Genomic DNA, 72,089 nt, shown 5'->3' with positions numbered 1-72,089 from the left:
TTGCCTCTGATCTGGCAGACTCACTAAACACAAATGCTTCGTTTGTAAATTGTGTCTGAGTGGCCCCTGGCTATTCGTAAAAAACGTAATAAAATGGTGCCGTCTGGTTTGCTTAACATTAGGAATTGAAATGATTTATACTTTTGACACTTAAGTATATTTAAAAACAAATACAATTAGACTTTTACTCAAGTAGTATTTTACTGCGTGACTCACTTTTACTTGAGTCATTTTCTATTAAGGTAAATTTACTTTTACTCAAGTATGACAATTTAATACATTTTCCACCACTGCCTGTTACATATTTATAATTTCAGACCAGTGTGGCTGCATTCTCAATGACTAGACTGCATGCATGTCTTCTGCAAAGCTCAAACACGGTCTTGTTCTCCAATGACGTTCTACTTGACTGAACCATGTTTGCAAAGCCCCATCGATTAGAACCACATGGTCAGCAGCCGCAGATGGCTGTGGCAAGGTCATAATGAACAGGCTCACCATCGTGGATATGCAGAGTTAACGATGAATTGGACTTTATTACCAACCTAAACTGGTATGAGTCGGTGGATTCCCTCTCGACCTCTCCTCCCTTCCACCCATCCTCTCCTCCCTCCTCCTCAGGATCTAGCCTTTCCTCCACTCTGCTATGTTCCCGAGCCGTCTCAAACTCCAGGAGATTTCTTCCTGTGTGAGGGACCACCTCTTCCTGTAACCCCGTCTCCAGCTTCCTGTCTGTGATACTGGAGGAAAACATTCAGTCAAAATCAACTAAATCATGCAGTTATGTACATTACTTTTTAGAAACAGGATTTTTTGGGGGGGCCAATTTGCCAATTGATAACACGTCATTGAATGGCAGTGACTATGAACAGTGACTTTTACCTGACAGGGCCGAAACTGAAGGTCATGAACAGTAGCACTGCCATGACGCAGACGGCCCTCTTGTTGTTACCAGATTCACTGCCCTGGAACAGAGAGAAGATTTAGAGCAGTGTAAACACTGGGGCCGGGACAATACCAGTATCGCGATACTCAGTATTATGGCAAGGAAACAAAACACAAAGCGGATTTAACTTCAGGAAAAGAGACCTGATGTTGGAAACAATTATGTTGTCATCCAGAGTCAAATGTATTTATTTTCCAAACTATAGAACACAATATTTTACATACAGCAGGTATTTAAAGAACCAAAAGACTTCGGTCTGCTTCGTGCTTTCATTTTTACCTACTGCGATACTGGAATCGTCCCGGCCCTAGTAAACACGCAAGTACCGACATGTCCTCTTTGAATGTATTCCTAGTTGTTGCTTTAACAGTCAAATCTTAACCACATTCTTAAGACTTTCATTTAGAAAGCTTAAATTGAAAGCAGTCCATCCGGTTCATTAGGGAAATACATCTCTGCCTCAGTAATGTAATCACCGAACACATTTGCTTAAGGGAGGTTTCCTGGCTTTCCCGCTCCCCTGCCACCCTCCCTCCTCTCTCTCCTACCCCTCCGCCACTACCTCTCCTTTCTCCCTTCCCCTGTACCGTCTTCCCTCCCACTCCTCTCTCCACCCCTCCTGTACCTCTTTCCCGGCAAGCCTCTCCCTCAGGGCCTGGTTCTCCTTGCGGAGGCGCTCGTTCTCCTGCTGCGCCTCCCTCAGCTGGCCCTCCAGGTTCTGCAGGTACTCCTTCTTCTTCTTGCGTGACTGGCACGCCGACTCCCGGTTCTTGATCATCCGCTGCTGCCTCTTCATCACCTTCATCTGAGACCCGGTCGGAGGGGAGAGCGCATGACAGTTAATCACGGCAGAACTGGGCGTGTGATCTGACAGTGAAGCCCGGGGTAAGGCAGCGGTTGAAGAAGAGCGTGAAAGAGAAATACTCACTGACTGACTGACATGCGACTGACAGACACTCACATCCATGCCGTTGCAGTTGCTCCCTGGCAGAGAGGACGCCGGGACTATGGGTTTGCTGGGGAATGGGGCCGTGGGGCTATGGCAGTGAGGCATGGTGGGGGAGACGGGCTCCATTTTGACGATGGCTGGCGCGGACCCCAGACAGACTGACTGGGAAAGCACCACTAAGAGAGGAAAAGAAGGTGACATCACTCAGCTATTACGTAACGTATTATGTCATGGTCTCTTACACACCCAAATATCCAGAATACCAGTAATAAAATACATTTCTAATCAACAAATCACAGGAATAGACATGAATAGGTATTGTGGTGATTTGAGCATGCACGCACACAGAGATGCATAAAATAACTTGGAATTCAACGCTCCCCTTTAATTAACCTCATGCATTCACCAAACGGTAAGCCTGGAATAAGGTAATGTGTGAAAAATGGTCCGTCTGGACCCAGGACTCACCAGGCCTGCTCTGGTCCCTGCTAGGCAGGCTGTGCAGTATGAGGGCCTTGGCCGGACTGGGAGCCTGGGAGACGGGGAGAGCCGCTACACACACAGGCCTGGGCTGGATGAGAGGCTTACTGCTCAGGATGGTACTGGCTTTGATCGTGGCCGCAGTGGGGTGGACTGGAGGGAGAGAGAGAACATGACACGCACTATAAAATGTCTGCCAAGAACAATGTCAAGAGCATTTGCACCGAAAGTACATAATATTAAACATGAAGCGTGCTCTCGTGGCTGAAGTCTTTCCTGTGCAGCACATCAATAGCTGACGTCACTGTAGAAACGCGTACCTGCGGCCTGTGCCTGTGTGTCCATGCCATTGTGGGTTGCTGTTTGGTGTTGCTGAGGCGGCAGTTTGGACTGTGGTCGGGCCAGTTGTGCAGAGGCCACCGTGACTTCACATGTGCCAAGTGGTGGTGCCAGCACATCTCCAAACATATAAGGAGGCGTGGGCGGGTTCTCTCCTTTCACTGTGATCTGAATGGTAGAGAGATGTGCAAGACATTTTATAAAAACAGGCTTCACACTTTGGTTACTTCGGAAATACTCGGACTAGGCTCTATGTCACTGAAAATGTGCCCTTTGTGTACATTGCATCTCAGAGTCTCTAAACTGTGATGCATCAATATTGCATAGGGTGCCTTTAGTAGTGTGATGTGGAAGCTGATCTGTCTGGACTGACCTGTGAGTCTGGGAGTGACGTCAGGGAGCAGTCGGAGGCCAGCGAGGAGGCAGGGGAGGGAGGCTCCGCCTTCACCCGGAACACTGGAACAGCACACACAAATTATACAAAAAGGACACCGTGATTAATTCACATTCAACCATAAAAACGAACACATACACAATAGCCAAAGAGGGACTTACACATGTCCACTGGCAAAGGCTGCGTTATCGTCATTTCATCTTTCAATACGGGAACGTCCCCTTAAGAGAGTGCGAGGAAGGCAGAGCAGAGAGAGCGGCAGGGAAAAAGGTTTTAAAAGTACACCACAACCGACGCTGCAATGACACTTTACTGATAAACTGAAGTGACGTTGCCATTTTACTTCATTGGCCTTCTATAGTAGGAATAACATGTCTACTACCACAACGAATACTTTTAAAAAGGAAAACCTCTCCTTATGCTTCCTGCCACGCTTTATTAATCTCTGCACCTGTGAGAAGGTTGTCGTCCAGGTGTCTCCATGGCGACGTGGGATTGTCAGGATCAAGGGTCAGCACGAGATCGTTGTCAAACTGCGAGGAGAGAGAGAGAGAGGAAGAGGAGGGCAGAATTAGGCCATCGTCTGGATTAGTCAGTAGGTCGGCAGGGGGTGGGCCGTTGGTTGCCCCAACAGGGAAATCAGCCCCATTATCGGCCGGCCCGTCTCAGGCGCACTTAAGTTACCTTAACTTTGGCATCACACACACCGAACTCTCATTACTGCTAGGTAGTGTGTAACAATGCCTGGTTTATACTGATACTGCCAGCACTAGCCGACTACCACCACCAGGTTACTCAAACCTGCCCCATATACATAGAGATGGAATCACTGTTCACTTTAATGTTTACATAACACTTTACTCATTTCATATGTACAGTTGAAGTCGATAGTTTACATACACCTTAGCCAAACACATTTAAACTCAGTTTCACAATTCCTGACATTTAATCCTAGTAAAAATTCCCTGTCTTAGGTCAGTTAGGAGCACCACTTTATTTTAAGAATGTGAAATATCAGAATAATAGTAGAGAGAATGATTTATTTCAGCTTTTATGTCTTTCACCACATTTCCAATGGGTCAGAAGTTTACATACACTCAATTATAATTTGGTACCATTGCCTTTAAACTGTGTAACTTCGGTCAAACGTTCTGGGTAGCCTTCCACAAGCTTCCAACAATAAATTGGGTGAATTTTGGCCCATTCCTCCTGACAGAGCTGGTGTAACTGAGTCAGGTTTGTAGGCCTCATTGCTCACACACGCTTTTTCAGTTCTGCCCATAAATTTACCATAGGATTGAGGTCACTCCAATACCTTGACTTTGTTGTCCTTAAGCCATTTTGCCACAACTTTGGAAGTATGCTTGGAGTCATTGTCCATTTGGAAGACCCATTTGCAACCAAGCTTTAACTTTGACTGATATCTTGAGATGTTGCTTCTATATCCACATTATTTTCCTTCCACATGAAGCCATCTATTTTGTGAAGTGCACCAGTCCCTCCTGCAGCAAAGCACCCCCACAACATGATGCTGCCACCCCCGTGCTTCACGGTTGGGATGGTGTTCTTTGGCTTGCAAGCGCCCCCCTTTTCCAAGCTGTTTAAAGGCACAGTCAACTTAGTGTATGTAAACTTCTGACCCACTGGAATTGTGATACAGTGAATTATAAGTGAAATAATCTGTCTGTAAACAATTGTTGGAAAAATTACTTGTCAAGCACAAAGTAGATGTCCTAACCGACTTGTCAAAACCATAGTTTGTTAACAAGACATTTGTGGAGTGGTTGAAAAACGAGTTAATGACTCCAACCTAATTGTATGGAAACTTCCGACTGTATATACTGTATTGTATTCTACTGTATTTTAGTCAATGCCACTCCGACATTGCTCGTCCTAATATATATATTCTTAATTCCACTCTTTACTTTTAGATGTGTGTGTATTGTTGGATACTACAGCACTGTTGGAGCTCGGAACACAAGCATTTTGCTACACCCACAAAGACATCTGCTAAATATGTGTATGTGACCAATAAAATTGTCTTTTATTTCGATTTGATAAAGGATGAAGGAGCAGATTGCCGCACTATTGCACACTATTTTATTTAAACTTTATTTTACTAGGCAAGTCAGTTAAGAACAAATTCTTATTTTACAATGACGGCCTACCGGGGAACAGATCAGGGAACAGTGAGCTAACTGCCTTGCTCAGGGGCAGAACAACAGATTTTTTACCTTGTCAGCTCGGGGAGTCGATCCAGCAACCTTTCAGTTACTGGCCCAACGCTCTAACCACTAGGCTACCTGTAGGTGATGTAGATTGGAATAGGGATGGACATGAGTAATCGAGTCCTCAAACCTCTCTCTTTAACCCGACTAAAGATCACTTTTTTTTTTGACAGTCAAACTATTTTGTGGAATGTGCTTTGTGGCTGCCCGAATGGGCAAGAAAACATTTGTCCCGATTTTACATATTTTTTGTTGTTGTTGTCTTGAAGACAACGTTAATTTCCTTTGACTCTACTGTTCCATTTCTACATGTGCATTTGCGGGACACAACAACAAAAAAGAAACCAAGCCAAGCATCAGTTCTTCTCTTTGAATTCATTTTCCCTTCTGTGTCTCACTCACTAAACTGTTCCGTCCACTCCCTCTACACACGCGTGCTAAGTGCGCACACAAGCTCCTGTTAGGCCTACAGAAATAAATGCCAAAAAAAAAAAAAATTGTAACTAACTGATGGGATACACAAGCTACATTCCTTGCCAAATGACAACAAATTGTGTTCCGTCCCTGAGTTGATTGATGTAGGGAAATAGGTGTTCCAACGACGAGCTGCAGTTTTGGAATAATTTAGTCCCGTCGATTTTCCGCTTAGGCTACTTTGCGAACTGCTAATGCAATTTAGAATTGGTTAGCCTAGGCTATAACCCCCACTAAACATAGACCAGTTCCACGCTGAAAATATGCCAAAACATTTGTTTGATAAAGACAAAGAGCGTATTTTCAGAATCATTAAGAACAGGCCTACTAACTAAACAGATGTTGTGGTCGTAATTCATCTACATGCAGTTTTCAATGTAGAATTCTTAATTCATTTAGAAAAATTCCAAAGAAAAGGCTAAATAAACTAAATCGAACAACTGTATATTGATGACAGATTTTTGTTTGTAACCGCCAGAAAATTGTCTCTCAACTCGCCAAATTGAGCCCCGTTTCAAATGATTACTCTGAGAATAACTATTCCAGACGTGATATGCGCATCGGCAACTTATTTCATTTAGAAAAATAGTCAGTTCTATTTTATTCAGTTATATGACATAATTATTTTCTAGAAATTATGCGTCTTGAATGTGATAGGACTTGGGAAATAAAGTGTCTTGTCTGATAAATTAACAAAAACAAGGCTATACCATTACACGGTCATAGGCTTCAACAAGCAAGTGCCACTGCTAAGGTTACTACCTTTTTGAAGATTGTGTTCCATAATATAACAGTTACAATAAATGAATCTTAAATGACACTTGTTTTTATATATAGATAAATGCACACATATATATTTCCAGTGTGAGCCTTGTGTTCTAAAATAGACCCCCCTCCCCCTGTTGGAGTAATCAACAAAAAAAGCGAGAGCGCTAACTGTCAAAACATTTCAAATGCCCATTCCTAGAACAGGCCTCATGTTGAATAGACAGGAAATTAGGTCTAAATCATTGATAGCTTTGAATTAACGTTGTTGTGGTGATACAACATGTGTAGTACAGTGGTCAGATAATACAGTCAGGGTCTGTGAGCAGAAAATCTCTTTGTCCGTACCGATGTTTCATATTTCGGTCCTCTCGTGTACTCTCCGTCCTCTCCCTCCTCCATGCTCTCACACTGGTACAGACAGGCATCTGAGACAGACAGACCAATTAGTTAGCACTGTAGGAACATAATTATGCACATGGACAGACACGCAAGTTCCTTGAGTATCAGTTGCTATAGCGGTTGTAAGTAAAGCCTTATCACTATACCACAGTGACCCCTTGTCGCCATGGTTTCCCGTGCCTTATTTGGTTTGACAAGGGCTTGAAACACGGCTCTGACCTTTGAGCTAAAACAAGAAGAGGGATCTACTAGTAAATGATGGTTGTGATCATAAACACACCTAAAATGAGCTCAAGATTTGATGCTTTTCTACACCCATTTTAAATTCAAAGCAGCTTCAATTCACAGGAGTCCAGTTTGGTTTTTCCGGCTTTACAAATTGAGGGAAATCTAAGCAATGGGGGGGAAGCTGGCTTAAAATACATGAGATGGGAGGTTCTGCCCTGAGGTGACCCATCTTCAATAGCAGAGGGATCAGTAACCAACCTGCTCTGTGCTGAGAATTGTTCCCCATTACTGTTGAATTTTAATTAGCCAAGGGTTAACTACTCATGATAATAGTAGACCCCATTAACTAGAGGGACAACTTAGGGCTGAAATGAATTCTAGCCTACATTATCGTGGGATGTTTTTTTCTTGAAAGAATGCTTTTCGTTTTCCACAACTAGTTTTGATTCATACTGCAGGCCTAACTAGTTAAATGCTGTCTATCATAAATAGTAAATGTAAAATTTAATCAAGTTCAGTGATCACAGGAAGTTAAAGTGCTCACAGTTTACAGATTGCGTGAGACAGACTTAAGTCTGCAAACTTCAGCATACAAAAGCAATGATCAGGGAGTCAGTAAAAGGGAAAGGTCTGTGTATCTAAAATACAGTGCCCTACAATGAAAGCAAGCCAATCTATCAGATGCAAATGCTATTGATTTAAAAAAAGGGCCCGAGATACCCAGATGTCGCAAAAAGCCAGCTTGGTTTTCAGTCTTCAGATAGGCAAAGGCCTATGGTTTTATTCCACATACTGTATACGTTTGTAATTCAGGTATTTGGGATCGATGGTCTTTTCAGATAGCCTTTATATTATGGAAAACGAAAGCTTCCAGAGCACAAGCTTTTCTCACACTAATACCAAAGGCTTTTTATAACTAAAGTTAACACTCCTATATGTGCTAATACAGTGACATATCCGGTTTGCTGCCCAGCGCACATATAGCTAGTCATAGGCGCACACACCCACGCAAGAAACCAAACTACCACCAACTTTAACATTATGATTTTTCGTAATTTGTTGTCAGGGTCAACCTGGGTTAGGAAGGTTAGGAAATGAAAGATGCATAGTCAATTTCACGCATTCGTTATCAGCTAAAGTCGCGTTAGCTAGCTGATCATTTTAGCTAGCTAACGTATCCATGCTTCCCAGGTGGTAAACATGCATTACAGTACCATTTATTATAGCTCCCACTTACCCCAATCCTCGCTTGTCAGAAGGTTATCAGCGAAGAAACGACTATCCAAATCAGATAGTAAATCCGTAGTCATAGCCACAAGGCGTTTGTTAATTAGAGGGAGTGAGACAATCACCGATCAATTATATTAAAAAAATATAAATCCGCGAATTCGATTTACAGCGAATGATGTTCAGTTGGCGATTGGGTCCATCGACGTGCAAAAGATAATTATAATTTCTTACGCGAAACATTAGATTTTGTATTTATTTTGTTTCATAATATCCACTCGGTCCACAGAACCATCTCGCATATGACGACATCCAGACTAGAAACGAAATTTCCGGTAAAAGCCCGCCCATTTTCAATGCAAGATCCAATCAAAGCAAGGATTTGTTAGATTGATTCTTCAGTCGCCCTATCCAATAATATTATTACTATTCAGGCAGAGTAGACCGTCGTAGATGGACAAAAGTAAGAGGTTTATAAGGTGAATCGGCCAAAACAGAATTTTGAGTGACGTTGAAAATCTTCAATGGTAGACATGTAATTAGGTATTCCTTTCAAAGGACAGGCTCTAAAAATCAATCACGTGTTCAACAATAAGAAACCTTTCATTTGAACACATGGTTGATAGCTAGCTAAAGTTGTCTCTTTTCTAAATTAGCCATGGATGGAGATAGGGTTTTGGATGTGTGGTTTTACTTGATTCTCCGTACTGGCGAATGATAATAACGGGGAATCTGATCCAACCATACATTCCTACATTGTGCCCCTTGCCTGAGAGGATGGAAGTTCAATATGTATCTAGATGTAGTAAGCTAGTGTTAACTAGCTAACGTTACCCATGAATTGAAGTTTTTAGCCAGGTAGCAAGACAACCAACTTAAAGCGTGTACTGTATGACAGTGATAGACCGTTTAGTCAACATGATATAGAGGATCATGGCATTGGCTTGAGTGAGTCATGTTTCTTCGACTTGTATGCACAAACAAATCAGAACCATGGACAACCACATCATATTTAGCTTACATTGATTGGACTAGGTTTTGGTATATTTTAGTTGTCACTGTATTAGACTAAGCAGAGGTGATTTGATGTTGAAATGGTGCTGGAATAGTGGAGGCAGCAACTGTTATTGTAACTCCATGGTTCTAAATCAATAGTTGTTTTGTGGTCCGAAAATGTCGGAAACATTAACTTGATTGACCATGCTGTAGGTCATGTAACTAACTGTCTGTTACATGCAATATGCTTTGTGGACTTCACCTGTGTGGTTGAATTTATTATGCAGCACTGTCTTCTTATTGTCTCTGCCTTAGGCCTACAGTGCATTTGGAAAGTATGCAGACGTCTTGACTTTTTCCACATTTTGTTCCTTGACCCTTATTCTAAAATTGGACTGGACGGCAGGGACTGGGAGACTAGTCCACCTTTTCAACATGTAGCATTTCACTATCCCTCGGTTGATAAAAAAACGTCACTAGTCGTGGTGGCTCTACCACCATTGCTTCTTCCCGCCACTCGTTCCTTCCAATTTCTCACCGTCTCCAGATAGGAGACACGCTGAACACTCCTTACCCTTGTCACCTCCATTAACCTTCATAATAACAGAGAGACTCTTCATCAAAGAACAGTAGCATGGATGAAGTGAACTTCTCCGTCCATCGTACAGGTCAATCGATGTGCACCAACCACTCCATCAATGTCTTCAGTTATAGCCTCTGCCTTTATTTCTTGCGCAACCCCAGAAATAACCCCCTTGATAGGCGCCCTCCTACGAAAATCCACGCAGGAAACATTCTACTCCGAAATCTTTTTGAGTCTTAACACACGCTTCTTCTGCTCCGCAGACACACAAATCGAAAACCACTTCTTGTGACTCTCACCGACTCACACATCCCAGATATTCCTGGATACGTTAAACAGATTTTCCAAGTAGCATTGATCCTAAACCTTGACTGGTGGTTTCTTATTTTCCAACATAGCTTTACTTCTCAGAGTTTTACTTCTCCCTTTGCCACTATAACCCACCAATTCTCACTTTCTGTACTATTAGCTTCACTCGACTCACTAGCAGTTTCAATCAAAACCTCAGTTTCCGCCATCTTCCATCTACAACCAATGTCTAAGTGTCCCGCTCCAACAAAGAGCTACTCTCCTTTCTCTGACATACACTGTCAACTGTGGGACCTTATATAGACAGGTGTGTGCCTTTCCAAATTATGTCCAATCAATTGAATTTACCACAGGTGGACTCCAATTAAGTTGTAGAAACATCTTACGGACAATGAATGGGAACAGGATGCACCTGAGCTCAATTTCGAGTCTCATAGCAATTGGTCTGAATACTTATGTAAATAAGGTATTTCAGTTTTTTATTTTTAATAAGTTAGCAAAAATGTCAACCTGTTTTTGCTTTGTCAATAATGAGGGAAAAAAATATTTTATCAATTTTAGGATAAGGCTGTACCGTAACAAAATGTGGGAAAAGTCAAGGGGTCTGAATACTGTATGCACTGTATATATCAAGTTCGCAAGGCATATGACCTAAAAGGTTATAGAGCAAACAACGCAATTTTCACAACACAGGTTATAATATGGCTTTTTTTTCTGGTTTGGCTTCCCCAGTGATTTTACCCACGCACCACAACTGTCCTTAATTAAAGAAATTACATTAAAATGATGAATGACTTTTAATAAGTATAAAATCTACTTTTATTCATCACATGCTTCGTTAGCAACAGGTGTAGACTAACAGTGAAATGCTTATTTACGGGCCCTTCCCAACAATGTAAATAGAAAAGGTAATAACACATAATAATACAAGTTATAATAAATACACAATGAGTGATAACTTGACTATATACAGGGGTACCATTACCGAGTCGATATGTAGGGGTACGAGGTAATTCAGGTAGATACAGTTGAAGTCGGAAGTTTATATACACTTAGGTTGGAGTCATTAAAACTCGTTTTTCAACCACTCCACACATTTCTTGTTAACAAACTATAGGAAAAAGTCAGATTTAACTTCCTGACTCATGTCTTGAGATGTTGCTTCAATATATCCACATAATTTTCCTGCCTCATGATGCCATCTATTTTGTGAAGTGTACCAGTCCCTCCTGCAGCAAAGCACCCACACAACATGATGCTGCTGCCCCCGTGCTTCACGGTTGGGATGGTGTTCTTTGGCTTGCAAGCCCCCCCCCCTTTTTCCTCCAAACATAACGATGGTTATTATGGCCAAACAGTTCTATTTTTGTTTCATCAGACCAGAGGACAATTCTCCAAAAAGTACGATCTTTGTCCCCATGTGCAGGTGCAAACCGTAGTCTGGCTTTTTTATGGGGGTTTTGGAGCATTGGCTTCTTCCTTGCTGAGCGACCTTTCAGGTTATGTCGATATAGGACTCGTTTTACTGTGGATATAGATGTTTTTGTACCTGTTTCCTCCAGCATCTTCACAAGGTCCTTTGCTGTTGTTCTGGGATTGATTTGCACTTTTCGCACCAAAATACATTCATCTCTAGGAGACAGAACGCTTCTCCTTCCTGAGCGGTATGATGGCTGTGTGTTTCCATGGTGTTTATACTTGTGTACTATTGTTTGTACAGATGAACATGGTACCTTCAGGCGTGTGGAAATTGCTCCCAAGGATGAACCAGACTTGTGGAGGTCTACAAAAAATAATTCTGAGGTCTTGGCTGATTTCTTTTGATTTTCCCATGATGTCAAGCAAAGAGGCACTGAGTTTGAAGGTAGGCCTTGAAATACATCCACAGGTACACCTCCAATTGACTAAAATTATGTCAATTAGGCTATCAGAAGCTTCTAAAGCCATGACATCATTTTCTGGAATTTTCCAAGCTGTTAACTTTTAGGGATAGGGGGCAGCATTTTCACTTTGGATGAATAGCGTGCCCATAGTGAACTGCCTCCTACTCTGTCCCAGATGCTAATATATGCATATTGGTATTACTATTGGATAGAAAACACTCTGAAGTTTCTTAAACTGTTTGAATTATGTCTGTGAGTATAACAGAACTCATATGGCAGGCAAACTTCCAAACAGGAAGTGGAAATTCTGAGGCTGGTTCATTTTCAACTCATCGCCTATTCACATCCCAGTAAGATATGGATCTCTTCGGACTTCCTACGCCTTCCACTAGATGTCAACAGTCTGTAGAACGTTAAATGAAGCCTCTAGTGTGATGTGGGGCCGGATGGCAGCTATTTGAGTCAGTGGTCTAGCAGAATGACAGTTCTTATGATATCGCCATGCGTTCCATTACTTCTGTAGACAAAAAGGAATGCTCCGGTTGGAACGTTATTGGATATATATGATAACAACATCCTGAAGATTGATTCTCTACTTAGTTTGACCAGTTTATTCGACCTGGAATATAACTTCTTGAAGTTTTCGTCCTAGTTCGCCTGGACCATTGACAGCGTTTGGACATGTGAACTAAACGTGCTAGCAAAAGTAGCTACTTGGAGATAAATATTTGACATTATCGAACAAAACAACAATTTATTGTGGAACTAGGATTCCTGGGAGTGCATTCTGATGAAGCTCATCAAAGGTAAGGGAATATTTATGATGTAATTTCGTATTTCTGTTGACTCCAACATGGCGGAGAAATGTTGTGTATTTCTGAGCGCCGTCTCAGATTATTGCATGGTGTGCTTTTTCCGTAATTTTTTTTTAAAAAACGGACACAGCGGTTGCATTAACAACAAGTGTATCTTTAATTCTAAGTAAAACATGTATCTTTCATCAAAGTTTATGATGAGTATTTCCCGTTATTTGATGTGGCTCTCTGCAATTTCTCCGGATATTTTGGAGGCATTTCTGAACATTGCGCCAATGTAAACTGAGAGTTTTGGATATAAATATGCAAATTATCAACAAAACATACATGTATTGTGTAACATGATGTCCTATGAGTGTCATCTGATGAAGATCATCAAAGGTTAGTGATTAATTCTATCTCTATTTCTGCTTTTTGTGACTCTATCTTTGACTGGGAAAAATGGCTGTGTGTTTTTTGGACTTGGCGGTGATCTAAAATAAATATATGTTGTGTTTTCACTGTAAAACATTGTTTAAATCGGACACGATGGGTAGATTAACAAGATGTTTATCTTTCATTTGCTGTATTGGACTTGTTAATGTGTGAAAGTTAAATATTTCCCAAAAATATTTTTGAATTTCCCGCGCTGCCTTTTCAGCGGAATGTTGTGAGGGGTCCTAGAAAGGTTAAAGGCACAGTCAACTTAGTGTATGTAAACTTCTGACCCACTGGAATTGTGATACAGTGAATTATAAGTGAAATAATAATTGTTGGAAAAATGACTTGCACAAAGTAGATGTCCTAACCGACTTGCCAAAACTATAGTTTGTTAACAAGAAATTTGTGGAGTTGTTGAAAAACAAGTTTTAATGACTCCAACCTAAGTGTATGTAAACTTCCGACTTCAACTGTATAACTAGGCAACAGGATAGATAATAAACAGCAGCAGCAGTGTATGTGTTGACTCAAAAAAGGTTTGTGCAAAAAGATAGATAGTAGCTAGTAGCTATTTGCAGATAGTAGCTATTTGTTTAACTATTTAACAGTCATAGTAGTATCATACATCAATTACTCTATTAACTACAACTTGCAGTAAGGTATCAAGGGGCTATCCTCTGTCACCAGTGCCATATGTTATGTAATGGTCCAGCCAGGGTATATGAGGTCATCGCCATGTAAAAACTTCTGAATGGAATGTAGGTACCTCATATCTGAAAAGTCTTCATCTGAAAACAGGATCCCTACTAAATGTGTTCCTTACATGGATGTAATGTTTGTTGTTATCTGGCACCCTCCACTGTATGAAGTAGGTTAAGTAGGTTACTGTATGTCCAAATTCACAGACAAATCACTCTCAGAACCATCTCTGGTATGTCTCGAGAGCATATCAAATGCACAAAACTAGTAGAAAGTATTTACTACTGTCATCATTCTAATAGCATTGTTTGGAAAGTCTCTCTGCAGGGGTCCCACCTGGTTCAGATCTGTACTCACAAAGAGATCATTAAACGTGGCCTAGCCCTAGTGTGAATGGCCTCTTATTTGCCAATCAATCCAAAAAAGGCATTTCTAAATTAGTATGAAAAAATATGTATTGTGCATACAATAAGATATATAAAAATGTGAAAAAACATGTCAATGTCCTCTCATTGACAACTTGCCAAAATAATTTCTATATGTCCCACTATCAGTTAGTCCAGTTTATTCTAGTTAGACTAACCTCAATTCACGCCTGCTATGTCTGCCCTCAGTGAGAAGAGTCTCGGTAACTGAGGATCATCGTCTGTACCTGGCCTGCAGTGGCGCCGTTGACTTACAGTGGAGACACGAGGTCAACGGGATCATAGTCATCAAACGAAGCCAGTCGGTTGCTTACCGGAACCACCAGAAATATGACCCCCAGCCTGATGACTCTCTGGTTATAGAAGAGCTGGAGCCCTCCGACTCTGGGGCCTACCACTGCAACGACCAGCTAGTGGCAGACGTGGAGGTACTGAAAGGTATGAGGACAGGAGGCTACAGTGTGTTAAATTAAACGCTTATCTGACCACCCCTCTAGAATAATGAATATGCTTTTTATTAATATATTGGTTGCTGTCCTTGATGATGAGAGCTGAAAATGGACTACTGACTGGACGATCAATAATGGTTGAACCAATTATCAATTTCAAGCAGAACAAGTGGACAACCACCAGTGAAATTGCACCGTCATTGGAGTGATAGAAGAATATAAGTGAACCATTTTTAAGGAAATTGGCTGAAACATCATTTCTTTTGTCTATGAGCATATTCCTGTCATTGTCGGTAACATTTCTGCATCTTGTTACAACCATTTCATAAATATCTTCCCACAGTCCAAAAGTATTGCTGCCCTATACAGTATCTAGAAAAGCCCAGCAGAGGTGGTTCTTCAAGAAAGATAGTCATGCGAAACAGGAACCCATTTCGACTCTGTCAAAAAATGGAACCGTGGAAAGGGAGAGGGAGGACCCACAGAACAGGTTTTCCTTTGATGAAGACGGAGCCCTGCAGAACCTCAATCTGCTGCCAGGGGACTCTGGAGTGTACCTGTGTAATAGGGAAATGGCAGCTAAAGTAACAGTGTTGACAGGTAGAGCTTTCCAAATAGCATTTTATATATTTAATTGTCAGTGTTTTAGTTTAACAGTGACATTTTCATTTAATTAAAAGATCAGGCTCAACAATCAACTTCATCACTTCCTAGGAAAATCAGTGAGAGAACGCGTTGGGGGAACCACACTTTAGAGACCCCTTTAATCCCATTCCCCTGTCATTTAAAATGCCATGGTTATGCCTGACTTGATTATTTATTTATTTTTGCAAACTCAGATCACCTCAAAATCCAGAGTTTCACTGCTGTTATGAAAACAGGTAACACACAGCAACACTATGCAATTCTTATTACAAGTATGAAAGTAACAGCAAAATCTAGGGTTTTAACTTTGTGCTGTGAAAGTATATTCCATGACCTATATTCTTCACCTATTTTCAGATGTTGTTGGGAGAGAGAACAAAGAGACAGGCCCTACAAATGGTAGGTTGTCCACGGACACTTCAGACACAAATTAGACTGAATGAAAATGATTTAAAATCTCTGTTGTTGCTCTCTGTGGTGAAACTAAAATTGCAGTGTGTGTTGGTCAGAATTGAGGGTGTTGAAAAACAAGAACACGAGTGCCACCCAGCTTTATGGTTGCCGTTAGCAACCCTCCATGCTGTGCTCACTACAGAGAGCATCAACTTTCGTCCTGCTATCTTTAATACAGGTGACATTTTCACATACTGAACTGTGCTTTTGTCTTTCAGTTGTGGTGATGATAGCTGTCATTGGACTATGCTTCATGGTGCTTTTGGCTGGAATGCTGGGCCTTTTTGCTGATAGACAGACTGAACAGGAAGAAAGAATTGCAGTACAGGTAAAAAATTTTAAAAACTCTGTTACATTATATGCCTCTGATCTTGTTTGTACAAGCCTTTAGGTCCATATTAAGCTATTACATTGGCCTATGCGGTCATGCAACAACCTTTTTACAAACATGTGATATGATCACCTTATTTCCTATAGTGACAGGACACAAGCAGGAAGGAGCTCCAGACGAGGTGCTTGTCAAATCTAGGTAAAGAACACTGTCTAATCGTTTGCTCCCAAAAAGTCCCAATAGTAGGGTTTGTGTGAAACGTGTGCGTTCTCCCAACAAGTATTGCTCTCATTGTTAACAAGTGATTGTTTCATATTTTGTCTTATAGGGTCTGAGATCACACAGGGTGATGGGGAAGAAGTGAGTACAAATGAATACATCTCACTGCTAACTGAAAGCATTGCTGAATGTCTGTGTCTCAGGGCCCTTCTCATGTGGAAGACAGTGAGGTTCAGTTTGCATCTCTGGGTCGGCAGAACTGGAGGGAAAGATCGAGGGTACAGGGAGACCAGCATCACGTCATCTATTCCGCTGTGGTCACTGCTAGACCAGCATTCCAGGGTTTGAAGAGAGGTTGCTCTTTAATAATATAGTACATTTATTTGTGCCTTTCAAGATACCCAAGATTCTATTATTTTATCCAACTAATTCTATATCCTGTTGCCTTAAAATGTTTTTATTGAGATTCTTTATAGAACATTTAACAGTAATTATTATTATTATTATTATTACATTAGCCTTTTCATTATTTACAAACACACATACATGCACTAATCAAAATACAATCTTATTTCCATCAAGAACGGATATTGAAAGAACCATGCCAGACAAACTTTGGTTTTGGAGTATAATGTCTCTAAGTAAACTTGTCAAACTTGAGATACGTTCAAAGTATTAACTCTTTTATTTGCAGTGTTGCAAAGAAAAAGCCATATCTCAGACTGGCCAATAAAAAGAAAAGATTAAGATGGGAAAAAGAACACAGACACTGGACAGAGGAACTCTGCCTAGAAGGCCAGCATCCCGGAGTCGCCTCTTCACTGTTGGCGTTGAGACTGGTGTTTTGCGGGTACTATTTAATGAAGCTGCCAGTTGAGGACTTGTGAGGCGTCTGTTTCTCAAACTAGACACGTAATGTACTTGTCCTCTTGCTCAGTTGTGCACTGGGGCCTCCCTCTCTTTCTATTCTGGTTAGGGCCAGTTTGCGCTGTTCTGTGAAGGGAGTAGTACACAGCGTTGTACCAGATGTTCAGTTTATTGGCAATTTCTCGCATGGAATAGCCTTCATTACTCAGAACAAGATTAGACTGACGAGTTTCAGAAGAAAGTTATTCGTTTCTGGCCATTTTGAGAATGTAATCGAACCCTCAAATGCTGATGTTCCAGATACGCAACTCGTCTAAAGAAGGCCAGTTTTATTGCTTTTTTAATCAGGACAACAGTTTTCACCTGCGCTAACATAATTGCAAAAGGGTTTTCTAATGATCAATTAGCCTTTTAAAATGATAAACTTGGATTAGCTAACACAACGTGCCATTGGAACACAGGAGTGATTGCTAATAATGGGCCTCTGTACGCCTATGTAGATATTTCTTTAAAAATCTGCCGTTTTCAGCTACAATACTCATTTACAACATTAACAATGTCTACACTGTATTTCTGATCAATTTGATGTTATTTTAAAAGGACAAAAAAAATTGCTTTTCTTTCAAAAACAAGGGCATTTCTAAGTGACACCAAACTTTTGAATGGTAGTGTATGTGAACAACAGCTGGTGCACGATATCTAAGTAACTCTTGAGGTTTTGCTCACTTGAGGTAGAGTATCTCATGATAAGCTGTAGATCACACTATCTACCTAGAGAGTTTATCTGTATTTTCAAAGCTGTGTACATACTACCACAGACTGATTCTGGCACTAAGACCGCACTCAATGAGCTGTACACCGCCATAAGCAAACAGGAAAATGCTCATCCAGAGGCGGCGCTCCTAGTGGCCAGGGACTTTAATGCAGGGAAACTTAAATCAGTTTTACCTCATTTCTATCAGCATGTTAAATGTCCAGAGGGGTAAAAAAATCTAGACCACCTTTACTCCACACATAAAGACGCGTACCCCCCTCTCTCCCTCGCCATCCATTTCGCAAATCTGACCATAATTCTATCCTCCTGATTATTGCTTACAAGCAAAAGTTAAAGCAGGAATCACCAGTGACTTGGTCTATAAAAAAGTGGTCAGATGAAGTAGATACTAAACTACAGGACTGTTTTGCTAGCACAAACTGGAATATGTTCCGGGATTCTTCCGATGGCATTGAGGATTACACCACATCAGTCACTGGCTTTATCAATAAGTGCATCGAGAATATCGTCCCCACAGTGACTGTACATACATACTCCAACCAGAAGCCATGGATTACAGGCAACATTCGCACTGAGCTAAAGGACAGAGCTGCCGCTTTCAAGGAGCAGGTCTCTAACCCGGAAGCTTATAAGAAATACCTCTATGCCCTCCGACCGAACCATCAAACAGGCAAAGAGTCAATACAGGACAAAGATCGAATCGTAATACACCGGCTCCGACACTCTTCAGATGTGGCAGGGCTTACAAACTATTACAGACTACAAAGGGAAGCACAGCTGAGAGCTGCTCAGTGACACGAGCCTACCAGACGAGCTAAATACCTTCTATGCTCACGTCGAGGCAAGTAACACTGAAACATGCATGAGAGCATCAGCTGTTCTGGGCGACTGTGGTGATCACGCTCTCCGCAGCCAATGTGAGTAAGACCTTCAAACAGGTCAACATTCAGAAGGCCACAGTGCCAGACGGATTACCAGGACATGTACTCCGAGCATGCGCTGACCAACTGGCAAGTGTCTTTACTGACATTTTCAACCTGTCCCTGTCTGAGTCTGTAAAACCAATATGTTTCAAGCAGACCACCATAGTTCCTTTGCCCAAGAAAGCGAAGGTATCCTGCCTAAATGACTACCGCCCCATGGCTACGTTGGAAGCCATGAAGCGCTTTGAAAGGCTAGTCATGGCTCACATCAACACCATTATCTCAGAAACCCTAGACCCACACCAATTTGCATACCGCACCAACAGATCCACAGATGATGCAATCTCTATTGCACTCTACACTGCCCTTTCACACCTGGACAAAAGGAACACCTACAGTGGGGAGAACAAGTATTTGATACACTGCCGATTTTGCAGGTTTTCCTACTTACAAAGCATGTAGAGGTCTGTAATTTCTATCATGGGTACACTTCAACTATCCAGAAAATCACATTGTATGATTTTTAAGTAATTAATTTGCATTTTATTGCATGACATAAGTATTTGATACATCAGAAAAGCAGATCTTAATATTTGGTACAGAAACCTTTGTTTGCAATTACAGAGATCATACGTTTCCTGTAGTTCTTGACCAGGTTTGCACACACTGCAGCAGGGATTTTGGCCCACTCCTCCATACAGATCTTCTCCAGATCCTTCAGGTTTCGGGGCTGTCGCGGGGCTATACGGACTTTCAGCTCCCTCCAAAGATTTTCTATTGGGTTCAGGTCTGGAGACTGGCTAGGCCACTCCAGGACCTTGAGATGCTTCTTACGGCGCCACTCCTTAGTTGCCCTGGCTGTGTGTTTCGGGTCGTTGTCATGCTGGAAGACCCAGCCACGACCCATCTTCAATGCTCTTACTGAGGGAAGGAGGTTGTTGGCCAAGATCTCGCGATACATGGCCCCATCCATCCTCCCCTCAATACGGTGCAGTCATCCTGTACCCTTTGCAGAAAAGCATCCCCAAAGAATGATGTTTCCACCTCCATGCTTCACGGTTGGGATGGTGTTCTTGGGGCTGTACTCATCCTTCTTCTTCCTCCAAACACGGCGAGTGGAGTTTAGACCAAAAAGCTCTATTTTTGTCTCATCAGACCACATGACCTGCTCCCATTCCTCCTCTGGATCATCCAGATGGTCATTGGCAAACTTCAGACGGGCCTGGACATGCGCTGGCTTGAGCAGGTGGACCTTGCGTGCGCTGCAGGATTTTAATCCATGACGGTGTAGTGTGTTACTAATGGTTTTCTTTGAGACTGTGGTCCCAGCTCTCTTCAGGTCATTGACCAGGTCCTGCCGTGTAGTTCTGGGCTGATAACTCACCTTCCTCATGATCATTGATGCCCCACGAGGTGAGATCTTGCATGGAGCCCCAGACCGAGGGTGATTGACCGTCATCTTGAACTTCTTCCATTTTCTAATAATTGCGCCAACAGTTGTTGCCTTCTCACCAAGCTGCTTGCCTATTGTCCTGTAGCCCATCCCAGCCTGTTGCATGTCTACAATTTTATCCCTGATGTCCTTATACAGCTCTCTGGTCTTGGCCATTGTGGAGAGGTTGGAGTCTGTTTGATTGAGTGTGTGGACAGGTGTTTTTTATACAGGTAACGAGTTCAAACAGGTGCAGTTAATACAGGTAATGAGTGGAGAACAGGAGGGCTTCTTAAAGAAAAACGAACAGGTCTGTGAGAGCCGGAATTCTTACTGGTTGGTAGGTGATCAAATACTTATGTCATGCAATAAAATGCAAATTAATTACTTAAAAATCATACAATGTGATTTTCTGGATTTTTGTTTTAGATTCCGTCTCTCACAGTTGAAGTGTACCTATGATAAAAATGACAGACCTCTACATGCTTTGTAAGTAGGAAAACCTGCAAAATCGGCAGTGTATCAAATACTTGTTCTCCCCACTGTATGTGAGAATGCTTTCATTGACTACAGCTCAGCGTTCAACACCATAGTGCCCACGAAGCTCATCACTAAGCTAAGGACCCTGGGACTAAACACCTCCCTCTGCAACTGGATCCTGGACTTCCTGATGGGCCGCCCCCAGGTGGTACGGGTAGGTAACAACACATCCGCCACGCTGATTCTCAACACGGGGTCCCCTCAGGGGTGCGTGCTCAGTCCCCTCCTGTACTCCCTGTTCACTCATGACTGCACGGCCAGGCACGACTCCAACACCATCATTAAGTTTGCTGATGACACAAAAGTGGTAGGCCTGATCACAGACAACGAGAGGTCAGACACCTGACAGTGTGGTGCCAGGACAACAAGCTCTCCCTCAACATGACCAAGACAAAGGAGATGATCGTGGTCTACAGGAAAAGGCGGGCCGAACACTCCCCCATTCACATCGACGGGCTGTAGTAGAGCGGGTTGAGAGTTTCAAGTTCCTTGGTGTCTACGTCAACAACAAACAAACAAATCATGGTCCAAACACACCAAGAAAGTCATTAAGAGGACACGACAACGCTTTCTCCCCCTCAGGAGACTGAAAAGATTTGGCATGGGTCCCCAGATCCTCAAAAAGTTCTACTTTACAGCTGCACAAGTGAGAGCATCCTGACCGGTTGCATCACCGCCTGGTATGTTAACTGTTCGGAATTCCGACCGTAAGGCGCTTCAGAGGGTAGTGCGTAACCTGTACCCCGGACATTGACTCGGTACCTGTACCCTCTGTAAAAAGCCTCATTATTGTTATTTTATTGTGTTACTTTATTTATTTATTATTATTTTTTACTTTAGTTTATTTAGTGAATATTTTCTAAACTGCATTGTTGGTTATGGGCTTGTAAGTAAGCAATTCACGGTAAGGTGAATTCACCTGTTGCATGTAACAAATAAATGTTGATTTGATATACTGTACATACTGTCCGGTCCATAATTATTGGCACCCTTGAAAAAGACTGTAAAATAAATAATACTGAGCTATATTGTATGCTCCAAAAATTGTGGTACTTTTTTTGGGCACGATAGTACTTTTAAAACATTAAAGACTGAGAAAAATATATATATTTCGAGAAGAAAGTTGAAATACATTTGAGAATAAAGTAACATTTTATTGTGTGTATAAAGTGGCAATATTTTGAGAATAAACTCAAATATAATATTTCCACCAGTCTAATGTCCATTGCTTGTGTTCTTGGCCCAAGCAATTATCTTATTATTATTGGTGTCCTTTAGTAGTAGTTTCTTTGCAGCAATTTAACCATGAAGGCCTGATTCACGTAGTCTCCTCTGAACAGTTGATGTTGAGATGTGTCTGTTACTTGAATTTGAAGCATTTATTTGGGCTGCAATTTCTGAGGCTGGTAACTAATGAACTTATCCTCTGCAGCGGAGGTAACTCTGGGTCTTCCTTTCCTGTGGCGGTCCTCATGAGAGCCAGTTTCATCATAGCGCTGGATGGTTTTTGAGACTGCACTTGTAGAAACGTTCAAAGTTATTGAAATGTTCCTGGATTGACTGACCTTCATGATTTAAAGTAATGATGTACGGTCGTTTCTCTTTGCTTATTTGAGCTGTTCTTACAATAATATGGACTTGGTCTTTTACCAAATAGGGCTATCTTCTGTATACCCCCTACCTTGTCACAACACAACTGATTGGCTCAAACGCATTTAGAAGGAAAGAAATTCCACAGATTAACTTTTAACAAGGGCAAGCCTGTTAATTGAAATGCATTCCAGGTGACTACCTCATGAAGCTGGTTGAGAGAATGCCAAGAGTGTGCAAAGCTGTCATCAAGGCAAAGGGTGGCTACATTGAAGAATCTGAAATATAAAATATATTTAGATTTGTTTAACACTTTTTTTTGGTGACTAAAAGTCATAGTTTTGACATCTTCACTATTATTCTAAAATTTAGAAAATATTGAAAATAAAGAAGAACCCTTGAATGAGTAGGTGTGTCAAAACTTTTGACCTGTACTGTATGTCAGATCAATCAATCATTACATTATGATGAGATAGTCTTTTTCCCTGATGATGCCTGACAAACCGATAAACAGAAAATGTATGTCAATGTAAAATACAAAGTATCATAATTGTTACATAATACAATTATTGAGGGTATGTGAATGTTTATTTGTTGTCCATGATTTAAGTTATCCAATCCTACCTATAGTGAAAAATCACAGTATTTTGATAGCCTTTTTATTTTAAATAAAATGTCAAATTGCAATACAATAACAAATGAACATAGGACATCACTGCAATTACATTTTCTCTAAAGAAACATAAAATAACATTAAAGTAAAGAAAATAAACAAAAGAAAAATCACTACACCTGAATTGTCAGTGACAACAGTTTCAAAGGTACCTCAAATAAAATAAAGAGAATAAGGTCAGAGGTTACAATTGTGTAAACCTATGATAGAGTTGTAAGAATTGTAATAATTTTTTTGTTCTTGACTTATTCTCGAGATTTTATAAAATCATTGATTTCAAGTAAAAAGATGTTATATTTTCATAGCCTTGGCTATATTTTTCTTCATTCGCCACAGGCTACAGGCACGTAAACCTCCAATGCTCTATTTTACCTGACAACAGCTAGATTTATTTCAGCCCTCAAATCATTGGATAGAAGAAAAAATAGAAATACTCTTCAAAGGGGAAGGAACGCAACGCAATATACATTTGTGAAGGAGCGTTCCATCGACATATACGTTTTAAAATAGGGATGTAGTTTAAGAAAACGGCTGTAGTTTAATTAATAATATGATGAATATATCGCATTTGACGGTTTTTGTTTTATATTTTTCACTAGAATGTATTTGCCAGAGCGGTAAGTTGTGCACTCGAATATAACATGTTAAAGTAAAAGAATACTTTTAAAATCGTTTACCATAAAACTTAACGTTATACTGCTGCGGTCTATTAGCGTAATAGTCTAACGTTACTTGTTTTAATTGCATTTGTAGTCGACCTTTATGCGCGTTCCTCCATCCATTGTATCTTTCGCTGGAAATGTATTGCAATAAGAACACACATGTGTAAGGAAACCGATCAAATATATTAATGAGCTTTTTTACTTAGCTTAGAACAACCATGGATAGCATTATCTACTTTTTTTTAAATCACAAAGTAAAATATGTGCAAAGCAGTTTGTTTGTAATGTGTTTGCAATTTCCAATATACCGATAATGATTTTGCAATGTTACACACATGTTAATTAACTAACTCACTTTTGTACATCGCGCTGGTCCATACAATTGACCTTATTTTAGTTCCCAAAAAATGTAATACTTCCAAATATAATATAATATCAATACCACTGTAAAGCACAATTTCTCCCCTTTCCAGGGGCAATGGGTCTTTGGGTCTTTTTGAAAATGGCGGGTGGAGAAGCGAAACCCATTGCATGATAGTGCAACTTATCACCTCTAAAATGTAAATAAAACTTTATAAAGAGTTTACATAATGTGTCATTATACATACCTATTTGAAGGTTTGTGTCGAATTTGAATCGGATTTTTAGGGCGACGCTAAAGTTATCTTCAGAAGTAAACAACAGCTGTCTCTGTTTTTGAGAGTCATGATGGCTTGCAGTGATGACGCAAAAAAAATGACTAGGTATCCCCCAACCAGTGTTGCCAACTAATATTCAGGGTAAGTTGCTAGAGGCAGGTTGATTTGTTGCTAAATGACGTTGTGATGTCATTGCGTGGTAACGTAAAACTGCGTTATTACGTAGAATGCACAATAACGTTACTCAAAATGACTGGCCATCTAAGCAAAAAATATGTTTTGACATATGTTCAGGTACAGACTCCCACTCTTTTCTGTACTTCTGGCTATACAATTTTGATTGAGACATGTTGACTGATGTTGTAAGTTCTATTCGAGATCAAACATTCGTGACCAACTATATTCATTGGGTTTGGCTTGTCGAACCCGTACTACTACTGCTGCAGCCAGCCAGCCAACAATGATTTGCAATTTGCTGAAATTGCTGGTGGCCTGCTGCTGACTTCACTCACAATGCACTTTTGCAGCCAGGCACGTGTGTTGTGACTGAGTGTGACAGAGAAAATCGTTTTTGTGTCATTTAGAGGGAAAATGCATGCATTTTAGCTTTTGAGTCACTTTTCAAAAGTTGCTACAAGTTCCAAATAAATTTAAAAAATGAGCTACATTTGTTGCTAGGTGCTGTTTGAAAAAAGGTTGCCAGGGTAGTCTGAAAAGTTGCTAAATCTAGCAACAAAATTGCTAAGTTGGCATCGCTGCTTACAACGGGCATGATACACTAGCACAGGTTGCTGCGCGGTGCAACACCGCTTCCCATTCATTTCAATGGAAGGAAAGCGGTGAGAAGCGGACCCAAAAGGTGGCGTGGGAGGCGGTGAAAAATATGAACTTTTCTCAACTTTATGCAAATCGCCAGCAGCGACCAATCATATATATATATTTTTTTACTGCACCTTTATTTAACCAGTTAGGCTAGTTGAGAACAAGTTTGCATTTACATGGCGTCATTATGTCACGTACCTACGTTATATAGCTATGCACGTCAGCTTTGACATCTGTTTTGCACATCGGCCGATACCGATGTTGCCATTTTTTGAGCTAATATCGTCCTATTTCGATATGTTCACCGATATATCGTGCATCCCTAATTACTGGTACACTTTTCCTTTCCATTCGTCAAGTTATAACGCGTTAGTTGCTTACCGGACCATGATAATCTGTGTGAAATGTTAACTAGCTATTATCTGTAAACTCATGTTTTCTCTCTACAGTATGTGGTTCATTTTCAGAATGAGAGATTTAGGTGGAAAATGAGGCGTTGCTTGTTAAACCTGTCTAGGACAGGGGTTCCGCTAGGGACCACATTCCACTGAAAAGGCAGAGCGTGAAATTCAAAAAATATTTTTGAGAAATATTTAACTTTCACACATTAACAAGTCCAATACAGCAAATGAAAGATAAACATCTTGTGAATCCAGCCAACATGTTCGATTTTTTACAGCGAAAACGTAAATGTTTTACAGCGAAAACGCCACGTATATTTATGTTAGCTCACCACCAAATACAAAAAAGCACAGACATTTTTCACAGCACAGGTGGCTTGCACAAAACCAACCAAACTAACCAAGAAACAACTTCATCAGATGACAGTCTTATAACATGTTATTCAATAAATCTATGTTTTGTTTGAAAAATGTGCATATTTGAGGTATAAATCAGTTTTTCATTGCAGCTACCATCAAAAATAGCACCGACGCAGCCAGAGTAATTATAGAGACCAACGTGAAATACCTAAATACTCATCATAAAACATTTCTGAAAATGTACAGCAAATTAAAGACAAACATCTTGTGAATCCAGCCAATATTTCCGATAAAAAAAAAAAAAAGTGTTTTACAGCGAAAACACAATATAGCATTATATTAGCTTACTACAATAGCCTACCACACAACCGCATTCATTCATTCAAGGCACGATAGCAATAGGCACGTTAGCGATAGCGAATAAACCAGCAAAAGATATACATTTTTTCACTAACCTTCATAAACTTCATCAGATGACAGTCCTATAACATCATATTACACAATACATATATGGTTTGTTCGAAAATGTGCATATTTAGAGCTGAAATCCGTGGTTATACATTCTGAAAACTTAGCATCTTTTTCCCAGAATGTACGGATATTTTTCTGACACTCACCTATTCTGACCAAATAACTATTCAAAAACTTTACTAAAAAATACATGTTGGACAGCAAATTAAAGATAGCTTAGTTCTTTAATAGCTTAGTTCTTAATTAAAACCCCATTTCATCTCACAGCCTATTGACATCTAGTGGAAGGCGTATGAAGTGCATGTATACTAATAGATATCAAGCACATTTGTAGGCAGGCCCTGGAACAGAGCCTCGAATTCCGATTTTTCACTTTCTGACAGGAAGTTTGCTGCAAAATGAGTTCTGTTTTACTCACAGATATAATTCAAACGGTTTTAGAAACTTGAGAGTGTTTTCTATCCAATAGTAATAATAATATGCATATTGTACAAGCAAGAATAAGAGTACGAGGCCGTTTAAATTGGGCACGATTTTTCCCCAAAGTGAAAATAGCGCCCTCTATCCTCAACAGGTTTTAAACAAGTGGATTCAGGGATCAAGTGTAGCTGGAGCTGGGCCTGGCTTAAGCTGGATAAAGGTGAAATGAACACCACTCACCTTTTCAATACAGTGGATAAAAAGGGGTATGCCAGGTGTACTATCTGCCTGAAAGAGATCAATTATGCCAACAAAGGGCCTCATGCTCTGCTGGCACATTGTAGAACAGGTGTCCAGAGGCAGAAAGTGTGCAATGTAATAATGTGCAGTGTAACCCAAAGATTTTTGTTGTGTTGAACTTGACAGTAACACTTGTGTGTGAGTGAGGGGGAATATTACATGTTTTACTCAGTGAATGTTATTTTTGCACACATTTAGCCTTGTGCACTTGATCGATGTCTACTATAGTGGCCACTATAATAGCACAAAAATAGAATGTCTGTTTCATTCTATTTCTACTTTAAGATGTTTTTCCCCCAAGTTCAATATGTAGATGTGTGTGGTCAAAAGCGTTCTATTATAAAGACTGTCATGGATAACTGCAATATTAGTGTATTGTTTTTTCTCAAGACTTGAGTGTCATTTCCAGTAAAGTCTAGGCAACAAATAACATTGGTTTGCTTTCTTTACATTTTTTAGCTGTGAGTTAGGTTCACATTTACAACTTTTTATTTTACACAGAGACTGATCATGTAGATCATATTCTTTGTTCTTAGGGCTGAAATCCTGTTAACTGGATCGATATGACAACAGCCAGTGAAAGTGCAGGGTGCCAAATTCAAAACAGAAATCTCATAATTACAATTCCTCAAACATACATGTATCTTATGCCATTTTAAAAGTAATCTTGTTGTTAATCCCACCACAGTGTCCGATTTCAAATAGGCTTTACAGCAAAAGCACCACAAACAATTATGTTAGGTCACCACCAAGCCACAGAAAAACACAGCCATTTTTCCAGCCAAAGGTAGGAGTCACAAAAAGCACAAATAGAGATCAAATTAATCACTAACCTTTGATCTTCATCAGATGACACTCATAGGACTTCATGTTACACAATACATGTATGTTTTGTTTGATAAAGTTCATATTTATATAAAAAAAATCTGAGTTTACATTGGCGCGTTACGTTCAGTAGTTCCAAAAACATCCAGTGATTTTGCATAGCCACATCACTTTTACAGAAATACTCATAATAAATGTTGAGGAAAATACAAGTGTTACACATGGAATTATAGATATACTTCTTTTTTTTAATAATATGTTTATTATTTTCCAATAAAAATAAAGTAAAAAAGGCAGCAATACAAACAATTACATTCATTGTACTGTTGAATGGGATGGCCAATTTAGAGGACAAAACAAAAGTTAACTCACACATACACAAAATAAAACAAAATCCTATTACGTGGTACATGTATAAGAAGACAGCATATAGTCATTATAAGCAGTGTAGTTAAGCCAAAAATAAATATTGAGTGGAGTACAGCACAGAGTAGCAGCAGATCGTCAGCCCAGTTATGAAGCGGGACTAGACCATTTATCCAGTATCGGCTGCCATATTTTGTAAAACAATGGACTTCTATTGGAGGTGTTGTATCGAATCTTTTCCATATGTATTACATAACCACATTTCAAAGGTGGGTACAGTCTCCAATTTCCAAAATTGCAATATGAGCCTTTTGGCTAATAGAGTACAAAGAGAGACAGCTTTCCCTTCCTGGTTATTCCCATCAACTGTACCAAACAGAGCGATCAATGGGTCTGGGGCTAGAACTCTATCAAAGGCCTTAGATAAGTAATCAAAAATGAGAGCCCAGTAAGCATGTAATTTAGGGCATGTCCAGAATAAGTGGGTCAACGTCCCCTCCTCCTGCTTGCACCTCTCACACAGTGGTGAGGTGTCCGGGAATATTTTATGCAGTTTTACTTTTGAGTAGTGTAACCTGTGTATCACCTTAAACTGTACAAGGTTGTGTCTGGCATTCACTGAACTGTGGTTTATATTCCTGAGACCTTCTATCCAGTCCTCATTTGAGATTTCTGAACCAAGTTCTTGTTCCCAAGCCCTTTTAATGGTGTCTGTGGATACCTCTATGTGGGCCTGTAGCACATCATACAGTCTAGAGACCGACCCTTTTGAATGGGGTTTGACAAGGATCAAGCTATCTAATGTAGGACTATTTGGCTTCATGCCATACTGTGGGATATGTGTCCTTAAGAAATTCCTGATTTGGAGGTATCTGAAAAAAATGTGTTGTTGAACTTTGCCTGTAATTGTTGAAATGAAGCTAACTGACCATCTATGTATAGATTACCAATTGTTGTGAGCCCCTTCTCCCTCCACTGTGAAAACACCACATCATCCAATGCAGGGTGGAAAGCATGATTCAGGCTAATCGGGCTGTCTATGTAAACAGTGGGTATGTTAAGAAAATACCAAATCTGTTTCCAGATCCTAAGCGTATGACAAATGACTGGATTGGAGTCATAAGTGGCTTTTTTCACATATGATGGGCTATTAACACGTGCAGGGAGTGAGGAACGTTGACAGGAGGCCCGCTCGATCAAAAGCCATGAAGGCATATCCTTCTGTCTCATCGCAGGTAAACTTTCCCTCCAAAAAGACACAATGTTCAGATTAGCAGCCCAATAATACAGTTTGAAGTGAGGAAGGCCAAAGCCCCCCTCTATCTTGTACTTGCATAAATGCTTCTTTGAAATTCTGGCTGCCTTGTTATCCCATAAAAATGGAGTTACTATTGAATCCAGTTTCTTAAAATAGCTTTGTGGTATGAAATTGGGTAGACATTGGAAGAGGTAAAGAAACCTGGGTAGGACAACCATTTTAATAGCGTTTATACGACCAACCAAGGAAATAGGCAGAGTTTTCCAAAAATCTATATTTTGTTTAAGCTGATATATTTTCATGTCCCAATTCGCTTTCAATAGCTGATCAAGGTCTCGTCACTACAATGCCAAGGCTAGTGAACTTGTCCCTCACTGTTCTAAACGGGGTAGATTGCAGAAATTGCATATCCACAGGCCGTGATATTGGCATCAACTCACTTTTTTGCCAGTTTATCTTGTAGCCAGAGAAGGAGCCGAATGTGTTTATCAAGTTAAGTAAGGGTGGAATAGAAGTTTTAGGCTTGGACAAAAACAAAAGAACATCGTCTGCATATAGGGAAATTTTGTGCTGTGTGTCTTTTATTTTAACAGAAGCTATATCGGCACATGCCCGAATGCGAGTAGCAAGGGGTTCCATGGCTATAGCGAAGAGAGCAGGCGAAATAGGGCACCCCTGTCGGCACCCCTTGAACAGGCGGAATGACTGCAACATTTCCTGATTGGTCACCACGGACGCCATTGGGTGTGCATAAATAATTCTTATCCAATTAATAAATTCCTTTCCAAACCCGAAATGCTCCAGAACCGACATCATATACTTCCACTCAATCTGATCAAACGCCTTCTCTGCATCGAGCTATTACCACTGCCTCAACTTTATGATCATGATACATTACATTGAAAAGGCGTCTCAAATTGTAGTATATACAGTATATCACAAAAGTGAGTACACCCCTCACATTTTTGTAAATATTTGAGTATATCTTTTCATGTGACAACACTGAAGAAATGACACTTTGCTACAATGTAAAGTAGTGAGTGTACAGCTTGTATAACAGTGTAAATTTGCTGTCCCCTCAAAATAACTCAACACACAGCCATTAATGTCTAAACCGCTGGCAACAAAAGTGAGTACACCCCTAAGTGAAAATGTCCAAATTGGGCCCAAAGTGTCAATATTTTGTGTGGCCACCATCATTTTCCAGCACTGCCTTAACCCTCTTGGGCATGGAGTTCACCAGAGCGTCACAGGTTGCCACTGGAGTCCTCTTCCACTCCTCCATGACGACATCACGAAGCTGGTGGATGTTAGAGACCTTGCACTCCTCCACCTTCCGTTTGAGGATGCCCCACAGATGCTCAATAGGGTTTAGGTCTGGAGACATGCTTGGCCAGTCCATCACCTTTACCCTCAGCTTCTTTAGCAAGGCAGTGGTCGTCTTGGAGGTGTGTTTGGGGTCATACTGCCCTGCGCCCCAGTCTCCGAAGGGAGGGGATCATGCTCTGCTTCAGTATGTCACAGTACATGTTGGCATTCATGGTTCTCTCAATGAACTGTAGCTCCCCAGTGCCGGCAGCACTCATGCAGCCCCAGACCATGACACTCCCACCACCATGCTTGACTGTAGGCAAGACACACTTGTCTTTGTACTCCTCACCTGGTTGCCGCCACACACGCTTGACACCATCTGAACCAAATAAGTTTATCTTGGTCTCATCAGACCACAGGACATGGTTCCAGTAATCCATGTCCTTAGTCTGCTTGTCTTCAGCAAACTGTTTGCGGGCTTTCTTGTGCATCATCTTTAGAAGAGGCTTCCTTCTGGGACGACTGCCATGCAGACCAATTTGATGCAGTCTGAGGACTGACAGGCTGACCCCCCACCCCTTCAACCTCTGCAGCAATGCTGGCAGCACTCATACGTCTATTTCCCAAAGACAACCTCTGGATATGACGCTGAGCACGTGCACTCAACTTCTTTGGTCGACCATGGCGAGGCCTGTTCTGAGTGGAACCTGTCCAGTGAAACCGTTGTATGGTCTTGGCCACCGTGCTGCAGCTCAGTTTCAGGGTCTTGGCAATCTTCTTATAGCCCAGGCCATCTTTATGTAGAGCAACAATTATTTTCTTCAGATCCTCAGAGAGTTCTTTGCCATGAGGTGCCATGTTGAACTTCCAGTGACCAGTCAGTATGAGGGAGCGATGACACCAAATTTAACACACCTGCTCCCCATTCACACCTGAGACCTTGTAACACTAACGAGTCACATGACACCGGGGAGGGAAAATGGCTAATTGGGCCCAATTTGGACATTTTCACTTAGGGGTGTACTCACTTTTGTTGCCAGCGGTTTAGACATTAATGGCTGTGTGTTGAGTTATTTTGAGGGGACAGCAAATGTACACTGTTATACAAGCTGTACACTCACTACTTTACATTGTAGCAAAGTGTCATTTCTTCAATGTTGTCACATGAAAAGATATACTCAAATATTTACAAAAATGTGAGGGGTGTACTCACTTTTGTGATATACTGTATGTCGGCCCGGGATAAAACCTGTCTGGTCAGGGTGTATGATGTCGGAAATATATTTTTTCAATCGGTTTGCCAATATCTTTGTCAACACCTTCTTTTCTATGGGGAGTAACGACACGGGGCGATACGACGACATCTCCATGGAATCTCTATCTTTTTTCAAGATCAGGGCTATTGTAGCCTCATACAGTGTTTGCGGGAGTTTGGCATTTTCTTTGGATTGTTGAAACATTCGCAACATAAGTGGAGATAGACTAGCGCAGTACTTCTTATAGAATTCTATTACATATCCATCGGGCCCAGGGGCCTTGCTGTTTGGAAATTGTGCTATCGCTGTGTTAATTTCATCTAAGGTTATCCCTGCATCGAGTGCGGCAGCTGCCCCCCTGTCTAGTTTAGGAAGTTCACATTCAGCGAGAAAGCGTTCCATAGTTTGTGGATCAGTAGCATCGCATTTTGATTGGTATAGCTCTGAGTAAAACTGCGCAAAGCATTTATTAATGTCCTGCGGATCTGTTACTATTTTACCCTTCTTGTCTTTTATTTTGTGAATAGCTCTAGATGCCTGTACATGCCTTAGCTGTCTTGCTAATAATTTATGTGGTTTGTCCCCCAGTTCAAAATAACTTTGTTGCGTTCTAGCAAGATAGATATACTTCTCCTTAAAGCAACCACTGTGTCAGATTTCAAAAAAGCTTTACGGAAAAAGCAAACCATGCAATAATCTGAGAACGGCGTTATTTTTTATCCGCCATGTTGGAGTCAACAGAAATTAGAAATAACATTATAAATATTAACTTACCTTTGATGATCTTCATCAGAATGCACTCACAGGAATCCTAGTTCCACAATAAATGATTTGTTCGATAATGTCCATCATTTATGTCCAAATAGCTACTTTGTTAGGGTGTTTAGTACACAAATCCAAACGCTTGTGCAGGTCCAGCCGAACGTTGGATGAAAGGTTTAAAAAGTTATTACAGGTTGTAGAAACATTTCAAACTAAAGTACAGAATCAATCTTTAGGATGTTTTTATTTATTTTATTTTATTTATTTTATTTTACCTTTATTTTACCAGGTAAGTTGACTGAGAACTTATCATAAATATTCAATAACGTTCCAACCGGAGAATTCCATTGTCTGTAGAAAAGCTATGGAACGCAGGTCGCTCTCATGTGAAATGCGCGTGACCAGCCCGTGGCTCTCTGCCAGACCACTGATTCAAAGAGCTCTCATCCGGTCCCACTTAACAGTAGAAGCCTCATTCAAGTTTCTTAAGACGGTTGACATCTAGTGGAAGCCTTAGGAAGTGCAACTTGAACTATATCCAACCAACCTCAGATTTCCCACTTCCTGTTTGGATTTTTTCTCAGGTTTTTGCCTGCCATATGAGTTCTGTTATACTCACAGACATCATTCAAACAGTTTTAGAAACTTCAGAGTGTTTTCCATCCAAATGTACTAATAATATGCATATATTAGCAACTGGGACTGAGGAGCAGGCCGTTTACTCTGGGCACCTTATTCATCCAAGCTACTCAATACTGCCCCCAGCCATAAGAAGTTAATTAGTTAAAATCTGCATTTTTTTGCATGTTTCGGTGCAAAAGAAAGTGTCACCTTTTCGGCCCTCACCGGTCCGAAGCTCTTGATGAGTTCTCTAGGTATTGGGTTAAAGGGATAGTTCAGGATTTTGTCAATAAAGCCCCATTATCTACTTCTCCAGAGTCAGAAGAACTCGTGGATACCATTCTTTAGGTATCTGCATCCAGTATGAAGGCAGTTAGCATTGGCTCTCAAAAGTACCACTAACTAGCTGGACCCATAGACTTTTAGTCATTGCGCTAACACTAGTCAGTGCTAATTTTAACATGTAAATCTTGGTATGTCAAAAATACAAACAAGTGGGATGCATGCCAGTAAGGCCACTACACTACAAAACACTAAACAATTGTCACGATCGTTATAAAATGGATTGGACCGAGGTGCAGCGTGGTAAGCGTACATCTTTCTTTATTTGATGGAACACCAACAAAACAACAAAATATAAACGAACGTAACGTTCTGCAGGCTACACAGTAACTATACAAAATCAAGATCCCACAAACAAAGGTGGGGAAAAAGGCTGCCTAAGTATGATCCCCAATCAGAGACAACGATAGACAGCTGCCTCTGATTGGGAACCATACCCGCCAACAAAGAAATAGAAAAACTAGAATGCCCACCCAAATCACACCCCGACCTAACCAACTAGAGAAATAAAAAGGCTCTCTAAGGTCAGGGCGTGACAGCAATACATTAATTGCACTATACCACTACCATACCTGGCTATCAGCGGAGCCTAGTCTGGCAGCGAAACAGTTCATTCAGCCTCATTTACTGCCTGATATGGCTGACTTGCTTAAACAAATGTGGTTTCTACGGACAATTGAGATGTACAAACTATGGCATAAGGAGACGAGAAGCGGATAAGAGGCCATCCATAATTTCGATTAAGACATTGAGTGAGCTAGGATGGACAGAGTCAATATTACTATTTGTTCAGCACTTTTGAAATGTACAGTGACAGAATTCAGAACATGGGCCATCCTTACAGTATTCACCCTGTACACCAAGTCAGAACTGTAGGATAAATAAAGGGGGCATATAAGCAGACAATGAAGGCTCTTACAATATTCAATAATTACATTTCTCAAAAACAGGTTATAGGCTACATGTGTACCACCATGTCAGAACAGTAGGTGAAATTAAAAGGTGAAAATAGACCAAATTATTAGGGTGAGGCACATGGGCTACTAAAAGCTTGCTACACAACATACAGTTAGTATTACATCCTTTATGCAGCAGCATACAATACATTTTTGGACTCCACTTGTGCTGTGCTCACTTGGAACAGGAAGGTGGCATCAAATTCTGGCATTCTCGGGATTTATGGTGCTTTAAAGACAACTGGGAACTCAGGAAAAAAGGTTGGATCATGGTGACGTCATTGATCATCAGGTCGTAGCTCAAGAAAGAGGCTGGAGTTCCCGATTTACAATTCCGAGTTGGATGAAAGTTCAAAACTTATTTTTTCCCCGAGTTCCCAGTTGTCTTGAACTCACTAAAGTAAGATTTTGCAGTTGTTTTGAGCGAGGCACAAATCATGCTTCATTGACAGCATGGCCAATATTGAATGTTTCTCATTTTAAATTAGGAAAAGAGACCCTTAATATTAGACTTGGGACCCACATCCACTCCATTGTGATTGCTTTGCAATGCTTGCATTTAGGCACTGATTCCTACCAAACCACTCATTGTTGAATTTGCGATTTCCAACTTGTTGTGTAATGTTTATGTCCAATGGCTGATGAGCACCGATACGTTTTATCTAGAATTTCTCTTCATATGACAAGGATTAAAAAGGATTTGCCAGTAGATTGTTGACTTGATTCATGATGATGACTGCTAGCTAAGATTTTGAAAGTATGATGTTGACATGATCAGTCCAATCAAAGTTACTGAAGATATAACGTGATTTGACATTTTATCTGTGGCCAATAACCTTGAGCTTTCTTGGATGGGCACTTCTAATGTAACTATGGTAGCACCCAAGGGGCTTGAATTTTTTAATGTCTACCCTTAGACTTGGCAGTGATGTAGTGTCCCCTTGAGTGACAGAACACTGAGCCAATCACGGCGCAATGCTCCGCATTTTCTGCTGTCTTGCCCCACCACCACAGAAAGCACTGAGCTAAACTGAAACACCTGCATTTGAGCTTTATTAACTCAATTATATATATTTTTTTAAATGTTTCATTATATGCAAACTGATATGTGATACATATTCATGCCAAAATAACATGCAAAACAGGCAAGCCCCCCCAATCTTTTGTATGTATTTATTTGGGGGGGAAATGTGGAGCTCAAAACGGGTCACCACTGACGCTAGTTAGCAACTTCAAAATGCATGCAGAACCATAAAAATTGTATCCAGGGCTTCATTGCCAAAATCCCAGACTATCCCTTTAATGTTGCTAGAATATGTTTACAACTGGCCTAATCAACATGTGCTAAAATAGTTATCTTTTGACTTCAATAGTGTTAGTTAAAGGGATACGTTGGGATTAACGCTAGTTATCATTGTCTTGTGAAACTTCCTCTAACTTCCTTCATACTGGACACAGAGATAAAAATGGTATCCATGAGTTCAACTGACTCAATCTTGAATTATCCCTTTAATATATTAATATGAAATAGGTTGATTTCTAAGTTGCAGAATGTGTCCCACTTCTCACTAATGCACTAGTGTGGGCTTATTTGTTATTTATGTCGCCTACCATTTAGACAACATCATGCAAGGCCTCCCTGACACTATTAATTGAATACATTATTTTGTTGGTCATTACAGACCTATGATATAGATAAATATTTGACCTAAAGTAATTTCCTATTCATGTTTTACAGCATTGTCTGAGCAACATGGAGAGAAGGCAAATTCAGACAAATGATGTCAATGTTTAAATGTTTTTCCCTACAGACATCTACTCCCTGAGCTACATCTACACTGCCCTGTCAAAGCCACTAGAATTGCCTGGTATCCATGAGTTCACTGCCATGGGTCTGATGAACAACAGACAGATTGATTACTATGACAGTGTGTCAAAGAAGAAGATTCCCAAACAGGACTGGATGAGGGCGACGCTGCCAGCAGACTACTGGGAAAAAGGCACTCAGTCACGCAAGAGCAAGGAGCAGTGGTTCAAAGTCAACGTCAACATCTTGATGAAGCGCATGAGGCACAACAACACTGGTGAGGGAACACCTGCAATCTGTCCTACGCTCACCATTAATCTTTTAAAATTGTAGGTCATTAGTTATCCATGTATATTGTCATAGAGGCATCGTTCACCTTTTTCAATATTGGTTTTCCTCTCAGATGTGCATATTCTTCAGTGGAAGGTTGGCTGTGAGATTGACCAACAGAGTGACGGCACACTGAAATTCATAAAGGGCACCGACCAATACAGCTACGATGGAGACGACTTCCTTGCCTTTGATGATGACACTATGCAGTGGGTGGCCCTAGTTGATCAAGCTGAGCCGACTAAGAGGAAGTGGGACGGGGTGCAGATCCTCAACACGTACACCAAGGGCTACCTGGAGAAGGACAAGGAATTCAGTAGGGCTGATTGTGAGTACTTAAATAGTATAGCCTAACAAACAAAAACGACCATTTGTACATGTGAGATCAGAAATAATATTAATGTTCTCTGTTTATTCCCTCTTTAGCCCCTACAAAGGTCTATGCATTTGCAAAAAAGGCCAAAACTGCAGGACATGTCCGACTGACCTGCATGGGCACAGGTTTCTATCCCAGAGATGTGTTTATGCATATTAAGAAGAATGGTGTTCCATTGACCAAACATGATGGAGTGCAGTCTACAGGAGTCCTACCAAATGATGATGACACCTACCAGATCAGGATGAGTGTGCAGATCCCAGAGGCAGATAAGGAAACTTATGAATGCTTTGTCAGCCATAGAGCATTGAAGGAGCCAATTGTTGGAAAATGGGGTACGGTATGGTTAATTCGGTTTAGTGTTGTTATTGATGGTTAATTTGGTTTAGTGTTGTTATTGATGGTTAATTTGGTTTAGTGTTATTGACACAGGAAACAATCTTAATTTGAACTGAACAGCATACGAACAACAGCTTTGCAAGTGAAGCAGGAAGGAAACTGATGTTAGCTTCTGGTTACATATTGTTGCTTTTTATATATACTATGCCTTTTGTTTTTCAGATGGAGAATGTTGTGATTGCAGTAGTTTCGGTGCTGTAGTCATTGGGACAGTCATCGCCATTATTGTAGTTCTGATCTTGGTTTTGGTGGTCCTGTTTGTTCTGCACAGAAGAGGGACAATTGGTAGGTCTTGATTTATATCAATTAACAATTAAATGTTAAGAAAAGTTTTATCTAAGGTACAACTATGAAAGTTGGGCCCTACGGCCAAAATCTATATGAGTTATAACATTTATGTATTTTTCTCTTTACACATTAAAGTGATTCCTGGCTTGAGAACTGGAGGTTAGTATCACAGCCTCTCCCTCTGTATACATGTCAAAGTCTGTTATGCCACAAATGCTTTTCTATGATGGACATACAATATTTACAAAACTAAGCAAATGCTGAGTTTTATAATTTAACATTTCAGTAATTTACCAAGCGCTCTTATCCAGAGCGACTTTGAATAGTAAGGGTATACCATTTCTAGTACTGGTCCCCTGTGTGAATCTAACCCACAACCCTGGTGTTGCAAGTGCTACGCTTTACCAAATGATCCACGCTGGACACTGTAGAATTGTATTGTAGCCATACATTCAAACATCTACTGACATCTTCCTGTGTTTTTCTTCAGCTAATGGCAATGGAGCGGCTGTAATGTGTGAAAAGGAAATAGCAAGGTAAGACAACAGTCTTCAATCCCTCAAATAAACTAAATCTGTTAGGTTAGGTGTTGCTTCAGAATACAAGTATGTGTAAATACTAGCCTAATGATTTTAGATTTTGGTTTTGCCGTTCTCAAAAGACTGAGAAAATGGCTGACCCCAATATGAGAGATTTTGTGTGTGGTCTTCACCATAGTCCAAAGGTGCCCTGATTACTCTATAAGACAAGCAACGTTAGTATGATAATGAACATGCAGGGAAATCTGAGTTACAGTATGCCAGAGAACAGAACAAGGCACTATTATCAATCGCATATACACTAAAAAACAGTTCGTTTTTGCCAAACGTCCTGCACGGTGTTGGGCTGTAAGCACAACCCCCACCTGTGGACGTCGGGCCCTCATACCACCCTCATGGAGTCTGTTTCTGACCGTTTGAGCAGACACATGCACATTTGTGGCCTGCTGGGAGGTCATTTTGCAGGGCTCTGGCAGTGCTCCTCCTGCTCAAAGGCGGAGGTAGCGGTCCTGCTGCTGGGTTGTTGCCCTCCTACGGCCTCCTCCACGTCTCCTGATGTACTGGCCTGTCTCCTGGTAGCGCCTCCATGCTCTGGACACTACGCTGACAGACACAGCAAACCTTCTTGCCACAGCTCGCATTGATGTGCCATCCTGGATGAGCTGCACTACCTGAGCCACTTGTGTGGGTTGTAGAGTGAGAGCATCGCCAGCATTCAAAAGTGACCAAAACATCAGCCAGGAAGCATAGGAACTGAGAAGTGGTCTGTGGTCACCACCTGCAGAATCACTCCTTTATTGGGGGTGTCTTGCTAATTGCCTATAATTTCCACCTTTTGTCTATTCCATTTGCACAACAGCATGTGAAATGTATTGTCAATCAGTGTTGCTTCCTAAGTGGACAGTTTGATTTCACAGAAGTGTGATTGACTTGGAGTTACATTGTGTTGTTTAAGTGTTCCCTTTATTTTCTTGAGCAGTGTAGAATTATTATATAATCCTGAAGGACAATTATTATACAAATGTATTATTTTATGGGTAATTAAAATGAAAAGCTATGTGGTACAAGTAACCCATAACTAATTTAGATGAAATAGATTTTGCAGTACTTTAGATGACTGCTTTGTCTGACATTGTTGGTTGTGAGTTGTTTTTCCATGTCAGTAACAATAAGTAATCAGTGTAACTACATTTTCCACTGTAACTCGTGTTCAATCTAATAATGCACATCTTTTCCATGTTGTCAATTTATGTGCAGGTGGATAGATGACCATTGGTGGCCAAACTTCCTGACCGGACCACGAAGGAACATTAATTCATTTCATAATTTTATAGGATGGCTATTGATAACACTATTCAGTTACACAGATTCATTCTCATAAGCTAGTGATGGAAATTATAATTACTTTGTTGCAATATGCTAAAAACTGCAATAACCAAGCACACATCAGAATCCTCAAAGAAATGATTAATCACAAAATCAAAATTTGTCCATGGCCATCTCAGTCTCCAGACTTTAATCCCATTGAAAACCTGTGTTTGACTTGAAGAGGGCAGTCCATAAGCGCAGACGAAGGATATCAAGGAACTGGAATGATTCTATATGGAGGAATGGTCTAAGATCCCTCCCGATGTGATCTCCAATCTGATAAATATTTTAGAAAAAGCCTCAGCGTTGTTATCCTTGCAAGGGTAGAGTGATGGAGTATTGAAAAATTGTCAACTTATTTATTGGCACCCATCTTTTAAGAATTTGGCTTTTACTAAACAAAATCTCTCTTGAGTAATTGTGTTTCATTTATTTTATTGTGTTTTTTGCCCTTTGCCCTTTTTATCATTATCAAGGGTGCCAATAATTATGGACGTGAATGTATATACTGCACTTTCTTCGGTTTGATGCACTGATGAGAAATAATTGCAAACTTTCCTCTGTAAATATAGGGCGGCAAGCTCACCTGATCGGAAACAGTCCAAAGACACTGTGCCGAACAAGGCTGAGACGGGCAACACAGGCCAGGAGAGTCCAACACGACACCAATTCCCTTTCTGTCGCCTCTGCATCTGGAACACAAACCACACAGCGGTTACCACACGCCAGCCCAGGGCTAGGGTCGCTGTGGGAGGAGAGCTGAACAGAAACCTGAAAACAGAAATTATGCCTATGTATGTACACTGATAGTCAATCACTGTATTCTTTACCTGCTGCCTAATGATAAACAGGAAACCAAACAAACCAACACTTCTGGTGAATAGAGAAAACAGACTATGCTTTGACTGATACAGTGCATTCAGAAAGCATTCAGAACCCTTGACTTTATCCACATTTTGTTACATTACAGCCTTATTCTAAAATTGATTAAATATATATTTTTTTTCAATCTACACACACTACGCCATAATGACAAAGCAAAAGCAGGTTTTAATTTTTTTTAAACATTTATAAAGATTAATAAACAGATCACATTTACAGAAGTATTCAGACCCTTTACTCAGTACTTTATTGAAGCATCTTTTGCAGCAATTACAGCCTAGAGTCTTCTTGGGTATGACACTACAAGCTTGGCACACCTGTATTTGGGGAGTTTTTACCATTCTCTGCAGATCCTCTCAAGCTCAAGTCTTCTTGGGTATGACACTACAAGCTTGGCACACCTGTATTTGGGGAGTTTTTACCATTCTCTGCAGATCCTCTCAAGCTCTGTCAGGTTGGATGGGGAGCGTCGCTGCACAGCTATTTTCAGGTCTCCAGAGAAGTTCGATCGGGTTCAAGTCCGGACTCTGGCTGGGCCACTCAAGGACATTCAGAGACTTGTCCCGGAGCCACTCCTGTATTGTCTTAGCTGTGTGCTTAGAGTCACTCAATGCCTAGGTGTACCCCCACTGTACTCACATCCTACCATACCCTTGTCTGTACATTATGCCCTGAATCTATTCTACCACGCCCAGAAATCTGCCCCGTTTATTCTCTGTTCCCAACGCACTAGATGACCAGTTCTTATAGCCTTTAGCCGTACCCTTATCCTACTCTTCCTCTGGTGATGTAGAGGTTAACCCAGGCCTTGTAGCCCCCAGCATCACATCTATTCCCCAGGTGCTCTCATTTGTTGACTTCTGTAAACGTAAAAGCCTTGGTTTCATGCATGTTAACATCAGAAGCCTCCTCCCTAAATTTGTTTTATTCACTGCTTTAGCACACTCCGCCAACCCTGATGTCCTAGCCGTGTCTGAATCCTGGCTTAGGAAGGCCACCAAAAATTCTGAAATTTCCATCCCTAACTACAACATTTTCCGTCAAGATAGAACTGCCAAAGGTGGCAGAGTTGCAATCTACTGCAGAGATAGCCTGCAGAGTTTTGTCATACTATCCAGGTCTGTGCCGAAACAGTTTGAGCTTCTACTTTTAAAGATCCATCTTTCCAGAAATAAGTCTCTCACTGTTGCCGCTTGTTATAGACCCCCCCAGCCCCCAACTGTGCCCTGGACACCATATGTGAATTGATTGCCCCCCATCGATCTTCAGAGTTCGTACTGATAGGTGACCTAACCTGGGATATGTTTAGCACCCCGGCCGTCCTACAATCTAAGCTAGATGCCCTCAATCTCACACAATTTATCAAGGAACCTACCAGGTACAACCCTAAATCCGTAATCATGGGCACCCTCTCAGATATCATCCTGACCAACTTGCCCTCTAAATATACCTCTGCTGTCTTCAACCAGGATCTCAGTGATCACTGCCTCATTGCCTGCGTCCGTAATGGGCCTGTGCATCACTGTCAAACGCTCCCTAAAACACTTCAGTGAGCAGGCCTTTCTAATCGACCTGGCCCGGGCATCCTGGGATATTGACCTCATCCCGTCAGTAGAGGATGTCTGGTTCTCTAAAAGTGCTTTCCTCACCATCTTAAATAAGCATGCCCCGTTCAAAAAATGTAGAACTAAGAACAGATATAGCCCTTGGTTCACTCCAGACTTGACTGCCCTTGACCAGCACAAAAACATCCTGTGGCGTACTGCATTAGCATTGAATAGCCCCCGTGATATGCAACTTTTCATGGAAGTCAGGAACCAATATACACAGTCTAAGCTAAGGCTAGCTTTTTCAAACAGAAATTTGCATCCTGTAGCACTAATTCCCTAAAGTTTTGAGACACAGTAAAGTCCGTGGAGAATAAGAGCACCTCCTCCCAGCTGCCCACTGCACTGAGGCTAGGAAATACTGTCACCACCGATAAATCTACGATAATCGAGAATTTCAATAAGCATTTTTCAACAGCTGGCCATGCTTTCCACCTGGCTACCCCTACCCTGGCCAATAGCAATGCACCCCCCCCAGCAACTTGCCCAAGCCCCCCCGCTTCTCCTTCACCCAAATCCAGATAGCTGATGTTCTGAAAGAGCTGCAAAATCTGGATCCCTACAAATCAGCTGGACTAGACAATCTGGACCCTCTCTAAAATTATCCGCCAAAATTGTTGCAACCCCTATTACTAGCCTCTTCAACCTCTTTCATATTGTCTGAGATCCCTAAAGATTGGAAAGCTGCCGCGGTCATGAGACACTCTAGACCCAAACTGTTACAGACCTATATCCATCCTGCCCTGCCTTTCTAAAGTCTTCGAAAGCCAAGTTAACAAACAGATCACTGACCATTTCGAATCCCACCGTAACATCTCCACTATGCAATCTGGTTTCCGAGCTGGTCATGGGTGCACCTCAGCCATGCTCAAGGACCTAAACGATATCATAACTGCCATAGATAAAAGACAGTACTGTGCAGCCGTTTTCATCGACCTGGCCAAGGCTTTCGACTCTGTCACTCACCGCATTCTTATTGGCAGACTCAATAGCCTTGGTTTCTCAGATGACTGCCTCACCTGGTTCACCAACTACTTCTCAGAGTCCAGTGTGTCAAATCGGAGGTCCTGTTGTCCGGACCTCTGGCAGTCTCTATGGGGGGTGCCACAGGGTTAAATTCTCGGGCCGACTCTTTTCTCTGTATATATCAATGATATCGCTCTTGCTGCTGGTGATTCTCTGATCCACCTCTACGCAGATGACACCATTCTGTATACATCTGGCTATTCCTTGGACACTGGGTTAACAAACCTCCAAACGAGCTTCAATGCCATACAACACTCCTTCCGTGGCCTCCAACTGCTCTTAAACGCTAGTTAAACTAAATGCCTGCTCTTCAACTGATTGCTGCCCGCACCTGCCCACCTAACTCTGGACGGTTCTGACTTAGAATATGTGTAGAATATGTGTACAACTACAAATACCTAGGTGTCTGGTTAGACTGTAAACTCTCCCTCCAGACTCACATTAAGCATCTCCAATCCAAAATTAGATCTAGAATCGGCTTCCAATTTCGCAACAAATCCTCCTTCACTCATGCTGCCAAACATACCCTCGTAAAACCGACTATCCTACCGATCCTTGACTTCGGCGATGTCATTTACAAAATAGCCCCCAACACTCTACTCAGCAAACTGGATGCAATCTATCACAGTGCCATCCGTTTTGTCACCAAAGCCCCATATACTACCCACCACTGCGACCTGTATGCTCTCGTTGGCTGGCCCTCGCTACATATTCGTCGCCAAACCCACTGGCTCCAGGACATCTATAAGTCTTTGCTAGGTAAAGCTCTGTCTTATCTCAGCTCACTGGTCACCATAGCAACATCCACCTGTGGCTCACGCTCCAGCTAGTATATTTCACTGGTCATCCCCAAAGCCAACAACTTTGGCTGCCTTTCCTTCCAGTTCTCTGCTGCCAATGACTGGAACGAATTGCAAAAATCACTGAAGCTGGAGACATATCTCCCTCACTAACTTTAAGCATCAGTTGTCAAAGCAGCTTACCGATCACTATACCTGTACACAGCCCATCTGTAAATAGCACACCCAACTACCTCATTCCCATATTGTTATTTATTTTTTTGCTCTTTTGCACCCCAGTATCTCTACTTGCACATCATCATCTGCACATTTATCACTCCAGTGTTAATGCTAAATTGTAATTATTCCGACACTATGGCCTATTTATTGCCGTACCTCCTTAACTTTACTACATTTGCACAAACTGTACATATATTTTTATATTGTGTTATTGACTGTATATTTGTTTATGTGTAACTCTGTGCTGTTGTTGTTGTCGCACTGCTTTGCTTTATCTTGGCCAGGTCCCAGTTGTAAATGAGAACTTGTTCTCAACTGGCCTACCTGGTGAAATAAAAGTTGTGCTGTTGGAAGGTGAACCTTCGCCCCAGTCTCAGGTCCTGAGTGCTCTGGAGCAGGTTTTCATCAAGGATCTCTGTACTTTGCTCTGTTCATCTTTCCTTCGAACCTGACTAGTCTACCAGTCCCTGCTGCTCAAATACATCCCCACAGCATGATGCTGCCACCACAATGTTTCACTGTAGGGATGGTGCCAGGTTTCCTCCAGACGTGACGCTTGGCATTCAGGCCAAAGAATTCAATCTTGGTTTCATCCGACCAGAGAATCTTGTTTCCCATTTTCTGAGAGTCTTTAGGTGCCTTTTGGCAAACTCCAAGCAGGCTGTCATGTGCATTTTACTGAGTGGCTTCCGTCTGGCCACTCTTCCATAAAGGCCTGATTGATGGAGTGCTGCAGAGATGGTTGTCCTTCTGGAAAGTTCTCCTATCTCCACAGTGGAACTCTGGAGCTCTGACCATCAGATCCTTGGTCACCTCCCTGACCAAGGCCCTTCTCCCCGATTGCTCAGTTTGTCCAGGCGGCCAGCTCTAGGAAGTCTTGGTGGTTCCAAACATCTTCCATTTAAGAATGATGGAGGCCACTGTGTTTTTGGGGACCTTCAGTGCTGCATAATGTTTTTGGTACCCTTCCCCAGATATGTTCCCGACACAATCCTGTTTCAGAGTTCTACAGACAATTCCTTCAACATCATTGCTTGGTTTTTGCTCTGACATGCACTGTCAACTGTGGGACCTTATATAGACAGGTGTGTGCCTTTACAAATCATTACCAATCAATTGAATGTACCACAGGTGGACTCCAAGTTGTAGAAACATCTCAAGGATGATCAATGGAAACAGGATGCACCTGAGCTCAATTTCGAGTCTCAAATCAAATTGCATTTGTCACATGCGCCGACTACAACAGGTGCTTACTTACAAGCCCTCCACAGGATCAGTGGGCCCCCTGTGGGACGGTTGAGCTAACGTAGGCTAATGTGATTAGCATGAGGTTGTAAGTAACAAGAACAATTCCCAGGACATAGACATATCTGAAATTGGAAGGAAGCTTAAATTCTTGTTAATCTAACTGCACTGTCCAATTTACAGTAGATATTACAGTGAAAGAATGCCGTGCTATTGTTTGAGTAGAGTGCACAGTTATGAACTTGAAAATGTATTAATAAACCAATTAGGCACATTTGGGCAGTCTTGATACAATTTTTTTAACAGAAATGCAATGGTTCATTGGATCAGTCTGAAACGTTGCACATACACTGCTGCCATCTTGTGGACAAAATCTAAATTGTTTCTGGGCTGGCATACATTATGGCCTTTCTCTTGCATTTCAAAGATTTGTATTATCTTTTACCAGATCTAATGTGTTAGATTCTCCTGCGTTAATTTAACATTTCCACAAACTTAAGTGTTTCCTTTCAAATGGTATCAAGAATATGAATATCCTTGCTTCAGGTCCTGAGCTACAGGCAGTTAGATCTGGGTATGTCATTTTAGGCTAACATTTTAAAAAGGGCGGATCCTTAAGAGGTTTTTATCCAACAATGCAGTTTTAAGAAAATACCCCCCAAAAAGTAAGAATAACAAAGAATTTAAGAGCAGCAGTAAATAACAATAGCGGGGCTATATGCAGAGGTTACCGGTACCGAGTCAGTGTGCGGGGGCACAAGTGACGAGGTAATTGAGGTAATATGTACATGTAGGTAGAGTTATTAAAGTGACTATGCATAGATAATAACAGAGAGTAGCAGCAGCGTAAAAGAGGGGGGAGGGGGGGGGGGGGCAATGCAATTAGTCTTGATAGCCTGGGTCCTGGGCTCGTGCGGTAACACGTGGTTGTGAGGCGTAGTTTGATGCGGCTTATTGTAGAGAAATTAACATTAAATTCTCTGGCAACAGCTTGGGTTGACATTCAGCATGCAAATTTCACGCTCCCTCAACGTGACATCTGTAGCATTGTGTTGTGTGACAAAACTTCACATTTTAGAGTGGATTTTTATTGTCCCCAGCACAAAGTGCACCTGTAATGATCATGCTGTTTAATCAGCTTATTGATATGCCACACCTGTCAGGTGGATGGATAATCCTGGCAAAGGAGAAATGCTCACTATAAGGGATGTAAACAAAATGCTGTTCTGAATTGGAGAGAAAAAAGCTTTTTTTGTGTATGGAAGATTTCTGGGATCTTTTATTTCAGCTCATGAAAAATTGCATTTATATTTTCTGTACACAGTACATACAATTTTTGAATATCTGATTGCCTGGTGACCTGACATATGTCTGAATTTACTCAAGGTTCTGAGACCCCATTATCAATGTGTCTATTTTATTTAACTAGGCAAGTCAGTTAAGAATAAATTCTTATTTTCAATGGTGGCCTAGGAACAATGGGTGAACTGCCTTGTTCAGGGGCAGAACGACAGATTTTTACCTTGTCAGCTCTGGGATTCGATCTTGAAACCTTTCGGTTACTAGTACAATGCTCTAACCACTAGGCTACCTGCCCCTCCTGTATTCAGTACACTAAAGACAAGCTAATGCATTTCTTAGACTGGGCCAAATACATATTTGACTATATAATGATGACCAACAACATACCTGCAAAGGTCAGACGGATGCCTTTTTTCAAATCGCATTGTCCCATCGTAGCGACCAGCACAGTAGTACAATCCCAAATCTGCTTCTGTCACCACAATGATCTCCAAACTGTTGTTTTCCTTTGTGTCAAAGTGACCCATGTATTCCTCATTAACTGCTGCAGTATTTAGAAAATGTGATAGCCTGGTAACAGTTATAAGGGTAACAAGTTCCTCTGAGAGCAGTTGGAACCAGATTATTTCTTTACTTGTTGTGAGGTTGCACGACAGGGAAGCATTTTGTCCTGCCTGAACAAAATGTTTCTGGCAGCTCAGTTGACATGGCCTGCTTCTCAGGCTCAGAACTTGCAAGTTCAACTCGCGGTCTGTTACAGTGAAAATGTATGGAATAAACTGAGATCGGTAAGAGACACAAACTTGGTATTTTTTTGCTTTCTTGAGTAAGGCCGCACCAAAATGCAGCCTAGCTCTGTATTTTGGTGGTGTGGCAGCCAGCGGAAAATACGGAGCGTGCGGGTTGGTAATGTTCTCTAGTTGCACTGTGATTGGCTTAGTGTTCTGTCACTCATTGGGACACTACATCACCGCAACATCTACAGGTAGAGCTCTAAAATTCAAGCCCCTTGGATGCTACCATAGAGTTACATTAGAAGTGCCCATCCAAGAAGGCTCAAGGTCATTGGCCACAGATAAAATTACGTAAAATCACGTTATATCTACAGTAGCTTTGATTGTACATCATTCTTTCAAAATCTTAGCTAACAAGCTAGCTGTCATCATGAATCAAGTCAACAATCTACTGGCAAATCCTTTTCAATCCTTGTCATATTAAAAGAAAATAATGAAGAGAAATTATAGATATTAGTGCTCATCGGTCGTTGGACATAAACATTACACAACAAGTTGGAAATCACAAATTCAACAATGAGTGGTTTGGAAGGAATCAGTGGCTAACTGCAAGCATTGCAAAGCAATCACTAACCTGCTATTCAGTTGAGTGGGTGTGTGGTCCAAGTCTGAGTGTAAGCGTCTCTTTTCCAAGCTTCTGCCGATCTCAAAACAGCTGGAAACTCGTAACTGGGAAATCTCAGACGTCAGTGTCACGATCGTGTAGAGAGACGGACCAAGGCGCAGCGGGATATGAATACATCTTCTCTTTATTTTAATGATGAAGATGAACACGAAACGAAACACTTACACAAACTATACAAAACAACAAACGATCGTGAAGCTAAATAACGTAGTGCACACACACATGCTACAAACGTTCAACATAGACAATTACCCACAAACATCTAAAGCCTATGGCTACCTTAAATATGGCTCCCAATCAGAGACAACAATAACCAGCTGTCTCTGATTGAGAACCAAATCAGGCAACCATAGACTTTCCTAAACACCTACACTCAACCATAGACAATACTAGACACATACACTCCACACAAACCCATACACTAAAACCAACACCCCCTTTACCATAATAAACACCCAAAACACAAACATACCCCATGTCACACCCTGACCTAACTAAAATAATAAAGAAAACAAAGAATACTAAGGCCAGGGCGTGACAGTCAGTGAGTTCAAGACAACTGGGAAATCAGAAAAAAACTAAAATATGGAATTGCAAGTCGGGAACTCCAGCCTCTTTCTAGCTCCAACCTGAGATCCTTTACGTCATCATGATTCAACTTTGTTTTTTTCTGAATTCCCAGTTGTCAAGCACCATAAATCCAGAGAATGCCAGACTTTGATGACAAAAAATTATGACAAAATTTCCCCACGAAGGACCGCCAAGTCAGCACAGCACAACAAGGTGAGTCCAAAAATGTATTGTATTAGAGGTTGACCGATTGTCACACCCTGGCCTTAGTTATCTTTGTTTTCATTATTATTTTAGTTAGGTCAGGGTGTGACATGGTGTAGTATGTGTTTTTGTATTGTCTAGGGTGTTGTATGGTTTAGGGGGTTAAGTAGAGTAGATGGTTTAGTGTTCAGTGTAGGTGTCTAGGAAAGTCTATGGTTGCCTGAATTGGTTCTCAATTAGAGACAGCTGGTTATTGTTGTCTCTGATTGGGAGCCATATTTAAGGCAGCCATAGGCTTTAGCTGGTTGTGGGTAATTGTCTATGTCTAAGTGTTTAGTGTCAGCACTTATGTTTTCATAGCTTCACGGTCGTCTGTTTGTTGTTTTGTTTCATTTTTCTTCTTATAATTAAAGAAGATGTATTTTGCACACGCTGCGCCTTGGTCATCTCTCTCTCCTATAGACGATCGTGACAGAATTACCCACCAATCTAGGACCAAGCGGCGTGTCAAGCGGCAACAGGACCCACCTACACAGGATTCATGGACATGGGAGGAGATACTGGATGGTAAGGGACCTTGGGCACAACCGGGAGAATATCGCCTCCCTCGTGAAGAGCTGGAGGCAGCTAAAGCCGAGAGGAGGCGATATGAGGAGGCAGCACGGAAGCAAGGCTGGAAGCCCGTGAGTACAACCCAAAAATTTCTTGGGGGGGGCCTTAAAGGGAGTGTGGCGAAGTCAGGTAGGAGACCTGCGCCTACTCCCTGTACTTACCGTGGAGAGCGAGAGTACGGGCAGACACCGTTAAGCAGTAGAGCGCATGGTGTCTCCTGTACGCGTGCATAGCCCGGTTCGGTACATTCCAGCTCCACGTATCGGCAGGGCTAGATTGAGCGTTGAGCCGGATGTCATGAAGCCGGCCCAACGCATCTGGTCACCAGTGCGTCTCCTCGGGCCGGCTTACATGACACCAGCCTTACGCATGGTGTCCCCGGTTCGCCTACATAGCCCGGTGCGGGTTATTCCACCTCCCCGCACTGGTCGGGCGACGGGGAGCATACAACCAGGTAAGGTTGGGCAGGCTCGGTGCTCAAGGGAGCCAGTACGCCTGCACGGTCCGGTATTTCCGGCGCCACCTCCTCGCCCCAGCCCAGTACCACCAGTGCCTCCTCCACGCACTAGCCCTATGGTGCGTGTCTCCAGCCCTTTACCACCAGTGCCTACACCACGCACCAAGCCTCCTGTGTGTCCCCAGAGTCCTGTGCGTCCTGTTGCTGCTCCCCGCACTAGCCCTGAGATGCGTGTCCCCAGTCCGGTACCACCAGTTCCGGCACCACGCACTAGGCCTAATGTGCGCTCCCAGGGTCCAGCATGCCCTGTTCCTTCTCCCCGCACTAGCCTGAAGGTGCGTGTCTTTAGCCCGGTACCTCCAGTTCCGGCACCACGCACCAGGCCTACAGTGCGTCTCAGCCGGCCAGAGTCTGCCGTCTGCCCAACGGCGCCTGAACTGTCCGTCTGCCAAGCGCCGAATGAACTGCCCGTCTGTACTGAGTCTTCAAAGCCGCCCGTCTGTACTGAGCCTGCAAAGCCGCCCGTCTGCCATGAGCCGCCAGAGCCTTCCGCCAGACAGGAGCCGCTAAAGCCTTCCGCCAGACAGGAGCAGCCAGAGCCTTCCGCCAGACAGGATCAGCCAGAGCCTTCCGCCAGACAGGATCAGCCAGAGCCTTCCGCCAGACAGGATCAGCCAGAGCCTTCCGCCAGACAGGATCAGCCAGAGCCTTCCGCCAGACAGGATCAGCCAGATCCGTCAGCCAGCCATGAGCAGCCAGATCCGTCAGCCAGCCATGAGCAGCCAGATCCGTCAGCCAACCATGAGCAGCCAGATCCGTCAGCCAGCCATGAGCAGCCAGATCCGTCAGCCAGCCATGAGCAGCCAGATCCGTCAGCCAGCCATGAGCAGCCAGATCCGTCAGCCAGCCATGAGCAGCCAGATCCGTCAGCCAGCCATGAGCCGTCCAGCCAGGATCCGCCAGAGCCGTCCAGCCAGGATCCGCCAGAGCCGTCCAGCCAGGATCCGCCAGAGCCGTCCAGCCAGGATCCGCCAGAGCCGTCCAGCCAGGATCCGCCAGAGCCGTCCAGCCAGGATCCGCCAGAGCCGTCGAAGCCAGGATCCGCCAGAGCCGTCCAGCCAGGATCCGCCAGAACCGGCCAACCAGGATCCGCCATTCAGTCCGGTGCTGCCCCTTAGTCCGGTGCTGCCCCTTAGTCCGGTGCTGCCACTTAGTCCGGTGCTGCCCCTTAATCCAGTGGGGTTAAGTTGGAGGGTGGTCATTTGGAGGAGGCTACGAAAGCGGGTAGTGACTATGGTGGGGTGGGGACCACGACCAGTACCAGAGCCGCCACCGTGGACAGACGCCCACCCAGACCCTCCCCTAGACTTTATGCTGGTGCGTCCGGAGTTCGCACCTTAAGGGGGGGGTTATGTCACACCCTGGCCTTAGTTATCTTTGTTTTCATTATTATTTTAGTTAGGTCAGGGTGTGACATGGTGTAGTATGTGTTTTTGTATTGTCTAGGGTGTTGTATGGTTTAGGGGGTTAAGTAGAGTAGATGGTTTAGTGTTCAGTGTAGGTGTCTAGGAAAGTCTATGGTTGCCTGAATTGGTTCTCAATTAGAGACAGCTGGTTATTGTTGTCTCTGATTGGGAGCCATATTTAAGGCAGCCATAGGCTTTAGCTGGTTGTGGGTAATTGTCTATGTCTAAGTGTTTAGTGTCAGCACTTATGTTTGCATAGCTTCACGGTCGTCTGTTTGTTGTTTTGTTTCATTTTTCTTCTTATAATTAAAGAAGATGTATTTTGCACAAGCTGCGCCTTGGTCATCTCTCTCTCCTATAGACGATCGTGACACCGATTATGATTTTTCAACGCCAATACCGATTATTGGAGGACCAAAAAATCCGATGCCGATTTTTAGTTATTTATTTGTAATAATGACAATTACAACAATACTGAATTAACACTTATTTTAACTTAATATAATACATAAATAAAATCAATTTAGCCTCATAAATAATGAAACATGTTCAATTTGGTTTAAATAATGCAAAAACAAAGTGTTGGAGAAGAAAGTAAAAGTGCAATATGTGCCATGTAAGAAAGCTAACGTTTAAGTTCCTTGCTCAGAACAGGAGAACATATGAAAGCTGGTGGTTCCTTTTAACATGAGTCTTCAATATTCCCAGGTAAGAAGTTTTAGGTTGTAGTTATTATAGAAATTATAGGACTATTTCTCTCTATACATTTGTATTTCATTAACCTTTGACTATTGGATGTTCTTATAGGCACTTTAGTATTGCCAGTGTAACAGTATAGCTTCTGTCCCTCTCCTCGCTCCTACCTGGGCTCGAACCAGGAACACATCGACAACAGCCACCCTTGAAGCAGCGTTACCCATGCAGAGCAAAGGGAACAACTACTCCAAGTCTCAGAGCGAGTGACGTTTGAAACGCTATTAGCGTGCACCCCGCTAACTAGCTAGCCATTTCACATCGGTTACACCAGCCTAATCTCGGGAGTTGATAGGCTTGAAGTCATAAACAGCGCAATGCTTGAAGCACAACGAAGAGCTGCTGGCAAAACGCACAAAGAGAATACTGTAAGGACGGCCCATGTTCTGTCTCTGTACATTTCAGAAGTGCTGAACAGATAGTTATATCGACTACGTCCATCCTAGCTCGCTCATTAATGTCTTAATCGAAATTACGGATTTCCTCTTATCTGCTCCTCGTCCCCTTATGCTCTAGTTTGTACATCATAATTGTCAGTATAAACCACATTTGTTTAAGCAAGTCATCCATATCAGCAATGTTTTTTAAAAGGCAGTAAATGAGACTGAATGAACTCTTTCGCTGCCAGACAAGGCTCCGCTGATAGCCAGGTGTAGCAGTGGTAAGGTGATGGGACTGCTGTTGGGATTCTTCTTTTGGGACAGCTTTATGTAGGCCCTAACGGTTTGTGGCCACCGTTTATCACCGTTATAGTGCAATTAATGTGTTGTGTTGTGTAGTGGCTTTGCTGGCATGCGTCATTTTTTTTGTTTGCCCCACCAAGATTTACATGCTAAAATTGGCTCTGCTTAGGCCTATAAATCATGGTCACAAGAGATATGAACTAACAGGGTATAGAGCAAACAACGCAATTATCACAACACGTAGGTTGCAATATGGCTTTTTTAAATGTATTTTATTCATCACATGGTTCGTTAGCAACAGGTGTAGACTAACAGTGAAATGCTTTATTACTGGCCCTTCCCAAAAATGTAGAGAGAGAAAATAGAGAAATAATAGACATGTAATAATAAAAGTTCTAATAAATTCACAATGAATGATAACTTGACTACAGTTGAAGTCGGAAGTTTACATACACTTAGGTTGGAGTCATTAAAACTCGTTTTTCAACCACTCCACAAATATCTTGTAAGCAAACTATAGTTTTGGCAAGTCGGTTAGGACATCTACTTTGTGCATGACACAAGTAATTTTTCCAACAATTGTTTGTCAGATGTTTACATCTATCTCCTAGAGATTAACATATTTTGGTGCAAAAAGTGCAAATCAATCCCAGAACAACAGCAAAGGACCGTGTGAAGATGCTGGAGGAAACCGGTACAAACGTATCTATATCCACAGTAAAACGAGTCCTATATCGACATAATCTGAAAGGCCGCTCAGCAAGGAAGAAGCCACTGCTCCAAAACTGCCATAAAAAAGCCAGACTACGGTTTGCAACTGCCCATGGGGACAAAGATCATACTTTTTGGAGAAATGTCCTCTGGCCAGATGAATCAAAAATAGAACTGTTTGGCCATAATTACCATCGTTATGTTTGGAGGAAAAAGGGGGAGGCTTGTAAGCCGAAGAACACCATCCCAACCGTGAAGCACCGGGGTGGCAGCATCATGTTGTGGGGGTGCTTTGCTGTAGGAGGGACTAGTGCACTTCACAAAATAGATGGCATCATGAGGCAGGAACATTATGTGGATATATTGAAGCAACATCTCAAGACATCAGTCAGGAAGTTAAAGCTCGGTCGCAAATGGGTCTTCCAAATGGACAATGACCCCAAGCATACTTCCAAAGTTGTGGCAAGATGGCTTAAGGACAACAAAGTCAAGGTATTGGAGTGGCCATCACAAAGCCCTGTCCTCAACCCCATAGAAAATTGTGGGCAGAACTGAAAAAGCGTGTGCGAGCAAGGAGGCCTACAAACCTGACTCAGTTACACCAGCTCTGTCAGGAGGAATTCAACCAACTTATTGTAGGAAGCTTGTGGAAGGCTACCCGAACAGTTCGACCCAAGTTAAACAATTTAAAGGCAATGCTACCGAATACTGATTGAGTGTATGTAAACTTCTGACCCACTGGGGATGTGATGAAAGAAATACAAGCTGAAATAAATCATTCTCTCTACTATTATTCTGACTTTACACATTCTTAAAATAAAGTGGTGATCCTAACTGACCTAAGACGGATAAGTTTTACTAGGATTAAAGGTTTACTAGGTTTTACTAGGATTAAAGTTTAAATGTATTTGACTAAGGTGTATGTAAACTTCCGACTTCAACTGTATATACAGGGGTACCAGTACCGAGTTGATGTGCAGGGGTACGAGGTAATTCAGGTAGATATGTACATATAACTGGGAATAAGTGACTAGGCAACATGATGGATAATAAACAGTAACAGTATGTGTGATGATAAAAAAAAGTTAGTGGGGGCCTCCCGAGTGGGGCAGTGGTCTAAGGCACTGCATCTGCATCGCAGTGCTAGCTGTGCCACTAGAGATTCTTGGTTCGAGTCCAGGCTCTGTCGCAGCCGGCCGCGACCGGGAGACCCATGGGATTGGCACACAATTGGCCCAGTGTCATCAGGGTTAGAGGAGGGTTCGGCCAGCAGGGATGTCCATCGCACACTAGCAACTCCTGTGGCGGGCCGGGCGCAGTGCACGCTGACACGGTAGCCAGGTGTGCGGTGTTTCCTCCAACACATTGGTGCGGCTGGCTTATGGGTTAAGTGGGCATTGTGTCAAGAAGCAGTGTGGTTTGGTTGAGTTGTGTTTCGGAGGACGCACACTCTCGACCTTCACCTCTCCGGAGTCCAAACGGGAGTTGCAGCGATGAGACAAGACTGTAACTATCAATTGGATACCATGAAATTGGGGAGAAAATGTGGTGAACATTTTTTTTTTTTTTATCATTTAAAAAATAGAAAAATTAACAAAATAAAAAATAAAAAAAATACTGCAAAAAGGGTCAATGCAGATAGTAGTTATTTATTTAACTATTTATCAGTGTCATAGTAGTATCATACATCAATTACTCTATTAACTACAACTTGCAGTAAGGTATCAAGGGGCTATCCTCTCAGTCACCAGTGCCATATGTTACGTAATGGTCCAGCCAGGGTATATGAGGTCATCGCCATGTAAAAACTTCTGAATGGAATGTAGGTACCTCATATCTGAAAGTCTTCATCTGAAAACAGGATCCCTACTAAATGTGTTCCTTACATGGATGTAATGTTTGTTGTTATCTGGCGCCCTCAACTGTATGAAGTAGGCTAAGTAGGTTACTGTATGTCCAAATTCACAGACAGATCACTCTCAGAACCATCTCTGGTATGTCTCGAGAGCATATCAAATGCACAAAACTAGTAGAAAGTATTTACTACTGTCATCATTCTAATAGCATTGTTTGGAAAGTCTCTCTGCAGGGGTTCCACCTGGTTCAGATCTGTACTCACAAAGAGATCATTAAACGTGGCCTAGCCCTCGTGTGAATGGCCTCTTATTTGCCAATCAATCCAAAAAAGTCATTTCTAAATTAGTATGAAAAAATATGTATTGTGCATAAAATAAGATACATAATATATGTGAAAAAACATGTCAATGTCCTCTCATTGACAACTTGCCAAAATGATTTCTATATGTCCCACTATCAGTTAGTCCAGTTTATTCTAGTTAGACTAAACTCAATTCACGCCTGCTATGTCTGCCCTCAGTGAGAAGAGTCTCGGTAACTGAGGATCATCGTCTGTACCTGGCCTGCAGTGGCACCGTTGACTTACAGTGGAGACACGAAGTCAACGGGATCATAGTCATCAAACGAAGCCAGTCGGTTGCTTACCGGAACCACCAGAAATATGACCCCCAGCCTGATGACTCTCTGGTTATAGAAGAGCTGGAGCCCTCCGACTCTGGGGCCTACCACTGCAACGACCAGCTAGTGGCAGACGTGGAGGTACTGAGAGGTATGAGGACAGGAGGTTACAGTGTGTGAAATTAAACGCTTATCTGACCACCCCTCTAGAATAATGAATATGTTTTTAATAAATATATTGGTTGCCGTCCTTGATGATGAGAGCTGAAAATGGACCACTGACTGGACGATCAATAATGGTTGAACCAATTATCAATTTCAAGCAGAACAAGTGGACAACCACCAATGAAATTGCTCTGCCATTGGAGTGATGGAAGAATATAAGTAAACCTTTTTAAGGAAATTAGCTGAAACATATTTTTTTGGTCTAATGAGCATATTCCTGTCATTGTCTGTAACATTTCTGCATCTTGTTACAATCATTTCATAAATGTCTTCCCACAGGCCAAAAATGTGCTGTTTCTGCTGGCAGAACCCTATTGCTGCCCTGTACTGTATCTAGAAAAGCCAAGAAGAGGTGGTTCTTCAAGAAAGATAATCATGCGAAACAGGAAAGGGGAGAGGGAGGACCCACTGAACAGGTTTTCATTTGATGAAGACGGAGCCCTGCAGAACCTCAATCTGCAGCCAGGGGACTCTGGAGTGTACCTGTGTAATGGGGAAACGGCAGCTAAAGTAACAGTGTTGACAGGTAGAGCTTTCCAAATAGCATTTTATCTATTTAATTGTCCGTGTTTTATTTTAACAGTGACATTTTCATTTAATTAAAAGATCAGGCTCAACAATCAACTTCATCACTTCCTAGGAAAATCAGTGAGAGAACGCGTTGGGGGAACCACACTTTAGAGACCCCTCTAATCCCATTCCCCTGTCATTTAAAATGCCATGCTTATGCCTGACTTGATTATTTATTTATTTTTCAATCCCAGATCACCTCAAAATCCAGAGTTTCACTGCTGTTATGAAAACAGGTAACACACAGCAACACTATGCAATTCTTATTACAAGTATGAAAGTAACACTGTGATTGTAAATTCCATGACCTATATTCTTCACCATATATTTTCAGATGTTGTTGGGAGAGATAAGGACCTACAAATGGTAGGTTGTCCACGGACATTCAGACACAAATTAGACTGAATGAAAATGATTTCAAATCTTTGTTGTTGCTCTCTGTGGTGAAACTAAAATGCCAGTGTGTGTTGGTCAAAATTGAGGATCTTGAAAAACAAGAACATGAGTGCCACCCAGCTTTATGGTTGCCATTAGCAACCCTCCATGCTGTGCTCACTACAGAGAGCATCAACTTTCGTCCTGCTATCTTTAATACAGGTGACATTTTCACATGTTGAACTGTGCTTTTGTCTTTCAGTTGTGGTGATGATAGCTGTCGTTGGACTATGCTTCATGGTGCTTTTGGCTGGAATGATGGGCCTTTTTGCTGATAGACAGACTGAACAGGAAGAAAGAATTGCAGTACAGGTAAAAATGTCTAAAAACTATATTGTTACATTATATGCATCTGATCTTGTTTGTACAAGCTTTTAGGTCCATATAACGCTATTACATTGGCCTATGCGGTCATGCAACAACCTTTTTACAAACATGTGATATGATCACCTTATTTCCTATAGTGACAGGACACAAGCAGGAAGGAGCTCCAGACGAGGTGCTTGTCAAATCTAGGTAAAGAACACTGTCTAATTGTTTGCTACCAGAAAAGTCACAATAGTAGTGTTTGTGTGAAATGTGTGCGTTCTCCCAACAAGTATTGCTCTCATTATAAACAAGTGATTGTTTCATATTTGGTCTTATAGGGTCTGAGACACAGGGTAATGGGGAAGAAGTGAGTACAAATGAATACATCTCACTGCTAACTGAAAGCATTGCTGAAATGAATGTTTGTGTCTCAGGGCCCTTCTCATGTGGAAGACAGTGATGTTCAGTTTGCATCTCTGGGTCGGCAGAACTGGAGGGAAAGATCGAGGGTACAGGGAGACCAGCATCACGTCATCTACTCCGCTGTGGTCACTGCTAGACCAGCATTCCAGGGTTTGAAGAGCGTAACACATTGATTTGACCGATTGACTCCTTAACCAGACAGTTCGTATTTGACTTCTGTTACATAGGTGACATCTCCCTGGGCCAATCCTGGCACTCCCTGAGCAGTGGGGCGGGCATTACCAGTGTGCTTCAGACTGCCATATTGCAGACCCACTTCCTGTGAAAAACATATTTATCATGATTAGAGATGAAATATTAACATCATGCCATCCAAACCTGTCAGGTGTACATTTACAGTTAGATAAGGTTTAGTCCTAACAATTATGACTTCAATCATTTACAGAAGTACTTTTACCTTGAGACTTGAATTCCTGTTCACACAGGTGTTGCACAAACATTTTGATTTACCTGAAAGAGGGAACAATTTAGTTTTAAAGGGGCAATCTGCAGTTCAAACAATTACAAAAAGCTTTGCCCACCACTGCTTTGGTAAATAGCTGAGCAGTCGGTCTGGAGAGATGGAACCACTCTCAAATTCATACACAGAACTATGGATGCAAGGACTGACCATCCATGAGATCAAATTATAGTTTGAATTTTGTTTTGAGGATATGCAGGGTTTGTTTACAATTACAGTTTTTATTTAAAACAATTGAGTTAAACAATCTTATATTTGGGGTTTTGATGGGGTAGGACAGTTGAACTAAGCTCATGAGGCATTTATAGGTGATATTCTTCAAGAATCAATGGGTACAAATTATTATTATTACTTTGAAAGTCAAAATATCTATGAATCAACTGCAGATTTGCAAAAGACTAACTTTGGTTTTGGAGTATGATGCGTCTTTAAGTAAACTTGTCAAACTTGAGATGCGTTCAAAGATTGCGTTTACATTCCCTGCTGTCATTGGTGCTACCATTCAACCATAACAAGAATGGGGATTGCCAAGATTTGTACATTATCTTTCGATGTTTACAATACACTATCTTACTTGCTTTTCTTGTCACTGCAACAGAAAGTGAATGTAAAGTTAATATTACACTCCAAGGCATGGTCTATGTATAGAAAGTACAAGAGCAGACACCTTCCTGCTGATCACACACGGGAAGGATGTTTCTGCTCTCTGTGAAGTCATTTTTCATATAATTTTATTTCATCAGATTTTATTTCTTTCATCACATTCCCAGTGGGTCAGAAGTTTACATACACTCAATTGGTAATTGGTAGCATTGCCTTTAAATTGTTTAACTTGGTCAAACATTTTTGGGGTAGCCTTCCACAAGCTTCCCACAATAAGTTGGGTGAATTTTGGGCCATTCCAGCTGACAGAGCTGGTGTAACTGAGTCAGGTTTGTAGGCCTCCTTGCTCGCACACGCTTTTTCAGTTCTGCCCACAAATTTTCCATAGGGTGAGGTCACTCCAATACCTTGACTTTGTTGTCCTTAAGCCATTTTGCCACATCTTTGGAAGTATGCTTGGGGGTCATTGTCCATTTGGAAGACCCATTTACGACCAAGCTTTAACTTTCTGACTGATGCCTTGATGTTGCTTCAGTATATATACACATAATTTTCCTTCCTCGTGAAGCCATCTATTTTGTGAAGTGCACCAGTCCCTCCTGCAGCAAAGCACCCCCACAACATGATGCTGCCACCCTCGTGCTTCACGGTTGGAATGGTGTTCTTCGGCTTGCAAGCCTCCCCCTTTTTCCTACAAACATAACGATAGTCATTATGGCCAAACAGTTCTATTTTTGTTTCATCAGACCAGAGGACATTTCTCCAAGAAGTACGATCTTTGTCCCCATGTGCAGTTGCAAACCGTAGTCTGGCTTTTTTTATGGTGGTTTTGGGGCAGTGGCTTCTTTCTTGCTGAGCGGCCTTTCAGGTTGTCACTATAGGACTCGTTTTACTGTGGCTATAGATACTTTTGTACCGGTTTCCTCCAGCATCTTCACAAGGTCCTTTGCTGTTGTTCTGAGATTGATTTGCACTTTTCGCACCAAAGTACGTTCATCTCTAGGAGACAGAATGCTTCTCCTTCCTGAGCGGTACGACTGCTGTGTGGTCCCATGGTGTTTATACTTGTGTACTATTGTTTGTACAGATGAACGTGGTACCTTCAGGCGTTTGGAAATTGCTCCCAAGGATGAACCAGACTTGTGGAGTCCTAAAATAGTTTTTCTGAGGACTTGGCTGATTTCTTTTGATTTTCCCATGATGTCAAGCAAAGAGGCACTGAGTTTGAAGGTGGGCCTTGAAATACATCCCCCGGTACACCTCCAACTGACTCAAATTATGTCATTTAGCCTATCAAACTTCTAAAGCCATTACATAATTTTCTGGAATTTTCCAAGCTGTTTAAAAGCACAGTCAACTTAGTGTATGTAAACTTCTGACCCACTGGAATTGTGATACAGTGAATTATAAGTGAAATAATCTGTCTGTAAATAATTGTTGGAAAAATGACTTGTGTCATGCACAAGTCATTTTGGGTGGTTTGAGTGGTTGAAAAACAAGTTTTAATGACACCTAACTAAGTGTATGTAAACTTTCGACTTCAACTGTATACTATACATAATATTAAAACCCTTGATAAAGATGAACAAAAAAGACAGTATCAAATAAATAATCTATATTGTATTCTCAAAAAAAGGGGAAATTATATTATTTTTCTCAAAGAAGTACGGAAGAGTATTAGGACCAAGTGAAGAAAAATTAATAAACGGTTATTTCTTGGGGCACGGATAGTACTTTTAAAACTTTAAATACTTAGAGAATAAAGTAGACATTTCTAAAATAAAGTTTAAATACATTTCTGAGAATAAAGTCCAAATAAAATGTTGTGAATAAAGTTGCAATATTTCGAGAATAAACTCTAAATTTAATTTTGAGAATAAAGTCAACTTTTGAATAGTTTTTAGTAACAAGGAAATCCTTGGTCTTTTAGCACATAAATACCATATTATAAGATGTCCCTGTCATGGTGCCTTTCTAATTGCTAATATTTTGTTGTCATTATTATTCCTTGTTTGTCATTATAGCTAAGATTCAATAGTGGTTATTGATAAAAATAGAGATGACTGGGTGACTGGGAGGGCATCAGACACTTCTCTGAGGTGTGTGTGGGGCCTCCTCTCATCTCACTAAAGTCTCTCGGTGGACCCACTCTGCCCAAGTAGACCCACACCAGCCACTATATTTTAAATAAATATAAACAAATGAAACAAGGTAATACAAACTGATCACAATACTTAAGTGACAGTCTGTCTCCAATATATGTACAATGACATAATCCACAGGCTTTTGGTACATTAGTTGCAGCTAAAAGCCCTAAACACCATAGTGCCTCAAAGTAAAATAAGTACTTTGATTTATGTTTGTGTGTTTTCTGTTAAACGTCTGCTCAGCCCACATGCTCACACGCTCTATATGTTATGTACACTCAGTATACAGCGTATTTGGAAAGTATTCAGACCCCTTGACCTTTTCCACATTTTGTTACAGCCTTATTCTAAAATGGATTCAATAAAACAATTCCCTCATCGGTCTCTACACACAATACCCCATTATGACAAAGTGAAAACAGATTTTTTTTAAATATTTGCACAATTATTCAAAATAAAAAACGGAAATATCTTATTTACATAAGTATTCAGACCGTTTGCTATGAGACTCGAAATTGAGCTCAGGTGCATCGTATTTTCATTTATCTGACTTTCATTTATCTGCATGTCCAGCCCTTATATTTAGCCTCACAATGTAGTATTTTACCAAAACAATTTGAAATAAACATTCATGAGATATATTGAGAAAAAAATTGGTCAGCAAAAGCAAACACCTGATAAATATAAAGTACAGACATTTTTGGCTCAGTGGGAAATAAATATTTAACTAGTCAGTGACAACTGTTTGGAGTTTGTGGCGGAAACCGTGAGCTTATTACAGTATTATAGAAACTATGGCCTTGGATTTCCTATGATCTTCCATGTAGAAGAACCCCTTACCTTCTAATGACTCTTTTGTATCTTGTGAGCGTCATAAAGGAAATCATAGCAGGTAACAGATGGCTTTTAATAGTTTGTAGCTCTAACCATTCGGACTCTACAGACGTTTTTGTAAAGAGACCCGGCCACGGACCCCTTCGGGATGCGCCATTGTCTCACAAACACCGCTCTAGCTCAGCCCCCATTAATCACACATGTTATCTCATGAAATATTTCAGAAAAAGGCTCAGTGGCGTTATCCTTGCAAGGGTAGGATGATGGAGTACTGAAAACAGGGTTGCCAAAAAATTTGACCCTTATATTTTCAAGAATGTATGTATTTTTGTAATCTCTTCCTCTGAGCTATTGTATTATTATAAAATAATATAATTTCCCCCTTTGTTTTCATGCATTATAGCTCAGTATTATTTATTTTATAGTGTTTTTTACTCATCTTTATCAAGGGTGCCAATAATTATGGATGTGACTGTATATATTGCATAGACGTTGATGCGCTGATGAAAAATAAGTGCAAACTTTCCTCTATAAATATAGAGCGGCAAGCCAAGGAATTGCGGCAAGCTCACCTGACCGGAAACAGAGTCCAAAGAGACAGAGGGTGCCAAACAAGACTGAGACTGGGGCAACACAGGCCAGGAGAGTACAACACGACACCACCTCCATTTCCGCCAGCTCTGCATCTGAAACACAAACCACACAGCGGTTACCACACACCAGCCCAGGGCTTGGGTTGCTGTGGGAGGAGAGCTGAGCAGAAACAGAAACCTCAAACAGAAATGATGCCTATGTATGTACACTGATGGTCAACCACTGTTTATGAAGAAGTATAGAACACGTACTCTTTACCTGCCACTTAATGATAAACAGGAAAACAAACAAACCACATAATCTGGTGAGTAGAGAAAGCAGACTAAGCTTTGTCTGATATGTTATCCACATGGTCAACTGTCTTTTTTGGGCCCTCCATGTGGTCTCATGTGGCCTTTGTTTCCTCAAAATATTTTTATCTTGAAAAGCTTACATGGAACACTTAACAGCATCGACTTTTTATTTTTGACCATATAGCCAATTCTATTTCTATACTGGTAACCTGCACAGGGCCCTTTCAGTATCATGAATAACATCCCCAAAATGTTCCTGAAAAGTTATTGTAATATGGAATCACATATTCAGACATCTGAATATATACTGAACACAAATATAAACGCAACATGCAACAATTTAAAAGATTTTACTGAGTTACAGTTCATATTAGGAAATCAGTCAAATTAAATAAATTCATTAGGTCCTGATCTATGGATTTCACATGACTGGGCAGTGGAGCAGCCATGGATGGTCCTGGGAGGGCATAGACCCACCCACTTGGGAGCAAGGCTTACCCACAGGGGAGCCAGACCCAGCCAATCGTAATTCGTTTTTCCCCACAAAAGGGCTTTTTCATCAGCTGTCCTGCGGGCTGGTCTCAGACGATCCCGCAGATGAAGAAGCCGTATGTGGAGGTCCTGGGCTGGCGTGGTTAAACGTGGTCTGCGGTTAGGCCTGTTGGACGTACTGCCAAATTCTCTAAAACGACATTGGAGGTGGCTTATGGTAGAGAAATTAACATTAAATTATCTGGCAACAGCTCTAGTGGACATTCCTGCAGTCAGCATGCCAGTTGCACTCTCCCTTAAAATTTGAGACATCTCTGGCATTGTGTTGTGTGACAAAACGGCACATTTTATTGTCCCCAGCACAAGGTGCACCTGTGTAATGACCATGCTGATTAATTAGCTTCTTGATATGTTACACCTGTCAGGTGGATGGATTATCTTGGTAAAGGGATGTAAACAAATGTCTGCACAAATTTGGAGAGAAATAAGCTTTATGTGTGTATGGAAAATTTGTGATCTTTTATTTCAGCTCATGAAACATGGGACCAGCACTTTACATTTTGCATTTATATTTTTGTTCATTATACAGTACATATGTGTTAAGCGTGTATATGGGAGGCGAAGTCAAGTGCAGGAGAGCGGAGTATAATAAACAGGCGCACTTTAATACCGGTTACCAAATGACAGCACATACCACATACTAGTGCCAATAAACACGGTCTAATACAAAAGTGCCACGCCTGACAAAATGTCCACGTAACAATAAACAATTACACACAAAGACATGATGGGCAACAGAGGACTAAATTCATGTAGATTGATTGGGGAATGAAAACCAAGTGTGTATGGAACAAGACAAAACAAATGGACATATGAGAAATGGAGCGGCGATGGCTAGAAAGCTGGTGACGTCGATCGCCGTACGCCGACCGAACAAGGAGAGGAGCCGACTTCGGGCAGAAGTCGTGACAATACGTACCATTTTTATATATCTGAATACCCTGTGTACCCAGTGACCTGACCTCTGTCTGAATTTGTAATTAAAGCTTCTGAGATCCCATTATAAAGGTATCTATTCAGTGCACTAAAGACAAGCTAGTGCATTTCTTAGCCTGGCCCAAATACATATTTGGCTATATAATGATGACCAACAACATACCTGTAAAAGTCAGGCGGATGCCTTTTCCAAAGCGTATTGTCCCATCGTAACGACCAGCACAGTAGTAGAGTCCCAAATCTGCTTCTGTCACCACAATGATCTCCAAACTGTTGTTTTCCTTTGTGTCAAAGTGACCCGTGTATTCCTCATTAACTGCTGCAGTATTTAGAAAACGTGATAGCCTGGTAACAGTTATAAGGGTAACAAGTTCCTCTGAGCGCATTTTGAACCAGATTATTTCTTTACTGTTTGTGAGGATGCATGACAGGGAAGCATTTTGTCCAGCCTGAACAAAATGGACCACAGCTGATGCCGACAGAAAGTGTAGTCCAGAAACATCTAGAAAAGAACGTTAAATAGTTTATTAAATCCATTTTCAAACTATATATCAGTGTCGGTAGGTGGAAGGAGCTATAGGAGGATGGGCTCATCGTAATGGCTGGAATGGAATAAATGAAATGGTATCAAACTCATCAAACATATGGAAACCACATGAACTCCGTCCCATTAATTACCTTCCAGCCCTTACAAAGAGCCTGTCCTCTTACAGCTCCTTCCACCAGCCTTCTCTGCTATCTGTCTATTTATATATCAAGTATCTGTCTGTCTTTCTATCAATCAATCAGTCAGTCTGTCAGTATCACCATCCATCCATCTATCCATCCAACAATATACTTACAAAAGAAAATGAGCAGGTAGACTAATTTTCCCATAATAGCAGGATATTTCACCTGTGAAGATGACAGTCTATTCACCACTAGACAACCCTAATGAAGTACTAAAGAGAAAGCCTATGGTACAGTATATGGTAATGGATTGAATGGGGAAATGCTTATGTACCCGAGAAAGACCACCACATTTGACATTTGTTGCACTGAGGCTGAGCTGCGGTTTTGGACACCGTAACTTGTTATGACAGGTTATGTTTCCTGCGAAGTTCCCCATACTTAAAATGAAATTATTCTGCCTTTTTATTTCCTTAGGTTTCGTTTCTGGTAGTTCAGTTGTTGCGACCTGCTGCTCAGGCTCACAACTTGCAAGTTCGATGAGGAGTCAACCAAGTCGCTGTCTGTTACAATGAATATGTATGGCATAGACTGAGACCGGTGAGAGACACAAACTTGGTCTCTTTTTTGCTTTCTTGAGTAAGGCAGCACCAAAATGCAGGTGTTTCAGCCTAGCTCAGTGCTTTCTGTGGTGGTGGGGCAGCTAACTGAAAATACGGAGCTTAGGGGTTGGTAATGTTCTCTAGTTGCACCATGATTGGCTCAGTGTTCTTTCGCTCATGGGGACACTACGTCATCGCAAAATCTACGGGTATAGCCCGAAAATTCAAGCCCCTTGGATACTGCCACAGAGTTATATTAGAAGTCCCCATCCAAGAAGGCTCAAGGTCATTGGCCACAGATAGAATGACGTCAAATCAAGTTAAATCTACAGTAGCTTTGATTGGACTGATCATGTCAACATCATACTTTCAAAATCTTACCTAGCAGTCATCATCATGAATCAAGTCGACAATCTACTGGCAAATCCTTTTCAATTCAAGTTGGAAATCGCAAATTCAACAATGATTGGTTTAGAAGGAATCAGTGGCTAACTGCAAGCATTGCAAAGCAATCACTAGCCTGCTGTTTGGTGGACTGGGTGTGTGGTCCAAGTCTGGGTGTAAGAGTCTCTTTTCCAAGATTAAAATGATATACATCCAACATTGGCCATGCTGTCAATCCAGCATGACTTCTGAGGCACTCAAAACAACTGGAAACTCGGAAATGGGAAATCTCAGACTTCAGTGAGTTCAAGACAACTGGGAACTCAGGAAAAAAACACTCTCAGAGTTGAAACGGTCTTCCAACTTGGCATTGGCATTTAGAGCTCCGACCTGAAGATCACTACGTCATCATGATTCGACCTTGTTTTTTTCTGAGTTCCCAGTTGTCTTGAAAACACCATAAATCCATAGAATGCCAAACTTGAAGTTTGATGACAATTTTCCCACGAAAGACCGTCACGACAAGTGAGCACATTACAACAAGGTGAGTCCAAAAATGTATTGTATACTGCTGCATAAATTATGTAATGTGCCAGGGAGATATGTATACTGTAGCCAAGAAAGTAATACTAAGTGTATGTTGTGTAGTAAACTGTTAGTAGCCCATGTACCTCACCCAAATAATTTGGTCCATTTTCCCCTCATAATTCAGCCTACTGTTCTGACTTGGTGGTCAATATGTAGCCTAGAGGCTGTTTTAGAAAAATTGAATCATCAAATATTGTAAGAGCTTTCATTGTCTGCTTATATGCCACCTATATTTATCCTACGGTTCTGATTTGGTGTACAGGGAGAATGCTTGTTAGAATGGCCCATGTTCTGAATTCTGTAGCTGTACATTTGAAAGTGCTGAACAACTAGTTATTGTCACACCCTGATCTGTTCCACCTGTCTTTGTGCTTGTCTCCACCCCCCTCCAGGTGTCGCCCATTATCCCATTATACCTGTGTTCTCTGTTTGTCTGTTGCCAGTTCTTCTTGTCTCGTCAAGCCTACCAGCGCTTTTCCCGTACTCCTGTTTTCCCGTACTTCTGTTTTCTAGTTTTCCCGGTTTTGACCATTCTTCCCACCCTGACCCTGAGCCTGCCTGTCATTCTGTACCTTGTGATACTGCCCTGGATTACTGACCTCTGCCTTCCCTGATCCTGAGCCTGCCTGGCGTTCTGTACCTTTTAGACTGCTCTGGATTACTGACCTCTGCCTGCCTTTGACCTGTCGTTTTGCCTGCCCCCTGTTTTTGTAATAAACTTTTGTTACTTCGAACTGTCTGCATCTGGGTCTTATCCTGAGGTCTGATAGTTATATTGGCCACGTCCGTCCTATCACGCTCATTAATGTCCTCATCGGAATTACGGATTTCCTTATCTGCTCGTTGTCCCCTTATGCCATAGTTTGTACGTCGCAATTGTCAGTAGAAACCTCATTTGTTTAAGCAAGTCAGCCATATCAGCTATGTTTTTTAAATACAGTAAATTAGGCTTTTATATTTTTATTTCACCAATATTTAACCAGGTAAGCTAGTTGAGAACAAGTTCTCATTTGCAACTGCGACCTGGCCAAGATAAAGCAAAGTAGTGCAACACAAACAACAACACAGAGTTAAACATGGAATAAACAAGCGTACAGTCAATGACACAATAGAAAAGTTTATATACAGTGCGTGAAAATTTAGTAATATTAGGGAGTTAAGGCAATAAACAGGCCATAGTGGCGAAATAATTACAATTTAGCAATTAAACACTGGAGTGATGGATGTGCAGAAGATGAATGTGCAAGTAGAGATACTGGGGTGCAAAGGAGCAAAAAATAAAGAACAATATGGAATGAGGTAGTTGGGTGGGCTATGTTAATTTTATCTTTATTTAACTTGGCAAGTCAGTTAAGAACAAAATCTTATTTTCAATGACAGCCTTGGAACAGTGGGTTAAATGCCTTGTTCAGGGGCAGAACGACAGATTTGTACTTTGTCAGCTCAGGGATTCAATCTTGCAACCTCTCAGTTACTAGTCTAGGGCTCTAACCACTAGGCTACCTGCCGCCCCAAAGATGCAATGATCGGTAACCTGCTCTGACAGCTGATGCTAAAAGTTAGTGAGGGAGATATAAGACTCCAGCTTCAGTGACTTTTGCAATTCGTTCCCATCATTGGCAGCAGAGAACTGGAAGGAAAGGCGGCCAAATGAGGAGTTGGCTTTGGGGATGACCAGTGAAATATACCTGCTGGAGCGCATGCTACGGATGGGTGCTGCTATGGTGACCAGTGAGCTGAGATAAGGCGGGGCTTTACCTAGCAAAGACTTATAGATGACCTGGAACCAGTGGGTTTGGCGACGAATATGAAGCGAGGGCCAGCCAACGAGAGCATACAGGTCGCAGTAGTGGGTAGTATATGGGGCTTTGGTGACAAAACGGATCAGTACTGCCACATGCGATCGTGTTCCTTGCACTCAGCCCCTCCCAAGCTTCATTATGCACCCCTCATGTCTCTAGTATAGTAATGTTCAGAATGTTCAGAATCCAACAATATACACAGGAAACTGTTGAGTGTGAAAACCCAAACCATTGCAGAAATATTGTACAGAAGAAGTATTTTGTTGACACAGCTTCCAAAATGGAGTATTACGTCAAGCATTTCATTAACTGCAAAACCACTCATGTCATCTATAGATTGTAATGTCCACAGTGCAAGGTGTTCTACATTGGACGGACAAAGAGACGCCTTCAAGATCGCTTGGCGGAACACAAGTACGCCATACGGGTAGGCAATGAAGACTACCCCATGGCAAGGCACTACAAGTCCCTACACCATGGCAACCCTGCCTCCCTACAAGCTATGGGTATTGATCATATCCCGGTATTGATCATATCCCATCCTCGATTAGAAAATGGGACCGTCTTAAACAGTTAAACCAAAGGGAACGTTTTTGGATTTACAAACTACAGGCCACTAAATACCCTGGTATAAATGAAGATATGGATTTCTCACCCTTCCTGTAGGGTTGTGATAGGTCCATTTGCTGTCATCTAGTGGACATTTTGCTCAATTGCCCTCAGCTATGTTTAGACTGTTGTTCATGTTTTGCTGTGTTCTAGTGTACCATGGAATATATTGCTTTCTTATTCTAGACACTTCTCCCAGTCATATTTATGATCACATAGCTACAGTATTTCACCTTTTAATGTGTATATTATTGCTTACTAAGTGTGTCCAATTTGGTAACCACTCCCTCTTCTAATTGGAAAAGCCTTTCAAAAGAGGACATTGTATTCTCTTTTTTTGTACTCCCTGACAAAGGCCATGCAGCCGAAACGCGTCATTAAAAAAAAAAAAATGTTTCTATTGAACATGCCATACTAATAAAGACATTTTAATTAATTATATGAAGAGTGCCTTGGTCCTCCTTTCTTTTTGATGACCAATTTACCCCTTTTACCAAAGAGCACCTTCTATCTACCAAAATGTACTATAGTGTACCTTAGTAGCGCTTCCCTTCCTCCTCTTTCTACTGCTTAAACATCCTTATTTAACCTGTCTCCTCCCCTTCATCAACACTGATTGAAGTGGATTTAACAAGTGACATCAATAAGGGGTAGCTTTCAGCTGGATTAACCAGGTCAGTCTATGTCATGGAAACAGCAGGTATTCATAATGTTTTGTACACTCAGTGTATGTATCACTGGACAGTTTATTAGGTACACCACCTCCTGGGCTTTTCACGCATTACAGTATCTAGGGTTTACCGAGAATGGTGCTACAAACAAAAACATCCAGTCAGCGACAGTCCTGTAAGCGAAAACAGCTCTTTGATGAGAGAGGTTGTAGGAGAATGGCAAGAATCATGTAAGCTAACAGGTGGGTCACAAAAGGCACACAACAGCTCAGTACAACAGTGGTGTGCAGAACGGCATCTCGAAATTCACAGCTCATCGATCCTTGTCACAGATGGGCTATTACAGCAGACGACCACACCAGGTTCCACTCCTATCAGCTAAAAACAAGAAGAAACATATTTGGGATGAGATGGTATGGGCTGTTCGCAGCCTGAATGTACCGCCGTCCAAACTGCAGCAAATGCGTGATGCATCGCATCAGGATGGACCAACAACCCTGTGGAATGTTTCCAACAACTTTTAGATTACCCTGAATAATTCAGGCTGTTCTGGAGGCAAAGGGAAGTCTGATCTGGTACTCGATGGGTGTACCTAATAAACTGTCCGGTGAGTGTATATACTGTATATACAGTCCAGTATATAATATTAAAATCCTTGATAAAGATGAACAAAAAAGACCATATAAAATAAATAATACAAATAAATAAATACTGAATTATATTGAATGCTCCAAAAAAAGGGGAAATTATCTTCTTTTGCTCAAAGACAGTACAGAAGAGTATTAGGGCCAAGTGAAGAAAAATAGACGGTGATGGGTGGTGGTATTTCGATTTTTTGGGCACGGATAGTACTTTTAAAACTTGAAATAATTATAGAATAAAGTAGAAATTTCTAGAATAAAGTTGCAATATTTCGAGAATAAACTCTAAATGTAATTTTGAGAATAAATCCAACTTTTTGAGAACAAAGTCACTGTTGTGACTTAATAGGGGATTTAGTCTCCCTGGCTCCATGTTGCTGTGCGCGCCACCATTGAAATGTAGCGCCTCCAAGTAAAATAAGTACTTTGATTTATGTTTGTGTGTTTTCTGTTAAATGTCTGCTCAGCCCACATGTTCACACACTCTATATGTTTTGTACACTCAGTATACAGTTCATTTGGAAAGTATTCAAACCCTTTGAATTGTTCCACATTTTGTTACGTTACAGCCTTATTCTAAAATGGATTAAGTAAAATTTTTCCCTCATCAATCTACACACGATACCCCATTATGACAAAGTGAAAACAGATTTTTTTTTAATGTTTACACATTTACTCAAAAGAAAAAATGCAAATATCTTATTTACATAAGTATTCAGACCGTTTGCTATGAGACTCGAAATTGAGCTCAGGTGCATCATATTTTAATTTATCTGACTTTCATTTCTCTGCAAGTCCAGCCCTTATATTTAGCCTCACAATGTAGTATTTTACCAAAACAATTTGAAATAAACATTCATGAGATATATTGAGAAAAAAATTGGTCAGCAAAAGCAAAAACCTGATAAATATAA

At 41.5% G+C, this 72,089-nt stretch overlaps 2 protein-coding genes and 1 long non-coding RNA gene across 6 annotated transcripts in view; 2 read left to right on the top strand and 1 right to left on the bottom strand.

Annotated features, from left to right (window-relative positions):
• Nucleotides 1–8,769, bottom strand: part of LOC129819755 (cyclic AMP-dependent transcription factor ATF-6 beta-like) — an 11,801-nt gene extending 3,032 nt beyond the window's left edge. The window contains exons 1-11 of one of the 3 annotated variants that reach the window (XM_055876323.1): nt 8,443–8,769; nt 6,924–7,003; nt 3,560–3,641; nt 3,270–3,329; nt 3,088–3,170; nt 2,696–2,882; nt 2,364–2,528; nt 1,875–2,071; nt 1,572–1,751; nt 883–965; nt 546–740 (exon numbers count right to left, since the gene is read on the bottom strand). In XM_055876323.1, the coding sequence (XP_055732298.1) occupies nt 546–740; nt 883–965; nt 1,572–1,751; nt 1,875–2,071; nt 2,364–2,528; nt 2,696–2,882; nt 3,088–3,170; nt 3,270–3,329; nt 3,560–3,641; nt 6,924–7,003; nt 8,443–8,515 (1,385 nt within the window). In that variant the 5' untranslated portion in view covers nt 8,516–8,769. Of the gene's footprint in view, nt 1–545; nt 741–882; nt 966–1,571; nt 2,072–2,363; nt 2,529–2,695; nt 2,883–3,087; nt 3,171–3,269; nt 3,330–3,559; nt 3,642–6,923; nt 7,004–8,442 lie in introns of all 3 variants that reach the window. The other 2 variants (XM_055876324.1, XM_055876322.1) reach the window with 2 other exon arrangements.
• A 7,046-nt stretch (nt 8,770–15,815) lies between these two features.
• On the top strand, nt 15,816–16,634 carry LOC129819769 (uncharacterized). The gene is made up of 4 exons (XR_008754119.1): nt 15,816–15,892; nt 16,014–16,055; nt 16,328–16,437; nt 16,587–16,634. It is a non-coding gene; the product is annotated as an uncharacterized LOC129819769 (long non-coding RNA).
• Nucleotides 16,635–23,951: 7,317 nt separating this feature from the next.
• LOC129819758 (major histocompatibility complex class I-related gene protein-like) lies at nt 23,952–41,392 on the top strand. Of its 2 annotated transcripts, XM_055876328.1 has the most exons (7): nt 36,996–37,314; nt 37,441–37,695; nt 37,794–38,078; nt 38,305–38,427; nt 38,566–38,589; nt 38,921–38,966; nt 40,227–41,392. In XM_055876328.1, exons 1-7 carry the CDS (start codon nt 37,026–37,028, stop codon nt 40,348–40,350), a joined length of 1,146 nt encoding a protein of 381 aa, XP_055732303.1. In that variant the 5' UTR covers nt 36,996–37,025; the 3' UTR covers nt 40,351–41,392. The 2 variants fall into 2 exon arrangements, with proteins under 2 accessions (XP_055732304.1, XP_055732303.1); XM_055876329.1 differs by lacking the exons at nt 38,566–38,589; nt 38,921–38,966; nt 40,227–41,392 and adding an exon at nt 23,952–24,076 and having other exon boundaries at nt 37,042–37,314; nt 38,305–38,438.
• Nucleotides 41,393–72,089: the final 30,697 nt, after the last annotated feature.

Source organism: Salvelinus fontinalis, chromosome 22 (genome assembly GCF_029448725.1).
Source record: "Salvelinus fontinalis isolate EN_2023a chromosome 22, ASM2944872v1, whole genome shotgun sequence".
NCBI lineage: Eukaryota > Metazoa > Chordata > Actinopteri > Salmoniformes > Salmonidae > Salvelinus > Salvelinus fontinalis.
This window is presented reverse-complemented; position numbering and strand designations above follow the sequence as displayed.

Coding starts and splice junctions, on each gene's coding strand:
- LOC129819758 (XM_055876328.1), top strand. CDS start 37,026: ATGTTTTTCCCTACAGACATCTACTCCCTGAGCTACATCTACACTGCC. Junction 38,079..38,304: donor GCCAATTGTTGGAAAATGGG/GTACGGTATGGT, acceptor TTTGTTTTTCAG/ATGGAGAATGTTGTGATTGC. Junction 38,590..38,920: donor TCCTGGCTTGAGAACTGGAG/GTTAGTATCACA, acceptor GTTTTTCTTCAG/CTAATGGCAATGGAGCGGCT.